At 42.5% G+C, this 72,089-nt stretch overlaps 1 long non-coding RNA gene across 2 annotated transcripts; it reads right to left on the bottom strand.

Moving 5' to 3' along the window:
* Positions 1-16,186: 16,186 nt before the first annotated feature.
* LOC142362084 (uncharacterized) lies at positions 16,187-65,618 on the bottom strand. 2 transcript variants are annotated; one of them, XR_012764640.1, is made up of 6 exons: positions 65,406-65,618; positions 45,535-45,611; positions 35,021-35,239; positions 30,257-30,365; positions 20,123-20,265; positions 16,187-16,545 (listed from the first exon to the last, which is right to left on the bottom strand). It is a non-coding gene; the product is annotated as an uncharacterized LOC142362084 (long non-coding RNA). The 2 variants fall into 2 exon arrangements; XR_012764641.1 differs by lacking the exons at positions 16,187-16,545; positions 20,123-20,265 and adding an exon at positions 25,512-27,551.
* Positions 65,619-72,089: the final 6,471 nt, after the last annotated feature.

Here is a 72,089-nt window from a genome sequence, read left to right as displayed (position 1 = left end):
CCGCTATTCTTGCACTGGAATTGGAGTTAGTAAGCAAGGTGGTATTATGGGTCAAAGCCTCTGCTGAGAAAAATGCTTCATTCAACCGAAAAAAAAAGTGTCAGGACCCTCAGGATGAAGATCTGTCACTGTCACAAGGGAACACTGCATGGTGGAGCTCCTCATTAGCATACGTGCTTAGGGTGCCTAAGTCAGTGACTGTCACCAGACAAGAGCTCTCACCCTGCATTCTTAAGGACTTGCACTGCTGATTGATGTATGCCATTGCAGAAACACAGATGAGTAGCATGCAGTTCTGATAGATTTTGCTTCATCTTCTTCACTGTTCAAAAAGATAGGGTTTGGGGCTGGTTTTGCCAAAAGACTGCCTCGGGGTGATCACTGCCAGAAAATCCCACCTGAAAATGGCTTAATGATTTCTGAAAGCAAAATTCAAGAAACGCATTCCCTTTAATATGCAAAAAAATAATGCTGTGGTTTTGCAGAGAGATGCTAGTGTCACAAGAGAGCCAACCATTACAGAGGGATGTGCTTACAAGGATGTGGCCATCGGCCTTTTCCTCACTGCATGAAATTCCTGCATCCTCTGGCCAAGCTGCAGGTCCCCCAAAATATCAGCTCAGAAAAAACATTGGTGTTTGCCCCTGGTTCCCCGAAGGTCTCACCCATAAACTGCTGCAAATGGGACTGGTGAGGTTCCTGGGGGGACCCAGCACCAGCAGGATGCGAGCAGGGAGCAAGATGCTGGCAGCTCCAGGAGGACAGCCAGCAACCGGTCAAACATGTGTCTCAGCAGGAACCAATGTGCACCTACACCTCTGCTTTTCCTTGCTGTCTAGGGAGCAGCTGTGAAGCAACCGGTCCGCAGTGTTTTTTGTCTCACCAGAAAGATGGCCAGTGCCACGGCAGGGCACAGAGTTCTTCATGGTAGCTGCGCTGGTGGCTGTCACTGGCGAGCATCACAGCTCTGAGGTGCCATGTATTCTTGCTCCTGCCTGCTGTCTTAAGCAGCATAAAAAGAAGAGGTGAGTAGCAAAAGCAACACCAAAAATGCCATGTTAGTGTTGCATTCCTAGTCTTCTAAATCAGGAGATGCCAACGTTAAAAACGCATGAAGTCAGCCCAGGTCAGCACAGAGGCACCACATGCAGGGGTGTGCGACAGCCTTTTGCTGGGGGATTGCTGACTGCGCTCTCCCCAAGACGGTGCCGCACTCGGCACCGCATAGGCAACGCTCTGTGGGTGAATCACTGTTATGGTGCGAACAGATTGCTGCCTTTGCTCTGCCCACACCAAGTCTAGGCAGCGATAGCCACGAAAGTTAGAGCTCGCTCTGATCACTGCTGGTAAGAGAGGCTTTTATCAAAGAAGGTTTTCACTAAGGAAGGTTTTTATTCCACAATGAGCTGGACCTACCTTCTCCCAAAAGCCATGGGACTCTGCAGGATCTGGGGCAGGGAAGGTGGAAAAGCACAGAGGTGCTGAGAGCTCAGTGCTGGTGCTACAGCCTGCTACAGTCACGCTTTGAGCAAGGAAAAATGAAATGCTCTGAAAAAGATTAGGTGTCAAGGTCTCCAGCCATTCACTGTTCACCGTGACTTCTCTGAGGTTTCTTTCCTCACAGTAAAGCAGAGACACCCCACTTATTTGCACTTAGTGCTGGGTAGATAAATCAGCAGAGGATGCTGAGGTGTTGAGGCGGGTTGAAAACTGGATGAATGGCTGGGCCCAGAGTGTGGTGATCAGCAGCACAAAGCCTAGTTGGAGGCCAGTAACCTGTGGAATACCCCAGGGGTCAATATTAGGTCCAATCCTGTCCAACATCTGTATTAATGATCTGGATGATGGGGCAGAATGTGCGCTCAGCAAGTTTGTTGATGACACCAAACTAAGAAGAGAGGCTGGTATGCCAGAGGGTCATGATGCCATCCAGAGGCACCTCGATAGGCTGGAGAAATAGGCTGCTAGGAATCTCATCAAGTTCCACAAGGGGAAGCACAAAATTCTGCACCTGGGGAGGAACAACCCCAGGCACAGGTACAGGCAGGGGGCTGACGGGCTATAAAGCAGCTAAACAGAAAAGGCTCCAGGGCTCCTGGTGGACACCAAGCTGATCGTCAGCCAGCAATGTGTCCTTGTGATAAAGAAGGCTGATGATACCCTGGACTGCATTAGGGGGAATGTTATCAGAGTGTCAAGGAAGATGATCCTTACTCCCTGATCAGAACTGGTGAGGCTGCAGCTGGAGTCCTGTATCCGGTTATGGGCTTTCCAGTACAACAGAGACACAGACATACTGCAGAGTCAAGCGAGAGGCTGCAAAGATGATGAAGGGACTGGAGCATCTCTCCTATAAGGAGAGGTTGGGAGGGCTGGGACTGTTCAGCCTGGAGAAAAGAAGGCTCAGAGGGATCTCATGAAAGTGCATAAATACCTGAAGGGAGGGTGCAAAGAGGACAGAGACAGGCTTTGCTCAGTAGTGCCTAGTGACAGGACCAGAGGCAATGGGCACAAACTGAAACATGGGAAGTTCCCTCTCAACATTAGGAAACACTTTTTTACTGTGAACGTGACCAAGCATTGGCACAGGTTGCCCGGAGAGGTTGTGGAGTCTCCATCCTTGGGGATATTCACAAGCCATCTGGACATGATCCTGAGCAACCAGCTGTAGGTGATCCTGCTTGAGCAAGGGGGCTGGACCAGATGACCTCCAGAGAGAGGTCCTTTTGAACCTCAACCATTCTGTGCATCTCTGTGTATGTATCCCTTTGTGAAGTTCCTGAGTTACTAACTCCTTCCCAAAGGGGACAACCCAGATGCTCAGCTACAGGGGCTCTGGTTTCTGTCTGGCTGCCTGCAGAATGCCAAGCAGAGCAGGAGACAGCAGCAAAGGTGTGAGCGATGTGCATAGTGCGAAGGCGAAAGAAGGGTTACAGTCCAGGGCTGGCAATTTTTCTGCCCATAGATGTCTGTGGAGAAGATGCCTGTGCTCCTTGAGTGCACAGTCTGTGTGTGCCTGTGGATTGGGTAAAGAAGATGAATCTGCAAAAGTGTAACATGACTGCCAGCAACACCAGATATTCAGGCAGGATTAAATTCTTGTACACTCTGGGTGCAGAGCCATGGTTATCATCAACAGGAGAGGAATGTGCACACCACGGGGCAGCCTCCTGCTGAGAAGCAGTGTCTAAGCAGCACAAGGTTTGCTGCACCTCAGAGAATCCTGTTTTTGTGAAATGCAGGTACATCCTTATCAGCCACTTAAGTACAAAGAGTAGATGAAATCAGAGGCTTCCCGTTGCCTGAAGGAAGGGTGCAGGTGGTTTAGAAGGAAGTACAACTCCTATTAGCACAGATGCACAGTGCTAAGGGAGGCCATCTCCAAAATCCTGTCACCTCACATCAAGCCCTTGGTATGTGGGAGCTGGTCTGTGACTTCGTATCTTCAGTGTTGCTACCCAAGCTTCCCAACTGCCACTGAGACATGCCTTTAGGGAGACATCTATCCACTGAGTCTTACTGATTGGACTCAGTATAAGAACTGTTGTATTGAACTATCGTTTGAGTTATTCTTCAAGATTCAAATAGGAATACATCATTTGTGTACGAAGTGAAGACAGCTCATTCGTGACCTCCACAACTCCAGATGTGCTGTATCTCCATGTTCAAGTAATTGCACAGCAAGCCAATGTAATCTACCTTCAGACAACATGGACACATTGAACGGGACACATAGGCTGCAGGTAGAGTGACCTTCAGATGTGCTTCCTTCCTGTGGAAACAAGTTTGGGATCTGGTGCAACCTCAGATCTCAGCCTGAAATGGAGTTGGGATTTAGCTTGGATATAAGAAAGAATTTCTTTACTATGAGGGTGATGAGGCACTGGAACAGGTTGCTCAGAGAAGCTGTAGATGCCCCCTCCCTGGAAGTGTCCAAGGCCAGGCTGAATGGGGCTTTGAGCACCCTTGGTCCAGTGGAAGGTGTCCCTCCTCATGGCAGGGGAGTGGAACTAGATGACCTGTAAGGTCCCTTCCAGCCCAAACCATTCAATAATTCTGTGATTCTGTGTGGCTGAGAGAGGCACCACATGTAGAAGCTTGTAAATTCACCCACAGGTCTTACAGACCAGGCAGAGCAAGGTAGGCTTGAAAGCACTGCTTCTCTATATGTTAGCAGCAGAATTTGCACCACAATGTTGGTGAGACTGGTGTCTGCCTCCCCCTTTGGTCTATCTGTGCTGTCATGTGTACAAGTCTATCAATCACATGCATTAGGCTTACATTCAGTCCTTCAAATCATCTCTCTATAGAGTGGGATCAACAAGCAACTTTCTGCTCCTTAGGGAAAACCATGTGTTTCGGGACAGGTTCTCTCTTAAGCTTCTCTGTGTTAATATAGGCTCCGTAGAATAGCATGTATCACCTGCTGCGGTGATAAGAGCTGGAGAAGCTCTCAGTGACACAGGACATCTGGGTTCATGAGGAGCAAAGTGGTAGTCTGGGAAAACAGGTGCCCAGAACTGAAGCTGAACCTTTGAAAAATCACATTTTTAGCAGATGCTCAGGACTGAGTTCTGCTGGCATGAGAAACCTGCTACAGCTGTGAGCGTGTTTTGAAGATTCTGCATTTCTGGTGATTTATTCAGACAATTTTAAGTGAAAACTTTTTCTTTTCACTGGTTCAAAAAAAAAAACCCAAAAAACACAGTAGATGGTTTCTATTAAAAAAAAAAAACAACACCACACCAAAAAACATCTGCTCGGAGATTTCCTTGAGAATTTGTGTAGCCTGTGCCCTGAGTTCCTGACTGCAGACCTGCCATGCTTTGGTTTCAATGTCTGAAGTTTATGGCATGGCAAGGCACAAAGGTTTAACAACTCATTCTGTATGTGCTAGAGAGGAATTAAAATTGCAAGGAAGAAACAGAGTCAGTAAGTGTTAGCAAATCCTCTTAAGACAGCCAAGTCAGAACTGAAAGCCCCTCTTTAATCAAAAGATCTCTCCAATTCATGTCTTGTCCTGAAGATCAGAGACATGTTCAAACTCTCCAAGGTTAATTTTTTTGCCTAGTATTCTGTTAAACTTTGAATGCCAGCACATGTTTAAAAATTAGGCAGATAATTTCAAGTATCTTTTCAAATATTTTGCAAGAAACAGAGCCATTTACAGGAATACATGTGCACGGGAGGCCTTATTAGAAGAACAAAAAGGTCTTTTATGACCACTTTCAACTATCAAAAAGGAAGGACACTATTGTGTAGGAAAGTAGTGGGAGCTATAAACAACTTTATGTTTGAACATAAAGAAGTTATGAGCTTGTTTAAGCATAATGGATGGTGGTCAAAAGATAAACTATGAAAACCTGGGGTAGAGGGAATTTCACAGTGAGTTTATTTGTTTCAGTTGGTTTATTCCTCCAGCATTCTGTGAAGGAGGGTGAGAAGGGCTGTTGGGAGACCTGAGTCTGGTTTGAAAGCTCTCTGTTTTGTCTCTACTACTTGCTGCCTTTGGAAAAACATAAGTAAAAAAAACCAAACCAAAAGTAGACCTTCATATACAAACTCCAACAGGCGGAAAGACAAGTGTTAAGCTGGACTCACAGGCTCCTCTTTCCCAGATTTCTCACTGCAGAATGACCCAGTCTTGAGAAGAAGGATGAAGAGTTCCTCTCAGTTGTCTCTCTACACCTCCTGAATCTCAAAACAACCTCTGCCTTCATGATTAAGTCCCACTGGGAAGAAGGAGCTGTAGGCTAAAACCCTTGTTAAGCAGAAGCATTTCGTGATATGAGTGTCAGCACTCCTGGCAGAACACACTCATTCTTTGCAGTACCTGCCTCAAAGGACAGTGTTTTCAAGAAGGCGTTTTGAGCAGGTATGCATTGATGTAAACTATGGCCCTCCTCCCTCCTATTGTTCAGTCTCTGAAAGTACCTTTGTGAATACAGCCATCTCAAAAAGCAGTTTGCAGTTCTCCATGTCATTTGGCCCTTGCATAGAACTTGATTTTGTATGGAGATCTACACTTCATTGTGTCAGAAATACAAAAATTATGAAGCCTTTATTCATTAATGAATATTTGTACTTCATCAAAACAATAGCTTTTGCAAGAAACAGAGAAAAATACTTGGAAAGGTAGCATTCATTACCTGGGTGTTCAAACATTATGTCTAAACAGGTTGTGATAATCTCCCCTTCTAATCAATGGAAGGATCTCTTTGTGATTTCCTCTCATACCAAACTAAGTGTCAAAGAGACATCAGAGGAGCTGCATAACATAAGTGTGAAATCTCTGTTGAAAAGAAAGGGTTCCTAGGGTGACTGGCTCAGCTTTTATCTGTCTTAAACTAGGACACATAAATCCAACCTGCAGTGTCTGAGCCCCACCCTTCATGTCAGCAGTTTTGAATGATAACAGGCACAGATGTTGATGTAAGACATAGCGTACATAGCACTAAGTATAACAAGTGCATGTCCAAGATATGAAGGAGCGAGACTCTCTTCACTTGATGTGAAGGAGCTCCTTTCTACCTCTGATGAGCACCAGTTTTCCTACAGTACAGTCAAAGCTGTCATTAACATTTTGATCCTGACTCCTTGCATGTGTGTTCTGAAGTTTTTAGTTATGGATCAGGCTGTTCAGTTGAAGTACGTGTTCTAATTTTTTTTCTACTTACCACACTTCGGCTGATGCTAAAGAGCAGTCTTGAAGTACAAAAATTGGATTTCTTTTTGGCTGAAATTAAACTGGAAGATACATTCCAGATGTGCACCATTATGTAACTGCTAACAAGAATTCAATTCATGACACCAGAGCTCCCCAAGAATGAAAGCCCCTTACACTGCTGTAATGTGGGTAAAGGGTGCTCATCTCCAGAAGTTGAATTCTGCAGTCCCACTCCTGCTGGACTGTACTACCTGATAATGCAGAAGAGTCTTTGTATTAACGCCTTGTTAAAGCTTGGGATGTTCAGCACTGGAATTAGATGAAGTTGATCTTCTCTCATAGTGAAAATGGACAAACCTCTCAGAATCCTTTAGCTTAGCTAAGCACTGCAAAATGCATGTATTTTTCCTCAACCCCATGTGGCTCAAAAGCTGTGCTAAGAACATGACAAGATTACTTCACCCAGAACAGGAACAAGTTATAGAAGTCACTGGGGGAAAAAAAGCTACAGAAATTGATTGTTTAGTGGTTTGGGGAGGGTTGGGGTAGATTGATTTGAGTTTTTTTTGGATATTCTGTTTGGATTTGTGTCATTTTTCTTCAAATCTGCCATCATTCTTCCATCCAATCAAAAAATAATTACCTTTTGTTTCATAAAGTAACTTTAAATGATATTTTGAAAAATGTATACAGGTGACATTTAACATGGGACAAAAGGTAAGGGTTAGAGAAGAGATTTGAGGCATGGTTTTACCAGGCAGGACTGATGTTGTTGAGAGCTGTATCACTTCTACAGCTACTACTGCTTACATAGCAAAGTTTGTCTGACAGGACTTGTCATATATAAGAAGTACTGAGCCTGTAGTTTACTGAAATTCATCACACCCAGGTAGACTTCTCCTTTCAGGCAGTCTCTGGGAAGTGTTTCCTTATATCATTTGAACAAAGATCCATTTTTTCTTGAAAACCAGGGAGCAGTTTTTCTAAAGCATGAGCTGTGTGGAAGGGCTTGTATACTTCTCCTTGAGTGGAGCTTGCTTGTGCACTTGATATAAATTTAATCATTATGCACGTCATTCTTTTTTATTAAAATAATAACATCTTCCAGGCAATCAAGCTGAGTTTCTTGAAACTCAGCAGTTTTACCTGCTTATTTATGGTAACATCAAAGTATGGGCACTCTCATTACAGTCTGTAAATAACCAGGGTTATGTCCTTGATCGGTGAAATATTAGTGTGTTGTGTGAGTGGGAGTGTCTGTCTGTTATTCCTGGAAGGCTATAAAGTGCTCAGAAAATAATGACCTTTTTTTTTAGTATTTTTGATAATACAGTCATCGTTTACTGATGGGGTATCTATCATGATCTGCTGGTCTTTTATACTGCCTTCCACAACATCCCAAACAGAAGCTGAAGATATCATCAGGCTGCAGAACAATGATGCTTCTGTGCATATTTAATCCCACAGACAAGTCCATGCAGAGCAGAAGGACGTGACCCAGTCTATTTTCATGCATTAAGTGGTGGAGGAAAGATGTCAGGGAACAGAAACAGAGTTTGCTGGTGAAGTCCTGTTGCATACCACTTCAGTGCAACACCTTTAATATTTTTCCACCCAGTGACAGACTGGTTCTTTGACCATGGGACAACATACACAGCACCAAGCCTGCTGGCATCAAATGGGAACCAGCTTTCTCAAACGGGGAAGAGGATCTTTGCCCAGGAGCTCGCGGGGCTCATTGACAGGGCTTTAAACTAGAGGTAAAGGGGGAAGGGGAACCTATCAGGCTTGCCAGTGACAGGCTAGGGGAGGATGCACAATAGTTAGAGGGACGGGGGGCTAGTAGGAGCCCTCAACCCGTTGCCCAGCAGCATGCAAGGGACACTGCAGCAATGTGGAAGTCTTGCGGAAGGGAGCTGGAGGCGCCTGAGGTATCAGGTGCCAACAAGAAAATACCCATGAAACACCTCAAGGGAAAAAAGGGATGCTCTGCTATGAAGGTAACGAGGCCGACAGCTCAGATGAAATGCCTCTATACAAACGCATGCAGCATGGGAAACAAACAGGAGGAGTTGGAAGCAATCGTGCTGCTGGAAAGCTACGACCTGATTGCCGTCACAGAAACTTGGTGGGATGAATCCCACGACTGGAATGTGGCTCTTGATGGCTACAGGCTGTTCAGAAGGGACAGGCAAGGAAGGAGGGGCAGGGGCGTTGCCCTTTACATCAAGAAAACACTACAGAGTGAAGAGCTGTCCCTGAAGAATAACCACGAGCAGGTCGAAACCTTATGGGTAAGAATCAGAGACAGAGGTAACAAAGGGAACCTAGTGGTTGGTGTCTACTACAGGCCGCCAGATCAAGAGGAGCTGATAGACGAAGCGTTCTTCCTCCAACTCCAGGAGGCTTCGCGCTTGCAGGCTCTCGTCCTACTGGGGGACTTCAACTACCCCGACATCTGCTGGAAAAGCAACACGGCAAGTTGTAGGCAATACAGCAGGTTCCTAGAATGCATTGAGGACAACTTCTTAAGCCAGGTAATAAGCACCCCTACCTGAGGGGATGCGATACTAGACCTGGTGGTCACCAATGCGAGTGAGCTCGTTGGGGATGTCAAGATTGGAGGTAGCCTGGGCTGCAGTGACCACGCGCTGGTGGAACTAACGCTACTGAGGGAAATGGGAATAACGAAGAGCATAGTCAGGACCCTAAATTTTAGGAGGGCAAATTTCCAGCTTTTCAAGGAGATAGTCAGAAGGACTCCCTGGGAAACGGTCCTCAGGGACAGGGGAACAGAACAGAGCTGGCAGGTCTTTAAGGATGTATTCCAGAGAGCGCAAGAGCTCTTGATACCCAAGTGTAAGAAGTCGGGCAAAGAAGGGAAGAGACCGGCATGGCTGAGACAAGAGATGCTGGTCAAACTAAGGAAGAAGAGGGAACTGCACAGGCAGTGGAAGCAGGGACTGGCTTCCTGGGAAGAGTATAGGGAAGCTGCCCGGTTGTGTAGGGATGGGGTCAGGAAGGCCAAGGCACAGCTGGAGCTGAACTTGGCAAGGGATGCAAAAAATAACTAGAAGGGCTTCTACAGGTATGTCAGCCGGAAAAAGATGGTCAAAGAAAGCGTACCCCCGCTCATGAGCGAGACTGGCAAACTGGCAACAGCAGATGAGGAGAAAGCTGAGGTACTCAACAACTTTTTTGCCTCAGTCTTCACTGGCAACCTCTCTCCTCACCCCTCCTGAGTCAATGAATGGCATAAAGGACACCAGGAGGGTAAAATCTCTCCAGCTGTAAGTGAAGACCAGGTTCGGGACCTCCTGAAGAACCTAAACGTACAGAAGTCCATGGGACCTGATGAGATGCATCCCAGAGTCCTGAGGGAACTGGCTGATGTAGTTGCCAAGCCACTCTCCATGATATTTGAAAAATCATGGCAGTCAGGGGAAGTCCCCAGTGACTGGAAAAAGGGAAACATTGTGCCCCTTTTCAAAAAGGGTAGAAAGGAAGACCCTGGGAACTACCGACCTGTCAGCCTCACCTCTGTGCCTGGGAAGATCATGGAACAGATCCTCCTAGAAGATATGCTAAGGCACATGGAGGCCAGGGAGGCGATTCGAGACAGCCAGCATGGCTTCACCAAGAGCAAGTCCTGCATGACCAACCTAGTGGCTTTCTATGATGGTGTAACAAGAAGGGTGGACAAGGGAAAACCAATGGATGTCATCTATCTGGATTTTTGTAAAGCCTTTGACACGGTCTCCCACAACATCCTTCTCTCTGAATTGGAGAGCCATGGATTTGATGGGTGGACCGTTCGGTGGATAAGGAATTGGTTGGATGGTCGCAGCCAAAGGGTAGTGGTCAACGGCTCAATGTCCAGATGGAGACCAGTGACGAGTGGAGTCCCTCAGGGCTCTGTACTGGGACGGGTGCTCTTCAATATATTTATCAATGACATGGACAGCGACATCGAGTGTACCCTCAGCAAGTCTGCAGATGACACCAAGCTGAGTGGTACGGTTGAGACACCAGAAGGACAGGATGCCATCCAGAGGGACCTGGACAAGCTGGAGAGGTGGGCGTGTGTGAACCTCATGAGGTTCAACAAGGCCAAGTGCAAGGTCCTACAGCTGGGTCGTGGTAATCCCCGGTACCAATAGAGGCTGGGGGATGACAGGATAGAGAGCAGCGCTGCCGAGAGGGAATTGGGGGTACTGATAGACGAAAGGCTGGACATGAGCCGGCAATGTGCACTGGCAGCCCAGAGGGCCAACTGTGTCCTGGGCTGCATCAAGAGAAGCGTGGCCAGCAGGTCGAGAGAGGTGATTCTGCCCCTCTACTCTGCTCTGGTGAGACCTCACCTGGAGTACTGCGTTCAGCTCTGGAGCCCTCAGCACAAGAAGGACATGGATGTGTTGGAGCGGGTCCAAAGGAGGGCTACAAAAATGATCCGAGGGCTGGAGCACCTCTCCTATGAGGACAGGCTGAGAGAGTTGGGCTTGTTCAGCCTGCAGAAGAGAAGGCTGCGGGGAGACCTGATCGCAGCATTTCAGTAGTTAAAGGGAGCCTATAGGAAAGATGGGGACAATCTGTTTAGTAGAGACAACAGTGATAGGATGAGGGGTAATGGTTTTAAACTAAAACAGGGTAGGTTTAGGCTGGATATAAGGAAGAAATTCTTTACAATGAGGGTGGCGAAACACTGGAACGGGTTGCCCAGAGAGGTAGTGGAGGCCCCATCCCTGGAAACATTCAAGACCAGGTTGGACAGGGCTCTGAGCAACCTGATCTAGTTAGTGGTGTCCCTGCTCGCTGCGGGGGAGTTGGACTAGATGACCTCCGGGGGTCCCTTCCAACCCAAAACTTTCTATGATTCTATAATTCTATGACAGACCAAAAGGCTTATATACATCAGGGGTGTGCTGAGAGGGGGCATTTCAAGGTGACAGCTGGCAGTGGTGGCTCTACAGTTGCTCAGCTCTGCGAGAGCTGTGAGCCCCACTTGTAATCCAGAGTTTTAGAAAGACTCCCAGACCTGCAAAAGTTGGCGAATGCCCCTGTACATCTCCAAGCTCCTGTTAAAAAGGGTGCACTATATGAAAGCCAAAGAACTGCAGGAGAAAGCTGTTTAAGTGAGCCTGGGAAGCTGGACCTCCATGGGACTATGTCAGAGCTGTTCCACAGGTGACGCTGGCACCCACATAAGCAGTGACATAAAATCAACCCTGAATATCTGTGTGTGCATCACTAGGAGGGAAAATTGTGTCTGTATGGTAATACAAATGGCACAAAATGGAATTCACTTTGGGTCTGGTTGCTCTTACCGGCCTTGGGCTCACGGGTTCTACCACAGATAGATGTGGCCATGGGTGGTGCTGCCTTAAGCTAAGCTGTTCCTCCTTTACACCCTACAGGTGCATGAGTAGGAGCATTTGTGCTCTCAATTACCTCACCTCCAAGGACAGGAGTCTTAATACTGTGCTTTACTTGGCCATACCTTTTAATTAGCCATCACATTTGCAATTGTTCAGCATTTCAGTGTTTATTCATTTTTCATCATTTACCCCTGGAGATGAAGTGTTAGAGGTGGAAATGTGAAATCCATTGCCAAAATACTCATCCTGCTAACGCAGTATCACTGATATTTAGATTTGCGATGTATTAATGAGTAAAGTTGAGATTTTTGGGTGGGAACGATTCATGGGCAAAGGCATGAAATGGTGTGAGAGCTTTTAGAAATGCTAGGTCTGCAGGGGAAGCGATCTAAGGTTTCTGGCACTTCTTAGCAGACCATTAGTATGTTGTGGGAATATTTGTGTGTCCTCCATCCTCAGAGTTCCCTGAATATTTGCAGTTTTACCTGTAGCTACTGCTTCATTTTAGCATTTCTCTGAATACTAAATGTCCGGAGCGAATGTATTGACACAGCACAGCCTGTTACAAAATCACTCCCACTTTACAGAGATGTGTAAATTGCTTATATTATTATTCTTTCCTTTCTGACCTCTTTCTCTATATTTTTGTTCTCATTTAGCTGTTCTCACACAATGACATACGCTAAGTGTTCCCTTCAGCATGCGAATGTCAAGATAACCTGAGGTTAAATTATAGCTTGCTAAAGAGAAGCCTTGAACCGTGTGATGTTATGCTTCCATTTCTTGCTTGCTGGGGGTGGGGGTAGGTGGCAGAGGTAGGAGGAGGTTTAGTGGCAGCATTTAATGAAATATCCAGATTCTAGCTTTGTGATTTTGCTCTTTATTCACACTCTCACTTAAGGTGTGCACCATGGTTGCATGTGTATTAAACAACATGTGAAGAAGTTGGAATACATTAGCTTTTAAGTAACGTGAAAATGTACAGGGTACCATCTGGGACTCTGCAAGTTGTAATATGAAGAAACAAGTTATATTTAATGTTTGGAGTATAATCTGTGTTTTCTTAACAGCTGAGAACAAAACATTTTTGAAAACAAGGCTTAGCTGCATCGTTTCTCCCTGATGCTATGTGAAATGGGGAAGGAGGGTCCCACTTTACACATATTTCCTCTCAGAGTTCTTCATGGCTTCTTTGATTTTCTTACTTTTCCACTCTGTAGGCAATGTTAAGAACTCAAGTGCTGTGCTGCAAAAAATCCATTTCAGAGGAACTTTCCTCCAAAAGATTTGTTTTGTTGATTACTTTTTAAGGTTCACTTGGCCATGGCTGGGTATCAAGCCCCTCCACCTTGTCTGGCCCACATGGGGAGGTGGTGCTCTCCTGTGAGCAGTCCACCGCTCTCGGTAAATCACTTCACTTCTCTGTGCTAGTGATTGATTTTGTCCTGATTTTGCTTACCTGGCAAATGAGCGTCCCACTACTTCACTCAGAGGTCTACACACAGGTATTGCTATATTAGAAAAAAATGACAAGTGAAAATTAGCCCAAGTTAATTAAGAAGCTTCTCTGCTCTGATGTTTTCTTCTGAGCTTTGTCAAAGCCGTGTTTCAGGGTAGATGTGAAGGATCCACACGCATCAGCTGGCCTTGGTCAGTCTCAAGGTAAGTTGATCAAAGCTGATGAGTGTAACACTCAGATTAATTGAAGGTAGGCTATTCTGCTCGTGTTATTAGATTTACATATACGTTTGATTATTAACACAGAATATGCTGGAGATAATCTTCTGACACTGAATATGTTGAGTGGGGGCTCTGAATGCGTTCCTCATTTCATTCCAGATTTATTCTCATGGCATTTGAGTGTGTGCCTAGAGCTAAACACGCTCTAGTGCACTGCTAAACTTAATCCTGGAGGATTCCTAAGGCAGGTTCCTGTGAAACATTCAACACACAACACACAGTGAGACGGCAAAGCAAGAAATTTTTATCACCAGCCTATAAATAGCCAACATAGGTCCTGTAGCTCTTAATCTGGCTCTCACCAAGGAAGACTTTGTACCATGCAACATGACTACACAATCTGGATGTCTGAAACAAACCACCCACCACCACCCTGGCGTTGGATGGCAGTAAAGATGGCATGGGTGTGCTTTTTCAAGAGGAATCTGAAATGGGGTCTGGGCTGTCCAACAGGGGAAGCAGCTGGGGCCTAAGGAGGGAGGTGGGCTGGGTGCAGGGCTGGGTTGTTACCTACCCATCCTCCCATGGCTGAGCCGGGGTGGACACAAAGCCAGTGCTGAGGAAGCCTCTGAACAGCACTCTCTGCTGTCCCCTCATGCAAGGAGCAGCACACATGCTGGTTCAGGTTATGGGGTATAGTTTGTGCTTCTGGCGAAATGGATATAGGATTGCGGAGAGTAGATCAGACACCGACAAGATGCAGCTTCCCACAGGCTTCACTTTCCCTGTTGGGTAATAACTGACTGCATGTAATTGGTAAATCAAGGGTCTTGTTCCTTTAAAGCAAACGAACAGTGCATCCAGGAACACAAACCCTAAATAATGAATAATAAGAGTAATGTTATTGAACAGCTGCAATGCTGTGGTGAGTACTTAAATGTCAGCTTTAAAAACCTATATGCCAAATATATCTTCTCTTGGAGAGAATATTTACCTTAATGTTCTATAATGAAAAATGTAGCTAAAAGATTTATAATTACAGTAGCACACTTAGAAAGGATTTACAAGTATCAATGTATCTACTGAGCTGAAAGAAAATCCATTAAGTTTTGTCCCCTAAAAATGGCTGTTGCCTTCCCTGTTCCCAAATCAAATAATATGAGTAGATGTTCTTCCTGTGAACATTCATTAAATGCTCATCAGGCATAATCTAAGTGACAGCAGAGCTTTGAAACACAAATCACTCTCATGTATCCTCACACTGGATCATTCATTTAAATATGTACTTGTCTCTTCTTTTCTTTGTTTTTAATGATGCCTTTTCTGTTGCCAGAAGGGATGTTTGATTGCTCTTTACAGGTAAAATTTTTTTGCCCCTTTTTAAAAATCATTAATAGAAGAGTGACATTCCTCCATTTAAACGATGAACAAATAAGACAGAGAATTTTTAAAGACATTTTTGCTCTTGCTCTTTTAATGGAAATAATTCTTTAAAACAAACTGCCTGAAGTTAAAGGATGTTATTACCCCCCTCCCCTGAATAAACTACTCTTTACAAGGTAAACGTGAATATAAATGAAATATTTTAGTCTACAGAGAATGGAGAAAACTGGATAAATTGAATGAAAATGGACTATTAAAGGACTTTAAGAGCATACACTGCTCTTTTGAAAAGGCTTAAACATTAGCTGTAAGTCTTTTAAGTCAGCTGATAATTGATGGAAGAATGAAATGAGGTAGGCATGATATGCATAAAGTCGACTCCAAATGCATTATTATATTCATCATGAGAGTTCAAGGGAACAGCAAGCTTTATCCTAAAGGGAAAACAAGAAAGGGAGGAACATTTACAATTTTTTATGTAGAGAAAAGGATGATATAAATTCCATTTAGTGGTCAACCTGTCATTGCCCTAACTCAGCTGTTTGGTAAAATTGGAGGGAGCAAAATCTTTTTGTCTTAGCAAAATCTCTCCACATGCTATTGCACTGATGGTGGTGGAAGGAAAAGCCACAAGAGACCTTTCTCTGAAGCAGGAGCGACTAATCAATCAATCCATTGCTTGAATGTTGTCAGCCACCAATGCAGCACATACATTATCATGTTTGCAGAGATGCTGTTGTTAATGCCCACAGCACAATGGAGTTATTAAATGCTCAAGCCAGCCCATTTCAGAAGCAGTGGATGCCTGGCTAGAGCTCTACAGACTGTCTTGGGTATCTCCTCATCTGTGTGCCACCCTGAAGCAATGACAAAGCAGCAGGATTGTGAAGTCCTCTGCCTGCTCCAAGGATTGATGGATGTAGGAGTACCTTCCTTGCACAGGAGGGGAAGAAAATGCGAGCACCCTCCAACTTGAGGATTTGCATGAAGGCAGCTAAGACAGCTGCAGAAAGTGAGCCATTGAACTAGATACTAGTCTAGCGTCACCACTGATCTAATCGAAGACAGTTATACCCATTTTTGTACATATCAGAGTACAGGTGCCTTCATCTCATGAGACTGTCACTCTGTTTTGCATCCCCATCCCCTTCTCGCCCTTAGGGAGGAGCAGTACATCAGCAAAGCACACAAATCAAGGTTACCGATGTCTTCCTTTGCATACACTTACTCTCTTGATAGCAGTTTTTCCCCTCTCCGTGGATGATTTTACTGTAATTTAAAGTCATCATATGCCATCATCTCTTTGCATTCCTGCAGTTTAGTGTCTTTTAGCGGTTGTGTGTAAAGCAGCTTTAACTCACAGGTGTAGTTTAAACAGTTATGGATCAGAGCCAGCTCTCAGGGACATGCATTGGGACATTTCTGCAAGTTCAGTTCAGTCTGCAAAAGGCAAACAGTGTGGTCAAGAGGAGGGGATGCTGGATGTGATCATTTACCTGTCACTGTCCTCAGGACCAAGATATTGGTCTTTATTTTCTTATCCGATGTGGAAACTCTCAGCAGAATTCTGTGAACATCATGATTCTGTTCACTTCTTGAAACATGCCACATCATTAACTTGCAAAGAAGGTACGTGGGCTGGAGATTAAAAGGATTTTATAGGGTATCCATACAATATTAGCAGTGAAGGACACAGTTCTGCTTTTAATTCCACAACAGCAAAACTGAGCCTGGTGGGATTTTGCTGCATCAATTCAACATAAAAGGAAGATATACTGAACATGTGTAAAAGTGTTTGTCTGGTTTCTACAAAAAACAGGAATCATTAGATCTAGTGTTTTGCTGCTTGGGAGAAACCCATCTCGCTGTTCTAGCAAGAAGCAGTATCTTATAATTAGAAAGCAGCTGACTCTGTCTGTCTTGAGGAGCTAATATGGTACAACAGCATTTCTGATTGCTTCAGAAAACAGCCAGCAGTATGAGCAGTGATGTGAGAATCAAAGCCGTCTGGCTCACTAGCAGAGCCAGAGTGTTTCTTCCCACGTGAGTGTAAACGCAGCTTGATGTCCTTAGCCTTTTCCCTCTTCTACAAAATTTGCTGTAGCTGAGAAGCCAGATGCCCTCTGACTGTACTCCAGGACTGTTAATGTGGTTTGTGGATTGAGGTCATTGATACAGATAATGTAATAACTAAATACACAAAGTATTTCCCAAGCTGATCACTACACAAGCTTCACCATTGCTCGTGGGCTCCAGCATGCATTTCTTTTCCTGTTCATCATTTTTACTGTCTGATTTCTTGCACACTCAGCAGCGTCTTGCAGGGGCTTCTCTTCTACAGTGGTGCTTACGGTCCTTTTGCTTGTCACAGCTTCAGCTGCGTGTACCACAACCTCAACCTGCGCAGTGGGAATGAGGACTTCTCTGGCGCATGAAAAGGTACAAGGTTCTTGGGTGGTACAGTCAGTAGGTCATATCATGCAGCTATTTCCTTCAGTTAAGAGGTTTACCAGGAGGAAATTGTCATAGAAATGTATGTCATTAAGCAGCTTTTCTACAGATCTGACTACACCATATTGGAATACGTTGGGACCTTTATGCACAAGGACATGCATCTGCCTACTCTTCTTTGAAAATGGAAATAGTGGTACAGGGATCAAATCTTTTTAATTGAATGTTCACCATGTTTGCTAATGGTTTGGATTTTTTTTCTCCTTGAGAGATTAAGTGTTTCTCAGACATGTTGATTAAAAGATATTTATTGATCATGGTTCCTCTTTTCTGCAGACAGCATTTGCTGTAGCTGCTGCATAGCTCAAGAACATATGGTGTCAACCTGATACCTACATTTATTATGCTGGTGTCTAGATCTGCACTTCCACACAGTTGCAGAGGATCAATATGCACAACCCACCAGCTCGTCTTTCCAGAGATTATGATAACCCTGTAGACCAATAAGCTGGGAAATGGTTAGATATAATTATTTTCTCAGACACTAAAAGACACCCTCATCTTTAACAGTGGTTTACCATTAGTTCAATTGTCAGCAGACTTCCCTGGGAAAGGATCTGTGAGGGGCACAAACCAGCCCTGTGTACTGTTCTTGCTGAAAGACTGGGAAATGCTATGGCTGTTTGACTCAGGCCAGCTCACAGCCACTATAGCAAAACCTTATAGTTCATTTCTGCCTAATTTCCTGCAATACCCTTGACAGTGGCCACACAGCTGGCATGCTCTGCTTGTTATGCAAACTATAATCATATCACTGTGCCTTGTGATTTTTGTCTGTTTGACATACCCTCTTAGTCCCTCTTGCCAGATATGCAGGGTCTTGCTCTTTCCTTGCTGATGCTGAAGCAGATGGTCGTGCACATGTGGGGATATATGAGGCATCGACAATCCCCACAGTAACGACACTGCTGCTTTCCTGATATCATCAGGCCAAGAGGTGGCTGATCCACATCACAGCTCACATGGGACAGTGGGGTCAGACAGCCCATGTCCTCTGCTAACCTAAAATCACACTGCCATAGATTGGTGCAACTGGGATGATAAGTTCTGCAAAACAACAGAGGGTATTCGCTGGGACCAAGATCTGTGCTACAGTGTTCACCCAGCACGTTACCACTGATGGCATGTGTCCTGCAGGCAGGTAATAGCGGCACAGCATGCACTCCATCCATGGGCTGTGGAGGCATAGGTCAGCTTGCATGGATTGTTTCAGCAGAGACTAAATCCTGGGACTGATGAGTGAGTGATGAGAAAATATTAGGAGGCTCCGACTGAAAGGTGGGAGATGTTGCAGCCCTCTGAGAAAGTGTTGATTGGAGTATCCTGTTGTACTGATTGTAACTGAGGGCGCAGTAATAGCTCATTGGAAGCTGCTATTGTATGCAATTCAGGAATGTGAATGGTTGGGAAGATCTGTAAAGAAATGCAAAACATTGGGAGCAGAGAGGAAAGCCCAGCAGCCTCCAGAGGCTATGGGAGATAGCTGAAAGAGTCTGTTTGACCTATGTGTTCTGCAGGATATGTTTTTGAAGGGTGAGGAAGAAGGATGAGCCTGGTAGAGTTCCTCCAGCACACAGATAAATAGCCTTGCTTTGCAGTGCTTTGCCCAAGATGACAGGGCTTGAAGTGCAAAGATGAAACAAAGAAAGAAGCAACAATGGAAAACGTTACATTAAAATATCAAACCCCAGTGACAAGTCAGGTGTAGTTCAGTGCCTTCTTGGCCTTTTGATGCACTGTAATTATTATACAGAGAAGATAAAAGAATTTCTCAGTGGTTTTGGAACAAAAGTCTATGCGGCAAGAAATGGCACTTCTGCCTTTGGGCCAAATTCTTTGCTGTTTCAAAAGGTGAAACACAGCTGAGATAAAGGAACTTCCATCTGCTTCCCCCAATACATTACTCATATGACATCTTTGCATGAAAACTGTTAGTACTTTCTCAGGCTTTGGAACATAATTCCTCCTTCTCAGTGCCTCAGAAAAAAAAAGTGACATCTCACTAGGCATCAAACAACACAAAACACTCTGTACAGCTGTGAGAGCTGGTTGGGGGTCAAATCTGGTGCCTCCAAGGTATTCTATTGATTTGAAGCCTGAATAAACAGAAGAATGAAAAAATACAGGGTTGTAACTTTTACTTATCATTTCTAGAGATAATAAACTGTGAAATCACTGCTGTTTTGCAGAACTGTAAACACACCCACATGAAGTGGAATTTCTTGGGGAAGCTTTTTGTCTAAAATGCCACTGGAACAGCCAGAGAAATAAATATCAGCATATTTTGTTCACTTACGGTGACTTCAGTAAGTTAAAAATGTTGATATTGCTTTGGTGTCAAAAAGTGCTATGCAAAATGTATATGTATACATACATTATACTCTAATATAATGTAATACAGATGCTATCTTTTGGCAAAATATTGGTAATAACTTTTCAATTCACTTTATATTTAAAAGTAAGGTCACACTAGATCATTTTATTTTTATTGACTGACATTTTTTACCTGTTCTAGTGAATTCTTTCCATTAGGAGAATGAAGCAGATTCTTGTCCACGGAAGTCTATGGGGTTGTGCCTTTCCCTCCAGTGCAGATAGTACCACCTTTGGTTAGTTTTCATTCTCTGTCTTCTGAAGAGCCTTTTGTAACTGGTGAGACAAATCACATGGGGACTTCTTTTCTCTGGCAGCATGAGCAAATAAACACTTCAAGAACAAAATGAGGTTTGTTTAAAATTTGCCTCACAGGCAAACCTGTACACCAGGTTTTTTATGCCAACATTTCTCAGGAGGTGAAAGAAATCGTTGCATGGGATTTCTATTACTACTCACCCAGCTTCATTCCCATTTCTAGAAGTTTCAGCACTATGCTCCCTTGTATTTTGATGTAGTCAAAATTATTTTTCCATCTTCACCTTCTAAGAATCATTTGGGTTCTGAGCTTGGTACTTCTCTTGAGTATTGCTGCAGTTTCTCTGCAGATTGCTATTGGTAGTAATGTTTTCTTTCTAAATCCTTCCATGCCTAAGTGTGGGTACCTCTCTCTCAAAGGTAGCACTTCCCCAGTGCTTCCCCAGTGCACTCATATGGACAAAGCAGCAATTGTACCCTCTCAGAGCTATATCCCTGTGGGGCTATTTGAGGGTCTGCATGTCTATCAGAGCTAAGGATGCACAAGATGTAGGTATAAAGTCTCTTCAGGAATGGGATGGGAGGAAGAGACTTCTTGTGACCTCTGCCATGAGGCAGTTTTATTGCATCATTAACTGAAAGAAAATTCTCTTCTCACCTCAGTTGACTGATAGGGATATCCCCAGACAAGTTGTGTTTCTGTCAAAACTATTTCTTTACAAACTTCACATGGATTTTCAGTTCTCAAAGAGATTTTGTCATCCTTCCTGGCCAGCTCCTAATCCACATCTATTACGTGCCTAGTCCCAAGTAGATCAGGAATCAAACAGGGTGCCTAGGGCTCGGGAAGATGTATTCTGGGGTGAGACAAGGGGTGCACTGCCTGAGCACCAAAGTAGCAGCTCTCCACCCTCTGCAGTGCAAGCAAAGACAGAGTCCTACATTGTACATAGGCACCAGCCCTTGCTATAACAATGAGAGCTTCTACCTCCTTTACCTTCTACACCTTCTACCGCTGTGAAAGATTTGGCCAGAAGACTTTCTCTTAGGGAGACTTAACATGTTAGTGTGAGAGTGCTGATTCCTCTACAGCTGAAGAAATCTGAAATGGTCACCCCCTGTGCTGTTAATCAGAGGGGTTTTGCTGGAGCTGTTGCACCCTATGAACGTGATGATGTGATATCCAGTGAAAGGTTCTCCCTTAGTGAAAAGCATGCAGTGTGTAACGGCAGTACAAAAAAGTGCTGAGGAATGCTTTTTATTAATGCTGTCTTGGGGTTTTTATGTGCAAGGCCCAGTAAAAGCTACTGACCATGGACCTTCATGGTCAGTTCAGTTGAGGGCCAGCAGGAACAACCATCACAGGAATAACAGGGTGGCAGCAAAATGAGAGCTAAGAAGACACAAAAACCAGCTGCCATCTTCTGTAACATTTCTGTACCACAGAAGAAACTCAGCTCAAGCTGGATGAACCTCTTTGTGAATAGATATGTTAAATGGGAATTTTCATGTAAGTTGGTGTCAGCAGCCTTGGAAATAACCAGAGCTGGCAACAGAATCAGCGAATAGCAGGCATAATAAGTCTACAGACTGAATGATGAGTTTTGGGAGGATAAATTGTTAAGCTTGTGAAGATGAAAGTCTTTATTTGCACAGGTACAAAGTTCAAGTAGCTTTTTTTGGTTCACAGTGTTGAACTACAAAACAGCAGCATGCAGCATGCTATGTGTAACTTAATAATCTACTTTAAAACAAATGTGAGGCAAATCCAATTAAGGCTGTGTTTTTTAATGAGTAGTTCCTCAGCCAGGTAAAAAAAAACATGTAGCATATTGTGCTGTCCATTTAAAGTAGAACTTCACAAGGTTCTTCAAAGGCAGGTTCTACCTAACAAATGGATGGAACGATGCATCTCTATTTCACAGGGCAAAAGGGAATAGTGTGGGCAATGTATGATCTATACGTGTATGCGTGCGTGTCCGTGCTCGCAGTGTTGAAAGCACCGGATTATGCTGAACTGATTAAACAAGCTTACAATTGCATTACAGCAGACACTGTGACGAGAGCCAAAATATGATTGGCAAAATATACATGACATATTGTAAAACAGATAAAATGATAACAGCTTTTTACTGAAGAGCATCTGCTATTCAGTTGGGAAATTAGGGTAGAATGCAACTGTTCTTGTAAATCACAAAATGGCGTTGCCATCATGAAGAATTTCCTTTCTTAATTTTTTAAGTGTGATGTTGTTGTTGCTCTTGCTTGTATGTCAGAAAGTTAGAGACTCCACATTTTTTTCTCTGAACATCCTAGATAGAAACAAGTTTCTTTAACCACACTTACAAATTAAGTTCTTTAAACCTTGTACTCATTGACAGGCGTAAGGACTAAGCCAGATCACCTAGATAAAACAACCTGACATCAAAGGGTTTCGAATTTGTTCAGTGGAACTACCTAAGAAGGGAGAGCAAATCCGGTTACTCTGATGTTAGCTGAACCTGCTTCCTTTCTTGTTGCAATGGTTTACCATTTGTTTCTGCAGGGAAGACTGCATACACAGACCGTATTGTTCTGTGCGTTGCTCTGCCAGGATTAAACATACTCTAACGGAATGCAGTGACCTTCAGATGTTTCCACAGAAGAAGACCTGTTTCTTAAGCCAACCAATTAACCACCGCAGGATGGATGTTGCCTCACTATGTATTGAATTGCTTCCACAGGGTGTAATGACTCACTGCCAAATTGCTATGTAATTTTATTATTATCTGTAAAATGTTTTTCAGAAAGGGAAGAAATAATTGCAAATGGTCTAATGTAAACTGATGTAAACTGACCTAGTTTTACTGACTTTCGGTAATCATGCATTAGGTCCCTGGCTGGTGTAAATAAGCAACTTGAAAGGGCTGTCCTAATTAAGTGGCCTGCTATACATTTCTCAAAGAGCAGAACACAGGAGAAAGTGTGACACACTCAGTGCTCGTTGTGATCTCAGCTCCAATCACATGACATTGGGACAACCTAGATCCAAATTTTTTGCTGTGCTGTCATCTTGCTGATCTATTCTGGCTGTTCTGCTGCCTACCAGGTCATGCAGTAGGCACCAATTTTGTTGTCTACAACCTGCAACCACAGCAAGGCCTTGTACAGTCCCTTCAACATACAAGGTGCTGTGATTTACCTGTCCTGTCCCACACTACAGCAAAGAGTTCTTGCACCTGCTTCAACTTACTGGCTGTCCCATACTGGTTAGTTGTCTTTTTCTTTTGTTTCTCCTAACTGAACCTGTTTAGGAAGTGCAATGTGTATTCAGATTTTTGTAGAAGCCAGTGGAAAGAAGGTATTCTGCCATATAATGGTAGCACTTCTAGCTGGACTGGTTCCAGTCTGCCAATTCTTTTTATACCAGAGGTTCGTCCTCTCAGCCTCGGCACCATGCTCTTACATCAATACACCATTTTAACCTTGAGTTGCAGCACAGGTAGGAGTTGTTCTTGACTTCTTTCACTATAACGTGTAAATGCATCCTGTGGATGCATGAAAATGAGACTGTTCTGGCTGAGAGAATGGTTTCTTGTCTCTAGTACATGTTATCTCACATGTTCATCACAGGCTGTTGCACTCCCCATCCTCCTGTGTCAACATATGTGTTTAAATGAATTTAGCACATGCTGGGCAGAAAATTATTCTGACTAAGCATCCCCCAAAACACCTCTGCCCTTTTTCTGCTGCTTACCCTGTGGCTTTTAAAAATGTTCCTCTCATCATCTCAAAATTGCTGCATCCAAAGGCTCAGCTGAGGGGAAAGAACAGTTGGTAGCTTCTTGCCATCTCCTCTTTTGCCAAAACTCATGGGTACTGTCAGGTATCTCTTGTCTGAGAGCTGATCTCTGCTTTTGATTTTCATATGCCTGAGTAGATCAATGATCTGGCAGAACTGCACTATTGCCAAGTGCAACAGAAATTCTGGATTGAAGGTGAATTAAAAAATGGATGACTGGCTTTGTAGAAAAGGATGAAGGTGACTGTAACACCCTATGCTCCAACAATATGCTGCTAACAGGAAGGTAGGTGGTGACCTACAAACCCCAAAGCATCTGAGAGTGTTGCTTAGCAGGCAACAATCAGTCCTAGAGCCAGTCTTTGGTCAGTCTGCATACTGGGGAAGGACGAGTGTGAAATCGTCTTTTCCCTCACCTTGCATGGAACATCATTTTGAAATTATACAAAAAGAGCAAGATGAAAAATAAGGAAAAAAGTGTACAGGGATGTTCTGAGGCAGGATACTTTAGTCGACGTTTTCCAGGCTCCTTTTTGTCACCAGTCCTTTCTAAGACACAACACAGGTCTAATAGATGGTATGAGACACAGCTGGATACTGAGAGGGGGCCAACCGTACCAGGAAATTCTTACATCATGATGTCACACAGATGCTTGCTTACAGCTAACGGCAAAAAGAAGGGGAAGATCCTGTGTGAATCTCACTATTTCCATAGTCAAGGCCATAGCGGTCTGGCATAGGAGAAGCCTTGTTTTTTGCTACTTGAGCTTTAAAGCACATGAGGTCTTGCCCTTGGGAAGGATGGTTCAGCAATGGTTCTCCTGGGGGCTGAAATGGATGTGGGCATCTTCATAGACTCGTGAGCCAGCTGTGTGCCCGTGCAGCAAAGACAGCCAACAGCATCCTGGGCTATATCCACGGAAGAGATAATAGATCAAGCAAAGTGATTATCCATTCTACTTGGGACTTTCTAAACCACATCTAAATACTTTATCTAGTCTGGTGCCCCAAATATGCAAGAGACATTGACAAACTGGATCAAATTCAGCAGAGGGCCAACAGGATGCTCAGGGCTGGAGCATTTGCTCTATGAGGAGATGCTGAGGGACCTGGAGCTGTTCAGCCTGAAGGAGATATGATGTGAGGGTGCCTAATAGCAGCCCCCCAGTACCTAAGAGAAGATAATTAAAAAGGCAGAGTCAGGCTTTTCATAGTGGAGCATGGTGGGAGAATGAGAAAAGTCAAGCATAAAGTGAAACAAGAGATGTTCAGGTTTTCAAGTGTTGACTGGAGAAAGCCTTGAGAAAGCTTGTCTGATCTTATGGCAGCCCTGCTTTGAGCATTGTGTTGGACTATGGATCTTCTGAGGTCCTTAACAATCCAAATTATCTGGTGACTGACTGACACTTGAAGACCTGTGTAATGAAAAGCTCAAAATTTCTTCAAAACTTGTATCTGCACTCCCAGTGCACAGAGATGTCTTTTCCAATTTTGAAAACTCACTCACTGCAGTGATCTGCGCTGCTTGACTCAACATGTTTCAAGCCTTCAGATCCCTGCTTTTAGTATCTGCTTGTCCTGGTGATGTATTGACTACCTGTTCCTACAGGTCTTGCTTCAAAGACACTTGTTCGTATCTTCATATCTTGCTCATATCTTCAGTATTTTCTAAAATCCTGTCCGGTTTAACTCATAATTTGCTCACTTCCGCACAATTCATGGAGTTATCATATTCATTAAGCTTTGCCATGTATCCTTTCCCTGGGGAGAGCCATTACGTGATCTGTATGCCATCGCACTTTGAAACAGAAATACATTTCACCCTGCATCTGATGGGGAGCTGAAAGACTGAAGCTTAACTTAAACCTAATATTACTTTTCAGTGCTTCACAAATTGTTCCTATACAAAAAAAGTGAAACTCTGTGGATTGCTTTTGTCTTCTAATTTTTGTTGCACATTATGGAAGAGTTCAGGAACAGTCAGTATGTTGAACTAGAACCAATTCTCATCTGTTGTTATGGTTACCAGTAGTAGAAAATAATTTCCTGTAATTTATCTTAAGATCATTTATGTCGGATACAAACACAGATTAAGCTGAATACCATGGTAATTTCTTCTTCAATTGTGTTAGGAACCATAAGACATTCATTTTTACTTCATAAATAAGGGTTACAGTATGTCATGCTCAGTCAAAGAAGATAAAATGAATCTAATTAAGTGCCATCAGAAGATCACTTTGCTGTTTTTATTGCGGCAATAAAAGTGCCCTTACCTTCTTATTCTTAGAGAAATGACAGAGATCATTATGGAAATAGGATGAGATCAAGTAAGTCTTGCTTGACCTAGACTTGGATACAACAATATCCTTGTGTCAGTGATTGTTGAAGTGAATAAGCAGTTTACAAAATCTGATGGGCTAAAGCTCATAAGACATGCACTTGCTTTATTAGAATGAATGAAACCATATGTAAGCCTCAGACAGGTCATGTTTATTGGGTTTTGTATAAACAATATCATCTTTTTATTGATCTTTGGGCCTCAGTGGTGATGATGGCAAACAAGGCTTTCAGATTGATGACTGATGGTCTCTAATGTTGATTAGTTGATGTGTGCACAAGTAAAAAGAACCATTTAGTACTAGCAGCATGTGTATACCAGTATAATAATCTGGAGGTTGCTTCAGGGCATAGAAAAGCTCTGCATGGAAATAAGAACAGTGGACGGTCCTGAAAGAGCACAGGTTAAGTGAATGGCTGTTAAAAAATATCTTGAAGACATTTCCATCAAGTTACCAGAGTCTTTAAAATGCCAGCAGGGTGTTTAAAAAAAAAAATAGCCGAAATCTGTGAAAAGTCTGCTATAAACCTCGGAAAGTTTAGATGAAGTCTCTAAAGAAAAAGAGAGTTCAGGTGATATGCAGTAACAACACCTCACCCATGTGTTTAGAGCTTTGATGGAGAATAAATCCAGCCCCCTATGTCTGCCAAAACCCTTGGTTACAGTGGAGTGGCCAGTGAGCCAGGAGCACCAGAGCTATGTGTCCATGTATGACAGGGGTTTCACCCTGCGCCAGAATTGTGGGCCAGCCCACCTCTCCGCAGTGCCTGACTGAGAGCAGCTTGGAGCAGAGTGATCTCCCATTGCTGCCCACCAGCACCAGGCAGGGAGCCACAACTCGTACAGCCGACAGGATCCCAGACGGGGGATCAAAACCAGATGACAACTGCACAGCATTTCCCTTCTGGAAAACTTGGAAGATGATGCTTTCATTGAGATGTTCTGCAGAAAGGACTGGTTTGTTCACATCCAAGGTGGTGGGATTCTTTTCAGAAAATTTTCAGGAAAAGTTGGACTCCTTCAGTTTTCTTGGTGGAACTTTGACAATTTCCTTCTGAAGGCAGATTTCAAAACCAAACCTTCCACTAAGATAGATTTTCAATAACAGCCTGGATCTAGTCCGAAAGAAAGGAAATTCCTGCAGCAGATGGGGTAGATGTGTCCCTTCATTCTTAGGAAAATGATCTGTAAAAGAATATGAATTAGAAATGTACTCTGTCACTGTCCAGTCACCTCCCACTCAGTTCCTCAGGAGGAATAGGCTGATTCTTCCCACCATCCCTTGCACTCCTGGGACTGCAGGACCATGGCATCTCTCCAGGGCAGTGGGTGCAGTGGTCAAGGGCTGCTTGTGCATGGTCTCAGCAAGCATCTCCAAAGGCCATGTCCAAGGGTGCTCTACACACCCAGTGCTTGCCTGGTACCTTCAGAAAAGAAGGGACAGGGCAGACAGGCCTGCAGGACACAGTCAGAGGTACATCTGACCAGTAGCATTGATATAACCCATATGACCGATGCCGGGGCTCCTCTGTTTTAGATTTACTACTAGCTGAGGGGGGCCTGCAGGTGAGGTATTTACAGACACGTCAGTGCAACAAAGTCAGACAGGTAGGTCAGTCTTCTACAAGAGAAATCGACCCTTGCCAGGTAGTGAATTAATGTCTGTCCTATTCCATTGCATGCCTTTTTTTCAAATCTAGTGTTTGCTGCTTTGGCTGGTCAGTGTCATCCCCAGCATCTGAAAACTACCGTGAGATGGTAAGAGATCTGCACTCCATCTCTGTGGCATGCTCTGGGGCTTGAACTAGGGCTCTAGTGATTAAGCAGAGTTTGGGAGGGGCATTTGGGCATCTGGAAGCTGTCAAAGGTGTGACTGTCTGCCTTTTTGATCAAGAAGTGTACTGCCAACAGGTCAAAAGGCTCTACTGTGTGCCTTCAATGGGACAATCATCCCTGCACAAGGACAGGGAACCACAGAGCGCTGGATTTGCTGGAGTGAACCGTGAGGTTTGGTCATAAGACAAATAAATATGATTTTAAGTAAATCTTGGCAAGAAAAACAGAAAGCACTGCCTGAAACCAAAGCTAACTAAGCAGAGAGGAAAAATCCCACACAAACATGGTGAGTCCGAGAGGTGCCTTTAGGTATATAGATTTTCCTTCAGGTGCTGGAGGTAGTCTTATCTAAACATCTGTATAACAGGCTTTTTTCTGTAATGATACCTTGTACAGCACATTTTTGAAAATCCTTGGAATCAATTCCACCCTGAAAAATGTCTCACATCTATCTGTGGTACATTTTTAGTGCATCCAGGACTGAACTGATAGATGTTCCCATCTTTTCATATAAAGAGAGCACGTTTTGGCACACAGGATGAAACATGCTCCAAGTCCTGTTTTATTTGGTAGTCAGCTGTCAGATTGCATAGTGACTAAAAGTACAATAAATTGAAGGTACAGAATGCAACTGGAATGGTAAATATGACTGAATCGTTGGCATGGTAAAGACAACTAAACCCCTGTATCCCCACTAAATGATCCTGGGAAGTTTCTTACTCAGAGACCATCCAGTTCAACTGTTTCCCCATGCAAGAGAGAGTATGCCTACAAGGGATTGAGAGCAGCCCTGCCGAGAAGGATTTGAGGATACTGCAGGATGAAAAGCTGGACCTGAGCTACCAATGTGCACTCACAGCCCAAAAGGCCAACCATATCCTGGGGTTCCTTCAAGAGAAGCGTGGCCAGCAGGTCGAGGGAGGGGATTCTGCCCCTCTGCTCTGGTGAGACTCCATTGGGAGTCCTGTGTCCAGCTCTGGAGCACTCAGCACAGGACAGACATGGGCCTGTTGGAGCGGGTCCAGAGGAGGGCCATAAAAATGATCCAAGGGATTGGAGCACCTTTCCTATGAGGACAGGCTGAGAGAGTTGGGGTTGTTCAGTCTGGAGAAGAGAAGGCTGCAGGGAGAGCTTATAGCAGCCTTTCAGTACTTAAAGGAGGCTTAGAAGAAAGACGGGGACAAACTGCTTAGCAGGGCCTGTTGCAATAGGGTAAGGGTAATGGTTTAAAACTAAAAGAGAGTAGATTTAGACTAGATAGAAGGAAGAAATTTTTCACAAGGAGAGTGGTGAAACACTGGCACAGGTTGCCCAGAGACGTAGTAGGTGCCCCATCTGTAGAATCGCTCAAGTTCGGTTTGGACAGGGCTCTGAGCAACCTGAGCAACCTGAGCAACCCAAACTATTCTATGATTTTATGATTCTAAGTTTATATTTTTGTATGTGTTTAGGACACACGTGGAGACATCTTCTCATCCAGGAGAACGCTGTCTTTGCCATTTTGACTTTAGTTGATCTAGCAGAGATGTAAAGTGCCACAAAAATCCAATAATGCTAATTTATTTAATTTCCTGAGCTGGAAGTAACAAGAAGCTGAGTGCACGCTATCCAGCTCAGATGAAAGCTGATGTGCAAGTTGGAAATCAAAAATATTGCCAAGGAGACTGCAACTTGCATGGAGTTAACCCATATCAAATGAAGGCTTCTGAAATCTTAGCTTGCTTCAATAAATGACATTTCAGTGCTAGTAACGAGAGAGGAAATGAGGGAAAATATTTAAGGGAAATATATTGTAGCTGCAATTGCTGATCCAGATCCACTGCTGGTATAAACACTGTTGAAGAAAATGCAAGATATAATGATTAGCATCAGATAGGAATATGCCCTTTAGCACTGCGCCATTAAAGTTTTTGAGTGTGAGAGTTAACAAAGGCAGCTTAAAATGTATTGGACAATGATTTTTCATTCCATTTTAAAAACTCATTTCATGCATTGTTGTGTCATATACTTTTAAAATTACAGTCCAAGCAGCAAGACCAAAAAGTGATACTGACCTTTTAAATCACGTTCCCCAGGGCAGAAGTACATTATTGACCTGTAGTTATTTGTTAGGTCAGTTTAGGCCATTCAGCAGAGTAGTATGCAGGAGAGTCATATGAGTACCTATACAACAAGTAAAAACTATTTGATTGAGAACTATATTAGAGTAAATAAATAACAATGAGTTGGCTCACGCTGTGAAGTTGCGACTGAAACCTCGTCATTTCTGTTGCCTTGGTGTAACTGGTGACCTACTGGAGCCAGCTCTTTGTTGGTAATCTATATCAATGCTCGGACAATAGCATCTTTAAATTCATCGTTTCCCAAGAGATTTAAAGCAGTCATAGAAATGTTTTCTTTTGTTGCATACCATTTATTTCTTTGAAGGATGGAGCAGTCTTTTCTAAACTCCCACTGTGCATTAAACATTACAAATTAAAATAAATTACTCTCTGTCTAAATAAAACAGTAGCCACAGGGGCAGGCTGGTATCAGCTTATTTTCTAACATTTTTCTCAATTAAGGATAAAGTAACTCGAATGTAACACAATGTTGCTTCTTATTCTCAGAAAATATATATGTGCATATAGAAAAAAAACAGTTCCTCAAAATGAGAATTAATTGTATTTCAATATGCTTAGTGGATGGGGAACACTATACAACTTCTTGTGCCTAGCTTTATTACTTAATCATATTGGCTGAGCTGGAAATGCCTCTTGTGCATGTATTCAAGATGATTAGTCTTGCAGTAAGATATTGACTGGAAAAATTACAATATATCAAAAATGAGCTTTTGCTGATTTCTTTTTTCTTGTGAATGAACAGAGAGAACTACCCAAATATGTTTAGATTTCTCTGTTGTTGTTCATAGCACACAGCAGGAAAAATATCATAAGCCGTGAATTTAACTCTGTTAATGTAAGGTTTTTTTACTATATAAACCTCTAGATTTCTCCTTTCTATCCATCTTAATATAGTTTATTTCACGAAGAACAAAAGCAAATCTTGCATGAGACATTTCTGTTCATGTACAGATTTTGTTCCTTTGATCCAACTTCTGGATTCAACCATACTTCTGGATTCTGCCAGGTCTAGCCTATCTGAACCATAGAAAACTCTTTTTGCATCTTTGGACTAAAAAGTGTCTGTCTGCTTCCCCTGTCCATGATATCCACCATGATCCTCTTCTGTAAAGAGACTCTGACATTTGAAGGAAATTGATGACTTTGGCTTACACTGTCTTCTTTTAATTTAAACATCAAGCTGCCTTCCTATGCAGGAGTAGGGATGGGGTGGGAAGCACACAGAGACAGAGAGCTGCTGGCCATCCCTGTGCCACCCCTTGTCTTATGGTGGCAGCTTCTCTGCTAAAGGTCAGAGGAATGCTAAGCCTATAAGCATGACTCCTGCACATTCAAGCACCCAACTGCCATTGACATCAGCTGGGCTATTTACGACCAGCATCCTAAGGAGTGAAGCGCCCAATGCATGTGTGTGTGAGTGGTTAGCATGGGCCTCCTGATGAGTTATTGCAGAAACTGAAATGGTTGCCAGCTGCCTCGCAGAGTCATGGCGGCTTGGAGGCTGGTGGGTTTGTGTTGGGGATGAGATGGTATGAAATATCTCTACATGACTTTCACAGCTGCGTCTATTTTCCTTCCCTTCCCATGATGCACATGGCACAAACAGCAGGTACCTTTTTTTTTGACTGTTTTTGAGCAATCTTTTCTGTAAACATATTTGGACATTTTCTGCATCCTGTCAGATGTTTTGAGAAAGCAGCTATGCTTTAGCTCTCCATGCTTCCACAGCGTGCAATATCTCATTTGATTTCACCCCATCCCCACCATTCTCTTTATTCCACAGAGAATAAATATTTTCCCTATAAACAAGCGCTATATGTATAGCATACATGTACACTCACAAATTGTTAAGCCTGAGTTGACATTCGGAGAAGTTATCGCTTATTTCTATTTACTATTGCAGCCGAAGGTAGCTGACAGCCACAGCTGAAGATGAGATTCAAAGGAAGAAGCACTGCACCAGAACAACTAGCGAGAATGTGATATGGCTTGGAGTTCAGAAGGGAAAACCAGGGCGTGTAGAGGTGAGGTGTCCCGTCCAAACTCAGAGCAGGTCCCTAGCAGAACTGGAAACAGAGAGTGGGTGTGCCAGTTCCCCATTCAGTGCAGTGATGGCTTGACTGTAGCGCTTGATCTAACTTATTTTCCAGTTTTGCTTTGTGTGTCTCAGCACCCCGCAGAATCAGTGCAACCCTCTCTACAAGCACAGCAAGGAGAAAAGCTCCATGTTTTCATGTCTTCAGGCTGAATCTCTGTCTCCTGCACAGTCATGGTTCAGCAAGGGAACAAATGCATCAGGCAGGATTACAGTCGGATTCCTCCGCTATGGGATTTCTGTTTGTTTTTAATGTGAGGTAACAAACAGCTGATTGGGAGATTAGGGGCAGATTCTGTAATCACAAGATGCTGTATCTTTTTTAGCCCAAAGCATTGTCTGAACTAAAGCTCCCTGATTAGATGAAAGCATTCATCTGGGGTGCAGAATTCAGAGTACTGTCATTTCCAACACAATTCTTTCCTGTCTCCTGCAGTAGAACAATTAACAATGACCAAATGAAGCTAGTAGGAGCAAGGTACAAACCAAGCAGGATGGAGAAGTGGTTGCACATTGCAGCAGATCTGTGGAAGTCTTCCACAGTGTGTATTGGTCCCACCACTTATTTCTACTGTTGACTGGGACGCCTGCAACTTTTGAGCAGCATGTAAACACTTTGGCTTCCTCACTGACCCTTTCCCATCAGCTAATCATCTCTTTGGCCTGCCTTTCTACAGCAACATCTCTTGGCCTCCTGGTTATGTCCATACATATGCTGCAGTTTATGGAAAACCATTCTACAAATTAAAATTTCACTTAGGACAAGAAGGTTGGAGAAAGTTCAGTGAATTCCCACCCATCCTTTTCTCCAGTTCACTGTGGTTTTGTTTTCAGATACTGTTATACGAAGCAGCCTGTGTGTCTGTCGCTGTCCCCTGATGAAGCCCATAATATTTTAATCAGACACCACTTCAAAGCTGGTATCTGTAAGCACAGTCAGTTCCTGTCTGGAACAATGTTATCATAGATCTTCAATCTCTGAAATTCTTGGCTTTTGTAGATATAACTCACCTCCATGTACTTTAACACAATTTTTTTTCTCCCTTTAATAGGTGACACCTACACTTTGGAAAGCCACAAAAATGAATATAGATGAAATACTAGACAGCATGAAGAAGGTGTGAACAAAGAGGGTTTTACCATCATAAATAAGCCCTAAACTGCCTTCATCTGTTCTCTCTCAACTTCTCTTGGTGAAATTGATTCATTGACAAAATTGGTCATTTAAAATCAAAAGCCCCTGTTCCCTTCTGTATTCACCATCGATTTGGATTTACGTAGCTGGAGATGTGTAGTTAAGCATCCTTTTAGGGTTTTTAAATCAATTATATATTTCTGGGAGCACATATTTGGAACATCAGTTACTTAAATGTAAAGAATTAGTATATGTATCGAAAAATCTAATTTGGATTATCAGGCATTATGCTAGTTAAAATGTAATTTAAGAACATAGTAGACATTATGTGTTTGATTAGGAGTTTATGTTCAGAGGATGGAAAGGGCAAAATCATCCTATGAGTCCCACAATGGTCAAAGAAATGCACAAAACAGGCAGATTTTGAAAAATTTTCTGTTTGTTGAGCTGTCAATTCTGCCTTTTCTAGTCTGATTCATTAATGGGCTGAATGTGTTATCTGACGTGCACGTGTACTTTTCCTATCAAAGACAGTTACTGAAGCTGCAAAGTTGATAGGAAGCATCTATAGCTGCATTTTTATACACTCCTCTTTCCATCTCAGGGCTAAAATTCCTTTTTTAACAGAAAGTCCAAACTGACTAAGACTCAATAAAAAAATGAAAGGGTCTATTTCTGTGATTGTTGTTTTTCAGTTGTTCCAACCTGAAATATCTCTCTCTTGCAACCCTTTAATGTATTTACCTCTGTGACATTTGTGGAAGGCAGGGGACTCAGACCGGGCCAATGGATGCACGGTGGGCAAAGCAATGTAGTTTTGGATATCACAAACATCTTTGAACGTCCCCAGATGCTATCCATCAACCCAGCTGCAGGTCTTTCAACGCAAAAAAAGAGGCAAGTTTCTAGTGTAGGATGTGGGGAAAGCTGTGAGGCTGACAGCAAATTTAGCAACCCAGAAAGATGCACTGTCACTTAGAAATCAGCAGTCTGATTTACACTGCGTCTAAGCATAGTCAAAACTAAGCCCCACAATTCAACAAAGGAGGACTGAGTTTATGCTAGTCTTTTTTATATAGAGACTTCATTAATGAACCTGATGCAGTGAGAATCTCTGATACTGTCATGGAAGGAGATTCTGTTTTAATTATTATATGTGATTTTGTGATTTTAATTATATAATTATTATAACATTAGAAGACACAATTGCATTTTAAATCTTCTTATGAACTCAATTTTATTACATTTTTATTACTTTATAATGATATGATATTTTATTATTCAAAATTAGAAATTATTAGAAATAATTTCATGATTACACAGTTTTAAAATATGATCTTTTTACCATTTCATCACTTTATCTTACAGCCATTCTAAACATCCAGTGGAAAGTGAAAGGCTTCAAGCATTGTGAGAGTAACCTAGAGAAGACATCAATGATGATGCTGAAATTTTTTCACTTTACCTGTTGCCTGCCTTGCAGAATTAATGAAGCAGCTTACAATGACAGAAGTTAGTTCAAAGCAAAACACCAGTTATGAAAACAGCTTTTGTGGAGGGCTCATGCTTAAGATGAGTTATGTCACAACTGTCTGCGAGATCAGGAACCGTGTGAGAGGAGGTGGTGAAGTTGTCTGGTGCTAATTGTTCCATTTGCTCACAGCAACGTGAATCAGAGGCAATCCTGTTGAAATCAGAGGCAACACTTTTGTTACTGAGATCTGAGACTCATTTCAAACCCGAACACGGCTCACAGTCATCCATCTTGCGACACCCAGTGAAGCTGAGGTTTTCTTAAATACAGGAGACGAGTGAGATGGTCCATGCTCCGTATCAGAGCTTGAGCCACCTTAAATGACCTCATTTCCTCTTCTATTTTTTGTGATTTGTATGTATTTACTCGTTGCTTTCATGTGTTCTCCTTTGTGTTTTTTATTAGACAAAGTGTTCTTGTTGACTTGTATTTACATTTTCATTTGTTGTTCACACTTTGATATTACACATAAAAATATTCATCCATTGTCTCAACTCACTCCTGAGTCCTGTTACAATCGAAATGAAATAAGAAAGCATAATTTGATCTACTGCAGTTAATAGAAATACAAAGGCAGGCAGGCAGGGCGGGTAGGGATCTTTCCACCCTACCCTCAAGAGCTACTAACCTGAAAGACAGGGTGATAGTAATTTTAACTGCAGCCCTGCCACAAGTGCACTGAACACCTGCACTTTGTGATCAAGAAGATTATGATCTTTGTAGTCTGTGAGACATTGCAACAAGGACAGAATTAATCCCCAGTGAGGATATTTCTGCCTTCATAGTGTGGTCTGCAGAGTGATTGACAGATCTCAGCAGAAAAGGGACTTGTGTCCAGATGCCTTCAACGGCTTGATGTCAGCATAGGTAGTTTGATAATTTCTCCTGCTGTACATTTGTATTGTCTGCCCCACACCCGAACTCTGCAGCAAGAGAGATTCAGAATCTTAGACATATGGCGTTCACCTTAAACTAGAAGTAAACACAAACAGAAAACCACAGTAAAACATCGGTGCAATATTATATTCTGGTGGGCGCATGCTGTTCATCCTAGGTGCAAATCATGAATTTTAACATTCGAGTAATTTTTTCGTCTCGGTTTTCTCTCCTCTGTTTTCAGATTTGTGTTTTATCTCACGGCTTCACCTCATTTATAGATAACCAGGAGATAAACTTCAGTGGATCCTGTTATTTTTTTAGCATCCTAAATAATATTCTGTCTGCCCAAATGTCACAAATTCTTTTTATCAGGAATGGATTGAATGGGAGTATTGTATCAAAATTATTAGGAAAAAAAAGAAAGCACACTGAATTTCCAAATTGTGAAGTCTGCTGTGTGGTGGTGTCTGTACAGAACATGCAATTGCTAGAATTGCCCTGATTGTGTTCCTTTTTAGTTCTTAAGTGGTAGAAAATATAATTTCTATTTATTCATTTTCTTGTGGCTACTTTGTATCGCATTACAGAATGATATTTGAAGTTGTGCAGTGTAGTGCAATGCATCAGATAGGAATTAACGCTTTGCAGGGAAGCTCAAATCACCGTGTGCAGTCGAGAGTCACACTTAATGTCCAGCCATTCTTTCAAACCAAATGAGAATTTACCCATCAGGACCCGATCTGCTGAGATGCTTTCTATATTTAGTGTCACAGCTGACTTAGATGGGAGGGCGGGCATACACACATCCATCAGAACTATGCTTAAAAAATGGGGGGATTTTGGCATTTTATGTTACTGCTTTTGATCACAGCACAGGCTAATTAGCGCTCTGCCCTGCTCCTTCCTTCCTTTGCTTGGGTGCCAACGGAAGTATCCTATGCTGGAGGCTTGCCAAGCCAAAAGTGAAAAATGAAAAACTTTTCTACTCTAATAGTGTCAGTGCTTGGTTCAGTATTTTTTGAAAGGTAGTTTTGTTGTTTTTAAGGCAGAATTTGTTACTAAAGTAGTATCTATATTTGCTGCTGTAAAAGGAGAGAAAATGCTGTACCCTGAGAACAATAGCAAAGTGTTGGAGTGTGGAGGCTTCGTGTTTTTCTTCATACCTTCACCAGGGTGTCCTGGTGACGGAGGATGCGGAGAAGGCAGAGCTACTGAATGCCGCCTTTGCTTCAGTCTTCAGTGCTAAGACTGGCCCTCAGGAATCCCAGGCCCCGGAGGTAAGAGAAGAAGCCTACAAAGAGCACGACTTTCCCTTGGTCGAGGAGGACTGTGTGAGGGATCGCTTAAGCGATCTGGATGTCCACAAATCCATGGGCCCCAATGGAATGCACCCACGAGTGCTGAGGGAGCTGGCGGATGTCATTGCTGAGCCACTCTCCATCATCTTTGAGAGGTCCTGGAGGACAGGAGAGGTGCCCGAGGACTGGAGAAAGGCCAATGTCACTCCAATCTTCAAAAAGGGCAAGAAGGAGGACCCAGGGAACTACAGGCCGGTCAGCCTCACCTCCATCCCGGGAAAGGTGATGGAGCAGCTTATCCTGGAGGCCATCATCAAGCAAGTGGAAGAAAAGAAGGTTATCAGGAGTAGTCAGCATGGATTCACCAAGGGGAAATCATGCCTGACCAATCTGATAGCTTTCTACGATGACATGACTGGCTGGGTAGACGAAGGGAGAGCTGTGGATGTTATCTACCTTGACTTCAGCAAGGCTTTCGACACAGTCTCCCATGATATCCTCCTGGGGAAGCTGAGGAAGTGTGGGCTGGATGAGTGGTCGGTGAAGTGGATAGAGAACTGGCTGAATGGCAGAACTCAGAGGGTTGTCATCAGCGGCGCTGAGTCTAGTTGGAGGCTGGTGACAAGTGGTGTCCCTCAGGGGTCAGTACTGGGCCCAGTCTTGTTTAACTTCTTCATCAACGACCTGGATGAAGAGTTAGAATGTACCCTCAGCAAGTTTGCTGACGACACCAAACTGGGAGGTGTGGTAGATACACCAGAAGGCTGTGCTGCCATTCAGCGTGACCTGGATAGGCTGGAGAGCTGGGCAGAGAGGAACCTGATGAGGTTCAACAAGGGCAAGTGCAGGGTCCTGCACCTGGGGAGGAACAACCTCATGCACCAGTACAGGCTTGGGGTGGACCTGCTGGAGAGCAGCTCTGCGGAGAGGGACCTGGGTGTCCTGGTGGACGACAGGTTAACTATGAGCCAGCAGTGTGCCCTGGCTGCCAAGAAGGCCAATGGGATCCTGGGGTGCATCAAGAAGAGTGTGGCCAGCAGGACAAGGGAGGTTCTCCTTCCCCTCTACACTGCCCTGGTGAGGCCTCATCTGGAGTACTGTGTCCAGTTCTGGGCTCCCCAGTTCAAGAAGGATGAAGAGCTACTGGAGAGAGTCCAGCGGAGGGCTACAAGGATGGTGAGGGGACTGGAGCATCTCCACTACGAGGAGAGGTTGAGGGAACTGGGCTTGTTCAGCCTGAAGAAGAGAAGGCTGCGAGGGGACCTTATAAATGCCTACAAATATCTGAAGGGTGGGTGTCAGGAGGATGGGGCCAAGCTCTTTTCAGTGGTGCCCAGTGACAGGACAAGGGGTAATGGGCACAAACTGAGGCACAGGAAGTTCCGTCTGAACATGAGGAGGAACTTCTTCTCTCTGAGGGTGACGGAGCACTGGAACAGGCTGCCCAGGGAGGTTGTGGAGTCTCCTTCTCTGGAGATATTCAAGACCCGCCTGGACAAGGTCCTGTGCAGCCTGCTGTAGGTGACCCTGCTTCGGCGGGGGGGTTGGACTAGATGACCTACAGAGGTCCCTTCCAACCCCTACTATTCTGTGATTCTGTGATTCTGTGATTCACTGTAGGTGATGCTTGCTTAAAGACAAAGAACTCTGGAAGCAATTCTGACTTAGTTTTCATCCCTCCTCACTTGTTGAACTTTCTGAGATGGGATACAGAGCAGGGGAGAGCTGAACTCTAAAAATAAGAACCTGAAAGTGCTTGGAGGGCTCCCTGTTACAGCTGGGTCTGTGGCTGTTACTGCCTTAGAAATACATCTCCCACACACTACCCCAAGGGATGCAAAGCAGCTTTCCCTGTTTGTAGGTGAGCAGAAGAGTTGCAGAGATTATCTGGATGATACAAGTGCTCTGCACACATGCAGACATACACATGCATGCACAGATTCACACTATACACCTGGCTTCACCCAAGTGCCTCCAGCTGGTGCAGATTGTGCTTAATGGAGTCGAAGGGGCAGCCTATAAATTGATTCCAGTAAGTGTTGAATCAAATGGTTGGAGAAGGCTCCAGGACATATTGCATACACAAGCAGAAATGAATCGCTGAGGAATTTACTATCAGCAACATGGATCATTTGGTCACATCCAGTTTTAGTGCTTCTGCAAACAGAAAATAGAAAAAACTAACCCCTGAAGCCCGTTCCACCTGCAAGTTGCTATTTTTCCACATCCCTGTTTACCCCATGTGGAGAAATAGGATAAACTAAACACTGAGTTTTGAATAAACAATCATTCACCTCAAAGAAATTATCTTCCAACACTCACATTTTTTTTCCAAATCCATCAACTCCAATTACGTGTCGCATCTTCTTGTTGCTAGGACCACTTTCACTTTTTGTGGAGGAAGGAGATAATATTGTATTTTTCAAAAGCTGAACTTTTGATTTTGACCAATTTAGTACGATTAAAATTGCAAATTGCTTGGGGATTGTATTCCAAAGCCAACTCATTTTGTGTTTAATTATGTGTCTAAACTGGGAGTGTTGCCAGCGATTGTCTTTATTTAATAAACAGAAGCCTATAAGTTTTGAAGAATGGAGTGAAAACACCATCAGTGAAGAAAGCTCGATAATGTTCCCTTTTCCTGATACTCTGAAGATGTATCTTTTTCTATAATTGACTGTAAGGGCCAAATTTTCAATTGATAAAAATCAATACAGTGCTTGGGGCTTATAAGGAGCTCCAGCACCATAAGTATTTGTAGGAAAAAAAGGAAGTGATGGCAAATTCCTGCTTTTCTTGGCCATATTCTTCCTGAACCTGTAAGTATAGGGGATTTAAATAGCTACTCTTCAACTTGCTGATATCAGTAAAATTGCAAGAATCACACATGAATAGTTCTGAGATCGTGAATTTCAGGAAGGGTTACATTTGTATGCTAATAAAACGACGAAGTGCTCATCTGCCTACCTGGTGCTAGGAGTATATATAAATAAAATCACGGTCCAGAGCATGCTCCTTCGCTGGAGTAGGTAAAAATTTAAAGGGACCAGGTAGGCAGGCGATTTGAGCGTGTCATACGCTCGTTGTCAGAAGTATTTCAGGCTTTTCTAAACCTCTCTTCAAAACATTTAGATGGAGATGAATTTGAATTTCCCATGTAAAAAACTCTGCACTGGAGTTTTTTTAACCAGATTTCAAAGCCACTTTTACCTGAAAGTCATGAAACCTAAAAACCCTATGGGAGACGAAACTGCTCTGTATTCCATGTGAGGGAAACTGTTTCCCAGACACTCTCACAAACTGGGAACCAAAGTACCACTGTGTTGTACAAAAGCCTGTTTTCTAAATATTCCTTGTCAGGCCAGAAGCAGGAATGAATTGAAATTTCATAAGGCACCTCATTCTCATGACATTTTCAGGCCCTCTTTGAAAGTCGATTAATATGCAGTGAGTGCCCTGCTGTTAAAGTTCACCATGTTAACGATATTGATGTCCTGCTTTTATATTTTGGGACAAAACTTTGGTTTGAGGAGTTTAATAGATTAAAACAACCTATTCTACCTGCTGGTGGGAGACATAGATTTGTAGATCTTTAACAGATTGAAGCAAAGCACAGCCCTGTGCTTAATGGGAGATAATACTAAAACAAAGTCTTTTGACAAATAGCCTAATTTTACACCTTTCATGTGGAGAATTTAAGGCTTTTTTTACTTTGCCATAATACTTGGGTGGGTGCTCCATTAGCTCCTCTGTTCCGAAGTTCCTGTTATTTACTTTCCTGTGTTCACAGGCTAATCTAGATAATCTGTACCTGTCGAAATAAATATGCGGTGTGCCTTTCCATGCTTCCTTCCAGAATTGCAACACATTGCTCCTCTATCCCTTGGACTCAACTGAACAGTTTACAGCAATCAATAATACTTTCATCTACTTTTTTTTTTTCTCCAATAATGTCATTATTGTTTCCTCTTTCAAGGCAGGGAGATAAATATGAAATAATCTCTAGCTTCCTCTCCCCAATCTATTTTTTTTCTAATTTTCCAAATGAATCCCTGTTTCTGGTTAAGACTAGCACAGTGTGATGAGTTCATTAGTTTGCTGGTGTGCGTTCTCTGACTCACATTAAAGCACTAAAGGTCTTTGAGTTAGCAATAATTAGATGAGGTCATTAAAGCTACAATGAGATCACGATTGCCAGAAATGGCCTCATATTGCATGAAATAAGGTCAGATCAGCTATAACCATTACTCATTCCCGATTTTTTCTTTATTACATATGCATTAAGTAAAAGTAGTGGGTAATCCACAGTTTAACATGAGTGAGGTGCCCTACAACCTCTCATATGTGTAGTATTGCACAGAGAAAGGAAAGTTGTATGGTGAGATCTTTTATAGTGATTGTCTCTTATACATAGAAACCGCAGCAGGGACTAAATAAGAATGGATCAAAAAGAAATGGCAGGGGGTGTCAACAACATTTTCAAGGAGGAGCAAGGTAGGAAAACATGGGCCGAGTTGTTTAAAGTCTCCAGGGGAATTTTCCAGGAAGGATCAGATTAAGAGGTAGGAAATGAGACTCCCAAGCAAGACAGGCTGAGATGCTTCTCAGGTCTATAGTTGCTGTGAGAGCTGTGACTCCATGGAAGTCCACAGGCACTGGTGCATAGCAAGCCAGTCTGTGTGGTCATCTTGCTGGAGGGTAGCACTGTTACCTGAATGCTATGAGACACCCGTGTTTCTCTATCATATTTGCCTTGGACCCCTGGACAGCACCTTTGCAGACAGCGCGGAGAGTCAGCCTGGCCAAAGAAATGCATGGATGATTTTTCTTATACATAGGAATGAGTGCCATGTCCATTCTCTAGAGACAGTCATTCACTGCAAGCACATAGTAACCTGGTGAGGGATGGCAGAACTCCTTCCATTTATTTCTCATTTTCTAAACCACCAAAAAGCAGCTTTAAAGCCAAGCCTCTCCATGGCAATAGATAACACAAATCAAGCTGAACAAACAGTTCAGTGGGACAATAGCCAGGACAGGAGAAAATCAATATACTAATTAATGTAGCTATTGCTTCCAGATGTGTATATCTTAGAAATCTGAGCCATTTTTGTATGGTTTCTGATTCTCTCTCTCCTCCTCTTCCTCACACACTTCTGATTAGAGGCACAATGGAAAAATGACCCTTCCAGCACTACAACATGCCACATTCCTTGAGTGCTGTGCAACAGGCAATGTGTTCAGTGAGAGCAGGGAAACTCACTGAGCGCTTCATGGCAGCTCTCAGCTCTCGTGCATTAAAGAGAGAGAAATTTAAGGCTTCATTTCATCTGCTTTCACTGTGAAATGCCTCCTCCCTAGATTACAAGTGACAACCTCACCTGCATGTCAAGGTTGAGGAGACATGTGAAATTACATGTCCACTCTGGGCCATGCTAGAGGAAGGAAAAATGCCCTCTTTGACAACTACAGTTCAGACATGAGGTATAGATCAGAGGCTCTGCCTGGAAATCAAAATGAGCCCTGGCCAGGAGGGTGAGTATGGTATCCAAGGAACTGATCCCCAACAACTAATATAGGGTGCTTTTCTGCTGCCTGATGCTTCTCCCAGCGTCTGGAAAGACCTCCTGTCAGGAGAGGGTGGACTCTGCTAGATGTTAACTTGCTGGTTGTAAACATATACAAACCTAGGTTTTGCTTTCAGGCACTTCATCTCTGCATTGTCCCTGTAACTAAAGTAGCTAATGATCCTAACTGGCACAGACATCTGAATTTCCTTGCAGTTATACCTGAATTATGAACAAAAATGACAGTTGCAGAAGAGCTCTTAATTTGCAGAGGCAAGTGTGTGTGTACAGATGCACTGAGTGACCTGAGGAAGTCACACAGCTCACTGCTCTGCAGCCAGGTTGTGAGGTGCTTTTCCTCACTCTAAAACCCACTTTTTGCCTATTATTTTAGTTGAGGAGTACAGTCCTTTTCTGAAAATACTGAGGCTGTTGAATACAGATTTTAAAGTGCACAGTAAGTTTTGGTCCACACATGGACACTGGGGAATCTGGGACCACTCAGTGTAAATGCCAGAGCCTGGATGCTGTGGATCAGTTTCCATGTGAGCTACCAGTGGCCCCAGAGAGCACACAGTGAGAGTTTTGCCAGCAATAACCTGCAAAGATAATTCACAAATCTGTGTCTAGGAGTTTGCCCTTTTTATTTCCTAACTTGCTTGACTGATGATAGGAAAAAGACATGGCAATGAGACTGCAAGTGTAGGAGACTGCAGATCTGATGTGCCCATGCTTTTCTGACATTTCTGTAACTAGGTCTGCAACTAGTGGTGTCCCCCAGGGGTCAGTACTGGGCCCAGTCTTGTTTAACTTCTTCATCAATGACCTGGACGAAAAGTTAGAGTGTCCTCTCAGCAAGCTTGCTGATAGCACCAAACTGGGAGGAGTGGTGGATACACTAGCAGGCTGTGCTGCCATTCAGTGAGACCTGGACAGGCTTGAAAGTTGGGCAGAGAGGAACATGATGAAGTTGAACAAGTGCAAGTGCAGGGTCCTGCACCTGGGAAGGAACAACCCCATGCACCAGTACAGGCTTGGGGCGGACCTGCTGGAGAGCAGCTCTGCGGAGAGGGACCTGGGAGTGCTGGTGGACGACAGGTTGACCATGAGCCAGCAGTGTGCCCTGACTGCCAAGCAGGCCAATGGAATCCTGGGATGCATCAAGAGGAGTGTGGCCAGCAGGTCGAGGGAGGTTCTCCCTCCCCTCTACTCAGCCCTAGTGAGGCCCCATCTGGAGTACTGTGTCCAGTTCTGGGCTCCCCAGTTCAAGAAAGATGAGGGGTTACTGGAGAGAGGCCAGTGGAGGGCTATGAGGATGGTGAGGGGAGCGGAGCATCTCTCCTATGAGGAAAGGCTGAGAGAGATGGGATTGTTTAGCCTGAAGAAGAGAAGGCTGAGAGGGGACCTTAGAAATGTTTATAAATATCTTAAGAGTGGGTGTCAGGAGGATGGGGCCAGACTCTTTTCAGTGGTGCCCAGTGACAGGACAAGGGGCAATGGGCACAAACTCTAGCATGGGAAGTTCTGTCTGATCATGAGGAAGAACTTCTTCCCTCTGAGGGTGACGGAGCACTGGAACAGGCTGCCCAGGGAGGTTGTAGAATGTCCTTCTCTGGAGATGTTCAAGACCCGCCTGGACAAGGTCCTGTGCAGCCTGCTGTAGGTGACCCTGCTTCGGCAGGTGGGTTGGACTAGATGACCCACAGAGGTCCCTTCCAACCCCTACCATTCTGTGATTCTGTGATTTCAGCTGCCCTGAGGATCTTCCTCTCTATGTTTTGAAGCCAAGTGTTGGGGTTTCTTCACTGAGTTTTTCTTTCTGTGAAGAGGTAAATCATTAACACTAATAGACCCTAAAATATCCACAGTGAAGGAAAAAATGTTTTGTTTTAGTATGTGCAGTAGAACTCCTGTGCAAGTCAATAAGCAGCAACCAGGTTCATTAGCACTGATGTGTTAGCCTGAAAGGGAAAAGGAGAATTTAAGCAGCTAATGTTATTTGTCCTGCAATCCATCTTCCATGTCAGCGAGGAGAAAGAAATCTTTCCTAAATTTCCTATCAATCTTCCTGACCTTTTTTGCTGTTTACATCATTTGCATTTTTAAACAGATTATTTCGTGCTGTGAATTTTTCCCTTGATATTTCACTTTAAAAAAAAAGATGCTTCCCCTTAGAAATCTCTTGTTCCAAATGCCTCAGTCCAGACATGGGTCTTTACACCCCCAGTAGGAAAACCCAGGTTTTGCCATTTTGTCCATGGAGCAGCAATCCAAGGCCCTACCTAAATTGGATCTGAAGTGGTGTCCTGGGGTCAGCACCACTGTTCATTCAGCCTAAAAGAGAAGCAGAGGCCTGGGTGGGGGCTGAAGGACCCACCTAGAGCTGGTCACCCAATTTTCTCCCCTTCTGGCTTGCCCAAACACCCTGCAGGCTCCCAGCAAAGAAGCACGTGGTTGCAGGACATGCGGGTGGCCCTATCAGTGCTCATGTGGCTTAAGTAATTTTCAGAGATACAGGTTTTGCTACTCTGCAGGAATGACTTTTTTCTAGCTTGGTATTTTGCAAAGCTATGTCTTATTTACAGTCAATAATAGATAGACCATGTCATGACACCTTTACTCTAAAATAAAGATACACCAGGCATACAGTAGCAGAGCAAATAGACATAATTGGTATAACAGAAAACACAAACACACTTACACATTCGGGATTTGCACACTGACATTTACAATTCGTGCACAGCTTCTGATGGCCCATGAAATTCTTCAAGTATTTAGCTGAAAGTGTAAGAGTATATGGAAAAGTTAAAGAGGCTCATAAGTGACTTTGTCAGCCGTGGCATCTGCCTGTTTTTACCAAAGACAATATAAGTAATATGAGTAAATAAGTCCATTGCAAGCATTGTTTTAATTAATTTACTAGAACAAAATTGCTTAGAGTTTACCAGTAAGTAGTCAAAACCCAAACGTGGCTAAACCAGAAAGGAATAAAACAATAACTACTGCACTAGTATAAAACATATCCACTACCTCTCAGTTTCCAAAAAAACCCAAGCCCATCTTTCACCCTTTCCTACCAATTTCCTTGCAGGGAATTATGGCAGAAAAAGCAGAGGAAGCTTCCCCAGCCGAGCTCTCAGATACAGGAGACCGGTCTTCTTGGGAAAGCAAGCACTCTGGCTTGAAAGCTTTAGGGGCTGGCTTTGAGGATTTCACACCAACAAATAGCTGTACTAGGGTTTTTTGATCTCTGTTCTGATAAGTACAGAGACAGCCGCAAATCCTCACCCCGCTACTCAACAAAGAGTTCATCTGAGTCCATACGAATTGCATTTGTGGCTGTAATTAATGGGGAGGGAGAGAAGGAGTGCACAACTGCCCATAAAATCCAGCTCTTCAAATTATACCCCACAAAACGGTAGGAGCTGACTGTAGCATCATGGGACATGAACAAAGTGACTTATTAAATCACTCCCGACCCTACCTTCTGTGGGAAGCTGCAAAAATGAAAGCTTTGTTATTTTTAGAGCCCAGGCTTCTGGAGAGTGAGAAGCAGCTCATTGATTAAAAAAAAAAAAAAAAAAAAAAAAAATAGAGATAAGAATGTGCTGTATTTATGATTGTTATCATGACACTGACTCGGCATGCAGATGTTTTTGGTGGTGTCAAAGAGGGGATGGAAGCAGATGAGGGAATCTGCCTGAGCACGGCTACTGTGTCGGTTTCTGCACGTCTCTCTGGTTTCCTCCATGAGATAGGAGACTTGGGAAGGAGGTTTAAAAACCTGACATGCAAAAGCTATCCCACGTCATGGTGTGCTGTGGAAAGTGATCATCAGTAGAATCCTACATGCTGTATTGCCTGCTGAATCCCCCTAAGCAGTTAAAGAGCCAGGAGAGTATGAGACTGTCATTAGCCTGTCTCCCTCCCTCTGCTTCGGAGCATAAACCTCTGCCAGACACTCAGGCAGAACAAAACACTTAATCAGTGTTAAGGATGCATCTGGTCCCCCCAGAGAGATGAGCTGTTCATTTATGCTTGTTTACAATATGTTTATAAACATTAGTGGACAGGGATGGATTACCCAGTTTACTGCCACATAAAGGAGTCAGCTGCTTACATTTCCCATCCTATCTATGTGCTTTCTTTTACATTACTGAAGTGGTACCTTATGGCAAGTAATCTTTGTGAATAAGGCCAGAAATCAGGAATTTCTGTAGTCCCTGTAGAATTTATACTGTTTCCCCTGTCATTGTCTCAAAAGTATTACTTTTGGATCAAATCCCTATCCAAGACACCTATTTTTCCTTGCCATTGCCATCTACATTGCTTTACTTGCTCTTTCCCCCCCCCCCCCCCCCCGTGCTCCGTGAACAAATGACATTGATTTTATGCTCTAGGTGAAAAGCGTGTTGTTTGGACAGTAATGGGAATGGTGATGTTGTGATGCCAGCCCCCCCTACGTGAAATGTTCATGCTCAACCAAAGAAAGCAGTCTTCATAAAGGAACTTTTACTTTTATTCTTCTTATTTTAAAAACAGTGTATCCATGTATGTTCCCTCTGAATTACAAGTCATGACTTTACAGAGCAGTGGCAAAATGGAGAGAAACTGTGGAGCCTTGGTCATGCACCAAATCTCTGTGTCCTCTGAAGAGGGGCGAGGAGACAGGAGTGCCACCAAGTCCTGGGTACAGCCCCACTCCGCAATTTTACCTCTCACTTCACCTGCTGGTTGTCTCTTTTTTCTCCATCTTCTGTTTCGTTATCAGCTTTTTAGGACTCATTTGTTTAATTTTAAGCATTTGAATGGCACATCATGATCTCTCATTTGAGTTGAATAATCATATTCAGGGTAAGAATATGAATGGTTGCAAAACACTGATGTAATGGAGGAGAAATAAATTGAAAGAAGACAGTGGAACAGATTTCATAAAGAGGGAATGTGATGGGCCAGGCAACCAGCTGGGTGTAAATCAATACAAGCCAATTGCTTTGGGTGAGGCTCTACTTCATTGGTAAGAGAGTATAACGGCAAATATTTGACTTAAAGTTGCTGTGTTGTGTGTAAACCCATTTATAGGCCCGTGATAAAAATGTGTAGCCAGCTGTAGCTTCTTCTCCCTGATCTGATATTCATCACAGAGCCTTCCAGGATAAGGTCATAATTTTCATTTTGTTGGCTGAAAATCAGGTACTGTAAGGAGTATTGTCACACCTCTCATTAGATCAGCATTTTAAATGATCCAGCAATCCCATCAATCGATGAATATGTGAAAAATGTCCATGAGCCTGCTCTTCTCTAATGGGATTCCCTGAGTTGCCACCAGACATGACTTGCATAACAATCCAGACCTGGGAGTGTGTCTCACTTACAGAAAACCAAAGCTAACAACTTACGGAACAAGGCATAGTAGAATACGGGAAAAGCAACCCAAGCAAAATCTGCAGCAAAATCCTCCCTCTCACACACTCACACACACACACATGCAGTTCTGAATCACAAATATTTTCACACTGACAACTCCCCTTCCAACAAAGCACAGTAGTACCCTGGAAGGCAGATTTTTCGCTTTCCTAGTACAAACCCGCCTATGCTGCTCACGATGAGTGCTTCATGTCAAAAAGCCACTCCAAACCCAGCCAAAGGGATTTTCTGGCCTGTTTTCACTGACAACAGAAAACAGTGTTCCCCATGCCAATGGAAGAGCTTTCAGAGTGCATATCTTCATTATTCTCTGCATTGTTGTACTAAGTAGTAGCATCAATCTCCTTCCCTTTATTCAGTCTTAAGGTGAGAGATTGAGATAATTGTATTTGTTTGTATCTGCTTCTTGAGGTCTCTATTCTCCAAAAAAACCCCACACATTAGGAATGAAAAAGAATTCCTATATCAACCCATCCTACACACATGCAAAATGATCTGTTTGTGGAATGAAATAGCTTGTAGACAAGATTAATTCAGAAAAAGGTGTGGTTAGATTCTTGATATATCATTATTATATACCACTAATACGTATGCAAAATAAGTTAGATTGAGTCATACAGTGCTTCAGTTCAGACTCACTATGAAAATATGCACTAAAAGAAACCAAATAACTTTTGAAACATAGATTATTTCTACCAAAAATACTATTGTACTCTCCTTCACGCCATTAGAAATAATACAGGGGAAAAAAGGTGCTTCAGGTTTCAAAGTCAGACAAATTAATTTCAGATCCACTGGCAAACTTCAAAAGATTAAGGTACCAAAGTAAAATTTAAAAAAGGACAGAACAATGTTTGAAAACTTCCCTTGGAATCTCATTTTACATGGCCGGTATTTGTAGAACTGATTATGAAAACAAAAAGGATCAAAATTCGTGATGCTATCCACCTGAAGTACGGCTACAGGAGATAGCAGATTTTATATCAGGCCCTAATCATTGCCATTCATATACACCTGAGAAGTAGTCCGTGCCACATTACCAGACCCGAACAAATGAAAAGTAACACATATCTTGCTTTGCAAGCAGAATTTTCTGCCACTCTTAATTTAGAAGCAATTCCATTGATTTCAGTTTTGAGTTTCATACTTAAGAGTGGCAGAATCCGACTCTAAAGTTTGGGTGTTTTCCTTTGCACCAGCTGACCCCAGACAAGTTTCAAAGCAGTCAGATAAAATTATCGTTCAAGATTACCCATGACATTTTTACAAGCTTAATTGGGCTAGAATGTTCCAACCTGGAAAGGAGACAGTTTGAGGAATATGAGAGGTCTAGAAAAGCCCGAGTATGCTGGAAAAGCTGGACAGAGATTGACTGGTCACTGTCCCTTTCTGCACTGGACTAGTGTCCATCAAATGGAGCTACTGAAGCCAGGGTCAATGAAAACAAAAGCATGTGGTTCTTCATGAAGTCAGTGATAGACACACAGGAGTCCTTTCTGGAAGTCACTGTGGATGAAACAAAGTGCTTAGAGAAGAGCTTTGGGGGGAGTTACTAAATAGACAGAGCATTTCAAGCTCAGGAAGTCCCGGGAGCTGACTGTAGCTTGAGGCTGAAAGGCAACAGGAGAGAGCAGCCCATGTTCTTATTGTTCTTTAGGGGTCAGATTTTGGACCCAGTGGAGAAAGGACAGAGGGCTGGGTGAACCTTTCATATGAACAGTACAGCTCTTCACAGGGTCCTGTGATGCGGCATCCAGTTCCCTGCTTTTGCAGATGATGATGACATATAATTCCTCTGAAGAAGCCATGAAGACAGATCTTAAAACCAGCTGTGCTTTTTGCACCTCTGCCCCTATGCCTGCTCAAGACCTTCAAACCCTGATTATGAGAAATCTCCGTTTATTGTCTACCCATAATTTACCAAGGGAGAATTTGACTATGGCTTCTCTCCCAGTTCTCAGGACAATTTTTTTTTTTATTTTAGCCAGCAACTACAGAATAAAATAGATGTGGCTTCGGCATCACCACAACCTCTGGTTTAAGAGGATACGCCCCACCCAGCTACCACAAGCAAGGGTGTAGACAGCCGTCTTCAGGAGAGCCTTCCTAGCAGAGAAAGTCAAGGTATCTTCATGGGTTTGTTGTGTGTAAAGTCCTACATCCAGAGAGAGGCAGGAGCTCCTTGTGCATCGTGTTCCCTGTTGGCTAACTCCAGGCTGCTTCCTAGGCATTCTGCTGCCTCTTTTGACCCTGTTACTCCGGGACAGTCTAACCAACAGGGAGTTAACTCAAATAGGCGTATAGAAAACCAGGACCCTCATAATCAAGACTCCCTGATTCAAGGTTAAACTTTGGGGAGCTCTCAGGCTTTTAACAGAGTAATCCTCATCATGGGTGGGAGGTCCAGTGAGGAAATTCACATTTCCATGGTGCTTCTGTAACTATTTTTCTTCTACCTGTTTTTCAACTTGTGAAATTAGAGCACAGGTTACACGCAGGATTGGTTAGGAATTCCAGTTTTGAAAAGCTTTGTTAGCTTGGCACAGGCTTTTTTTAATGAAGAAGCAAAAAAATTTTAAAACATTTTAATTATAGTAACCTGCTTCATGCAGTGTGCAGATAATTCAAGCAGTCAGACTACCTAATACATAAGTCATTAATTCCTAGCAGCACCTTACACATTCCAATCACAACGGCATCACCCATTAAAAAAAAAATCCATACTCCTGTGTTTGCTCTCTTTTTAATCTAATAATAGCAATAGCGACCTCAGCACAGGGCATTCTTAGGGATTAATGACCAGCTGGGACTAATGGCACCCTTAGCTACACCTCTGGCCATAAATGCTTGTCAGTCTATCATCAGTCCTCAGAAAATGCCCTATGCCTGGATCATTACTACTTAACCAATAGTTAGAATGAAAATGAAAAGCATATTTGAGGAAAGTTGTAAAAAATTTCCAGCTTTTATACATGGGAGAGTGTGTTTGCCCCTCTCAGAAAGCTTTGCCTTAATAAGACATCACAGCAATCTGTATTGACTAACGTGAATGGAGTGTGTTTCTGTGATTAGTCCTTGTGCAATTAACCCCCTCGACAACACATTCTGAAGCTGAAGAAGTGAGAATTCAGGCTGAAAAGTATCCCCAGCCCACTCCCTCCTGGGGTTGGACAGAGGGCAAGACCTGTTTTGGTGCTATCACTAACTTCTGTCCAAAATGTGGCTTTGCATCACTAGAACATCCATCCAGGATATAACCCTCTCATTCCAGTTCTTCTCAGGATGGCAAAAGCTGAGGGTCTCAGCATGGGTTAATTATTAACATATTATGGGCGTTATCAGTATTAATCTCATTAAGAGAGAAAAAATAGGAAGTACAACATTGATTCAAGCCAGTGGTCAATCTAGTTTCATATCTTCTTCTTTCTGGCTTTCAGAGGAGGTGTATATTGAAGATTTGACCCAAGGAGTCTCTAGATGCTGTGTAAATTTTCAACATATAGCAGCAAAAGCAATCCAGAACATATGCTTGTGAATTGCTGGAAATGCCAGAAATGTTTGTGAAGGCAAGTAAGAAAACATGGGTCTGATTTGACTGACAACCAACTGCTGCCATTTTTACTTTTTGCTGACTGAACGACCCCAGGAAATATTTATGCTGGCAAACTTGTAGGTGCAAAATGGGAAAATGAAGCTAAAGCTGGCAGGAAGCTGCTTTCTCCACTCCCCTTAGGTATGTGTGGGTGTTCACATATTTAGAAACTTAATTAATAGCTCTCAGGGACTTTCCCTGGCTATTTTTCAATGAAGAATGTTGCCAGTTGAATTTTTTTTAGTTTTAGTATTTCTATATCACTAATTAAAAATGATAAATTTTGGCCCAGAAATACTCAAATGGGGAAAAATGTGATCTTTCACCTGCTATTTTTCAGATAGCCATTATCAGAAGACATTTGAAGACAGTCAGAAAAGCTGCATATTTTACTTTCTGATGCACCTCATTTCACCTGTAACTTCTTGAGTTTCTTATCTCACAAGCCAGCAGTGACCAGGTCTGACCAGTACTTCAGTCCTTAATCTGCTGCATATGTTCAACCTTACTGTCCTGAGAAGCTTCAGTGGTTAGGAAATTAAACCAACCTTTAAGTATTTCTGGGTTTGAGACTGTAGAGAAGCCTATGCCATTCCATCTTGACTATTTCAAAATGGTCTCATGAACTGTAGCCTGTTGTGGGGAGGTAATGTCAGAAGAGCTAATGCATCAGTGGCACACAGCATCAGGAGGTGACTTGGTCCCAGCAGCAGCAGAGGCTGTGCCTGCTGTGGGTGTTGGTGTTGTTTGAAGCTAACCTCTTGAAGTGATTATGGTGTAGGTGCAGAGCTTCAGAATCAGATGCTTTGAACTACAGACTACTTTCCTCTGTTGCCCCCAGTCTCCAATGCAGCTGTAGGACATCCAGCCCTGGCATGCCACTGCACTACACTGCACAGCCAGGCCAGGGGGAGGCAAGAAGGAATGTCAGGGTCATTACCGATGTTACATGTGAGGGAAGGGATATTTCCCCATTCCATTTATCTTCTGATAGTTTTAAATTTATTCACTGTTTTAATAGCATTGGGAGGTTTTTTTTCTATATCTGATCTATAGATTTCTTTTGTTTCTTGTATATATATCTGCTGCAAATACAGCAGAAATTGTTGCTGCTTTCCTTCCCAGAAAGAACTGCTTTTGGAAGTGGTTGAATCAAATTCTTAGGAAGTCCTGAGTTACTGAGCACTGCGTTGGAAGAGAAAACAAGGTTGCTTCATAGAAAAGAATTCATCAGAGCAGAGTGCTCGGAGATGGGCTGTTGCTTGCCTTGCTCTCTTTTGTATGTGTCACTGTAACTTCCACTGTGTTGCTCATCAGTGAAGGAAAGGGGAGATTTTTCTAACCATTCATCTGAGGTCATTTTCTCTATTTTTCATTCCCTTAAATGTTAAATATAGATGAGAGAGTGTGGGATGACAGGAGAGTCCAGTGCAGAGCAAACGGAGAAGCTAAACCGGCCCATGCTCTTATTGCGAGGTACAAGAAGTGTTCTAGCTAAACCTGTCCAAAAGCCTCTGAATAACAGTCCATCATCTCCATAGTTTGAATTCATTCATCTTTTCCTTTTATGCGAAAGAAAGGAAAAGAATCTATCTAAATGAATGCAATTAAGCAGTATTTCGCGAATTTGCACTAACACCTGGCTCCTTTTAGATAAGGCCTAAATGAACATTAACTCTGGCCAAAGCACACACTCAGACTCTTGACCTAACTGTTTAAGCTATCATTCCTGAGATCTGGATGAATAAATGCTGGAAATAATCCTGTCCATTACATGTAACCTTCTCCCCAGGCAGGCATTCATAAAATGTTATCAACATCATGTGTCAAAAAGACTTTTAAATGTAATTTTTATTATTAAAGGGAGAAACAAAAAATTAATATCAATCAATCCAATCATACACCCTGTGAAAGTATTGCATTCTATGTACATGACAGGTCTTTAACATTCGTTAAAACTGATGTAAGCATCACATTATTCAAGAAGCAGAAAAGTCTGAGGAGAACAAAATACACAAAAATGCCCCAGAAAATAAAGTAGTAATCAATGACAGAAGAAAGACTGGCACATAATTACCTGCTGCAGTAAGCTTAGCTATGCCTTGGGAACTCTTAGACCCCCTCCAACACGAACACCGTTAAGTCACCATTTACATGGCAAATGTGAGACAAATGTGCCTGATCGTCTGCTTGTGGAATCCACTGGGGCCCTTTGAGACTGACCCGTCCTCAGTGAGAAGTTCAGGCCTCAATCCTGCAGTTGCTTCCAAGCCAGGAGGTTGTTACATCAGCATAAAATCAGCATCGCCCAGCTCTGCTTCACATGTTTTATTCTATAACTGTCTGAGTACACAAAGATGTCCTAGTACACGAGATGCAGTCCCTCACCAAGCAACACTGAGCCTGAACATCCATGCCTTTAAATCACAATAGATTATTGCTATTGAACCGATTGGGTTTTTGTCCAAGCAAGTGACAGCCGAAGGGACTGTGAATCATATCAGTGCCTGTGAATAGCCTGCAGTGGCAGGTGGGAGTGTGTGAGGACAACAGGGAAGGCTGTAATAACCCCAGTAGCTTAGTGTCAAATAAAACCAAGAACAAGAGCAGTCTTAGCAGTCAGTGAATGTTCGTCCACTGCTTTTATTCTTTGCAGCACTGTGTAACTATTGTTAGATTTTGTATTGGTCTGAAACTGCATTTGCCTTCTCCCTGGTCCTCTTACTTACTCCCTGTGATTGGGTTTGTTGCTGGGAGAGGTTGCTATTGCAGCAATAGCACAGAAATGGCTAGATGTACATAGAAATTTGCCCTCTTCTATTTAATTACTCCTGCCAATTAGGTGTTTGCCCAGGGTAGCACTACTGTAGGAATAAAATCCCTAGCCCCTCTCAATCAGATGGCATGTTTTAATAGTGCTAGGACTTCCACTGAACATCTGTACCTTAATTAGAAACTGATATCCATGAAGAAAGCACCGTTGGCTAATTATGCTAACAAGATATTAGCCACCACCTCTTCAAACAGCAGGCTTGTCACGTCTCTCAGTGGTACCTTATTTTATTGCCAACTGTACCGAGGAGGATTACGTACTTTCTTGCCACAGCTCCCACAGGAATGCAACACTTACCTGCTTATAAAATCTGCTTTCTGAGCCCAATCCTGCTAGATTTTGGAAGGTTCAGGCTCAGGACTAGGTTTATCACAACTTAAGGAGATTATTTGACAGGAACTGTTTTAAAAGAAAATTGAAGGAACACTGCTTTTCTGAGACTGGTTTACAAGAGCCACTGGAAGCTCCACAGTCTCCAACCTAGTGAGAATACCATTAATTTGAAAGAATTATTTCATGTTCAGAGGGAAGAACTGATGCTGCCCTTTATGTTAAAGAGACCATTTTCATGTAATTCATGCAAGAGTAATTTAGAGCTGTAACTCATGGATTTAATTTCTTATTTGTTGGGAAAGTGGTCTTCAAAAAGTGTTTTGAAACTATTATCATCTTGGACTCCATAGCAATTTGTTAACATTGATTAAAATAACTATTCCTCATCATTAGCCCTTTTAGAATTATATGTGGATATTTAATATGAAATGTGATTAGAGTCGGTTTCTGCTCAAATCAAGTAGGATGCTGGTACACTGAAAACGAACTGAGTATCAGGAAAGATAATAAAGCCTTTGCTTATTAAAATCACTACTTCCAAGTTGCACTAAGAAAAGATAATTTCAGATGCTAGTTCATTTAATTGCACTTTTCTACTTCAAAATCTGGCTGAAGAGGATGAGAACTTGTTAGTTAGGTTGATGTCCCTACAAGAGCTGAGAGAAGCGCACTGCAGTGTCAGAGCCTCTGCAGGGCACATCACCCTGTGCATTGCATGGCCACACATGGCTTGGCTGGCTACTCTGCAGCCCTGCTCCGACTGGGGCAAAGCAGCGCAGCTCCTCTGAAGCCCCTCACTGCTGCTGACTTGTCAAGAGAAGATTTACACAAAGGCTGAAGCTTTGCAGGGCAGTGCTAAACTTCTATGCCCTGGCACACTTTTGTGGGTCCGCATGAGAAATTTGCAAGAGTTTTTTATTATTGTTATTATTTGGTTAGACTCAATAATAGCTTGTTGGCATACATTAAAATAACTATTCCTCTTTAACTAGCTCTTTTCAGAATTGCCCATTGAAATTGATCTTTTAGGTACTGCCAATGGATATCTCTGCTCACTCTCCCTTCACAGGTCTTACCGCAATAGATAGTTTTACTAGTTTACGTGTCTACAGTTTACTTTTAAGCATATATATGCATTTTATCTTTTCCCGATTACAAATGGCTACAGATTTTAATTTATTTGTCATGCTTTGACTATACTGTGTAAAAAGAGATAAACACTTCCTTCAGAGCTATGGCCACAGGTGTAATTCTTATTTAGATGGTAACTTCCCAGTTATTTAGAAAGCTGTGAGGTATATAAAACTTTGAACAATGTGGGGTTTGTTCCAAATAGACAACAGACAAAGAGAGTGGATTGCTCAAAGAACCCAGACAGGGTAGGAGCAGTACCAGACCTAGCATCATGTCCACCAGGACACACGACCTCCCCCAAGCTGTCTAAGGCAGGATGGTGTGTATGTTGTGAGTATTGCATTTGTACTGCATGCCATGAATATGGTGCAGAGAAGCTGATCCTGCAGAAGAACATACTGCTGGTAATCCGCGTGTTGATATGTCTGATACCACTTCCTGAAGCAGCGGCGGTCACTTGTTTGTGTGAGGTGCGCAAAGCTGGAAGGCACTAAAAGTTGAACCAACTCACAGTGTAAAAGTGAAAATCCTTAGTGTTATTTGGACATGGACAAAGCAGCTCTGAGAAGGTTTGAGACAAAAATACTGTCCATAGCCCCATTTAGTCACAGCACTCAAAAAGGCTGGAGGAGAGAAGGATTTTTCAATCCAGAAGTATTTGCTTCAGGCAGGAGGCACAACTCTGTCCACATGATTTCATTTACCAGCAAGAATTAATTCTTGCGCATGTTCAGACAATAGCAATGTTAATGAACCTACCTCTGCATAAAAAGGCTTTATAATATTCACTTTTTCCTAGAGTCCAAAATATGGCTCTACTGAAATGTGAACACAACTGCTATTAAATGTAATGCTTTCAAACCTTCTAAGTAAGCTACATTCAAGTGTCTACTCATATTGTAAATAGAGAGAACAAAATTATTCCTAAAGTTAATTAAAGAAAGAAAACCTACCTCTATCTGAATTCATAAAAAGCTAACCTGACATCCCAAAAGCAGCTATTATATGTCAGCATGTCATGTGCATTGGGAATATCTGATCCAATTCACAGCTCATAAATGACTAATTAAAAAAATATATATACAACAATTTTAATTGGTTCATTGCATCATTTGTTTTTATTACAGTTTTAAACTCTTGCACAATAGTCAGGGCTAAAACTCTCAATTTGCAAGAAAAAATTCTATGAAGAAGAAAGGTCTTGAACAATATAAAGATAAGTAGGACTTCCATAACCACCATATGGACAGTGATGGGTAAACAGCTGAATGTTAGTTAGAATACAAATCTGGGTTTTAATACACCATGAAGTAGATTGAATCTATCTGTGACTCGTTTTAGCAATGCCGGGAAAGTCAGCATAGAATTAAAAAGAAAGTGGAGCTAAGTTTTAGGTTCAGTGCACAACTCTAAGCTGAAGAGTGCAATAGATATATCTGTGAGAATATATTGCTTCTGATTTAAAAAAAAAAGAGAGATAGGAATCAGAAAATTATGCTCCTCATTGGTTTTGTCACTGTTGCTTTTTAGAATTCTGTAGGAAAAAAAAGTTAAATAAGAGATATTCTATGTCTAACTCAGTTTTTATTTAATACTTGATAAAGAAAATCCAATTCATAATTATTTATGAACCAACATCAAGGAGTTTATTACTTTGATTACTCACTAATCATTTCCCGTAAATGCAGTGACCTAAAAATCCCACATAATCAATAAAGTAGTAAGTTCCAGATTTAAATCACTGCACCTTGTATTCTTGAGTAAACCTTTGGGTAATTTACAAAGGCTGTTGAATTTTATAGTAAGTGTTTTTCAAACCAAGCTGGATTCTAAACAATAATGACTTTTTAATGTGGATCTGTGATTACATTGTCATAGTGAAATACGACAGTCTTTGACTGCATTCGAAATGAGGCAGAGGGTGAATTACTCCAAAGGCATAGATTACCATAGCCTCAGGTAAAGCAATCTTCATAAATTAAACTCCAATCTAAAGTGACCTGTCACTACAAACCTGTTGCTGTTCCCAGTAACTTCAATTTCAGTGTACAATTTGTAAACAAGTTCTTTTATTATTGCCACAATGGGGGAGAGTTACTTTGCTAAAGTGCTTTAACGTGAGTGTGAAGGAGGAGAATTATACATAACCATTTTATGGGTTTCTTTTCCATAATTTCAAAAAGCTGTTAGTTTAGAAAATGCAACTTGTTGTCTGCTAAAATGTTTATGCTTTTAAGGTATCTAAAGCTGTCAACTGAAGGAGCCTTTGGCATAAACAGCAACTACAGCACTTCCCTAACTCATTTTTGACACACTGAGCATATTTGACTCATGTGCTCAGTAGTAACATCGACAGTTCAATGATATTCAGAAATGTTTTGTACATTTAGCTGCTGGAGTCAACATTTCCCAAGGGGTTTGCTGGATTTGCTATATATATAGTCTGGGGAGATCTAGTTTATAAATGTTTTTTATTTTTCCGAGATACCAAGCCAGCTGTCTTCTGAAAATCATATGGCTTGTGTGGTAATCAAAAGCTGAGGGTTTTGTTCAGGGATGGCTTTGGTCATCCCCAGCAGAGATGGCAGAAAGTCTACCCACCACTGCAGGGACCTTACAGGCATAGCAGTCCTGACCCTTGGTAGTTTTCAGCCCAGCCTAAGAAGGAAAACTGGCACCAACTTTAAATTATTCAGTAAGCACACTGCAGGCTGCTAACCACAGCTAGTCAGCAGCTGCTGCATGCGCACCGCACCCACCCTTGCAGCGTTAGGTGGATTCTTCCAAGGAAAGGATGGAGCCAGGCAGACTGGGCAGCTGAGGACAGGAACTGTTGCATCTAGTCCCTTCTATTATCTCTACCTGAAATGGCCAAAGTTTACTAGACTGCTGAAAAAAATTACACCTCCTTGGTTACTTCAGCAACATATCTGAAGCTTTAAGCTCCAGCACAGTCACATTCTCATGGCTAGGAGATAGCCTAGGAGATAGCAGTCGAATTTCCAACATGGCTGCTGGGACTCATTGTACTGAGATTGGACAGCTGGAAGGAAATGTCAAACGTAGTCATGTTACCCTGACTGGTTAAGGTGGGAATGGTGAGTGAGAATGAGATGAGTGAAGGTTGAACAGCTTTTCTGCCATTCCGCCTTGAACTTTTACCAAGGACTATGAGGGGCTTCAAATCAATATAGTCTGAAGGTCTGGATGAGCACTCTCCTCTTCAAGGTCCAGCACAGGATTTTTGCTTGTGCCTTGTCAGCACAGCTGGAGTCACAGAGGGAAAGCCTGTTCTTTCTTCAGAAAGATTATTGTTCCCAAATTCCTACCAGGGGTTCTGTTCTTCACAGCATGGGCACTTGAATAGCTGATTCAAAATTTAGCAAGACTGTTGTGGTCAAAAGCAAAGCAAGCAGGGAAAGGGAATAGGGAAGAGCCAAGAACTTCTTGAGATGCCAGAAAAGCAGAGCAGGTATCACCCCAGCCATTGAAGTCCAGGTTTTCACTAGTGAATGTTTACAGCTTCAGTCCTGATGCTCACTCACTGCTGCCCCCCAGATTGTTCTACACAGTTGCTCTGGCAGTACTCGCTGTGCTACCAACTGAGGCTTGTACAAAACTGAAAGGTTACACTATGCCCTAGAAAGGACATTAAGAATTCGTTAATTCATTGGAGTCAAATGTTTTGATTTTCAGAAAGCAAGTGCAAAATATGGCTCCTTCTTAAGCAGACATTGAAACATCTTTTTTTACTGCATTTGCAGCTATCCTGTGGGCAGCAAAGATGAAAGTTTAAAAGAAAAGAATGGAAAGTGAAACATAATTTTGTTGATACAAGAACTAGAATGAAAATTTTTATGAAAATATTTTCAACTTACTTTTAAGCTTACTTTTAAAGCCTAAAAATTATAATCCCTTGATGGTTGGGAAAGTGAAATATTTGTTGTAACCACTTATATGAACAGTATTTCATGGCTATCAATAGTAACTTCAATTTGTGTTAAGCAAGACCTTCATATTCATGCAGCATGGCTCTTTTCTGTCAGTTGTTTTTCATTGGTTGGCTTTTTAGTTTAATAAAACTCTCAGTCAGCCTCATATACATGGTAAACATGATGCTCTCTCAGCTTGGGGTCTGGTTTTGAGTCACAAGCTCAGTTCTTGGCTCACTGGGATGACAGGTTTATATACAGGAAGCTAATGAGGCAGAGAAAGGTTTCCCTGTTGTTCCCCCTCTGGAGGGTGTTAAGCCTTCCTTATTAAGAATGACAGAGGTCTGGGTCATGAAGATGTTTCCGAGAAACTGAGCAGAGTGGGTTGAAGAGGACTGAATTTAGTAGGCACCCAATTTCATTTACTATCAGGTTTTCAGATGGCTTCCTTTAGGATGAATATTTCCTTCCTCAGCCTAATTAGATACTAACATCATGTCCAATTCCATCTTTCTTCTTCTTCCATATTTCATTCTTTCTCTCATCATAATCATTGACCCTGGTGTCTTAAGAAGATAGGTGGTGTACAGGCATTTTGTGTCTGCCAGGAAGTTTGCATCTCATGCCCAGTTACTTTGGAGCCTGTGACCAATTTCATCCAAACTTGATGTTTAAAAAGATATTCCGTTTTTGCAAGACTCATGAGAACAGTCAGCTGTGTCTTTCCACACAGAGAAAGATCCTGCAGATGTCAGAGAATCTACCTGAAGGTGACTGAAGAGAGAAAGTGAGCCTGAAAAAGAAAGATGACTACATTAGCTTCCTGATATTGTATCACAGATTGAGGAAATGCAGCTGAAACAATCATAAAAAAAGCCCATTTTCCAGTTCTCACAATTGTGCCTACATTTGTAGGGAGGTATAAAGACTTCTAGATGCCTCCAGGATTTTTTCTATTTTGTATTTTGGCTAGGCACATGTGCAGCTGTGAAAATCTTGATCTTACTACTACTTACTACTTGAGTAGTTTTACATGTGGTTCGTGTCCAGATCCTGTCAGGTTTGCAAATATTGGAGGTCTTCACAGATTTTTCCCTACTAATTTTGCTTGAGAGACCAAATATAGCAGCAACTAGAAGCATGCTTTGTCGCTCAGAAAAACATAGCTGTAGTTCCTACCCTTACTGCCCCTTCCTCAGAGGGATGGCTGAAAGCACTCGGTCAGCAGACAGCACTTTGATTTCACATCTTCCTTTATCTGCTTTCCAGCAACTTCCCTTACACGTTATTAATTTGCTCCTCTTACAATGGCATCCTTAATTGAATGACCTAACACTGTTTTTTCCTGCCTCACTCAGTATACAAGGGCAGACATGGTCACAGAAAGAAAAGAAATTCATTATACCATTCCCCAGGGTTTGGTGCAGCCACACTCGCTGACCACTGTTTGGGTTGGGTTCTTCCCACAGAATTGCCAGTTTCCTTTTGGGCTTTTCTGGAGTGCTCCACACCACAGCGCCTGTCTCACAGTTATTAATGTGTTTCCATAGCATTCTTGGGAGGTGAAGAAATATTAACCATATTTTGCAGATGAGGTATTCAGCCAGGAAGGGATTAGGGCTAAATGTCTTATTTTGGATTCCTGACACTCCAGCGTGCTTAATCTCCTATACCTCTTCCCACGTTCAAAGACCAAATCTGATGGATGTCACTAAAATCCATACATGGAATTTGGTGCAGGGGCAGAATCCAGTTTCCTCTATAATGTATAAAGGAGGGCATTGGACAGAGCCTGGACATCAGGTCCCTCATTGCTCACTCTCATTCATCCCTCAAAATAGCCAGTTCCTGTTCAAAGGGAGCCTCTTGACACATGTGACAAAGAAGCCAAATAGAGGCTAAGGAGGCAGAACAATTTTAGATATCTTCTGGCTACTCTCTTTGCACAGTAAATGGTCTTAGGCCACTTAGCTTTTGTTTCTGATGAGCAGTCACGTGAAGCCAAGGAGACATTCATGCAATGAAAATAAAGTATTTTGAGCTGTGCAATCTGTTTTAATGGGTTAATAAGGAACTATAGTTTCACATTAATGACATCATAAAAATAACTAAAAATAATTTTAAGTTTCTTTGGAAAATAAACTTCTCTGAACGACTTTCTTGTTTTGCAATTCCAAGTGACTTCTGATTGCTAAAATGAAAACGTGGGATTTGCTGCTTTTCAAGAGCTGACAATGGAAGACTTTTTCAGTGAGAACACCTCTGATACTACCAAAGCAAATAAGCTTTGAACTTGCACCGCAAGCCAAGATATCACGTCAGCCATGTCAGGCAGCACAATACATACGCCAGGATAAAACTGACATGATTCGGTAAGTAGAAATGGGGTTTAGTACTGCAGAGATTGCTAACAGCAGAAGCTAGTGTTCCCTCACCTGCACCAGCACAGTCAAGAGCCAGCTGTGGAGGAAGCACAGGGTATAACAAGAATCAAAGCAGAGGACAAGAAGACACTGGGTGGAAGATACTAAACAATAAGACTAGAAATTTGCTTATTTTTAGTACAGCTCACCTATTGTCTTGATCTGACATACATTTTTTAAAATCTTTTATGTAGGATTAATCTTATTACTTTTGCACAGGAGTCCCATACAATTTGGTTTATTGGTGGATATTTCAAGCACCAGGTAAGACACTGGATGCGAAAAGAGATAGCTTATAGAGAAATAACACCTCAGTGTATCAGTATGATTTCCACTGGCAGGAGCATGTGGATGGGCCACTTTGAAAGAAATCTCACAGAAAACCACCATCTGAGCACAGCTGCACCTCTGTTCCCCCAAAATGTGGGGAACATTTCGAAGTGCGAACAATCCCCAAGGACCAACCAGCTATAAGAGGTATGGAGGACATCATGGGAGGTAGGACAAGGCTCTGAAGCTGCAGCCCACCGTGGCAGTCTCACACACAGCAGTGAGATTTGATGGGGAGGTCCCTGCACAATGAGGGAAACTGAGTTGAGCGGTGGCAGGCAATTCCTGTGCCGCAAGGGCCTGGGGACTGAATGCCCTTGGTTGCAAACAAATCTTTTAAAGGGATAACCATTGACTCCCTCATTCCCTGGTGCATCCTCATTTTCTGAGTGTATCGCAGCCTTTGGGGAATGCCTGCTGAAATCGGTGCCACACATTTTGCAAGGAGCAAGTTAAGGAACTTCCACCTACACGAGGAACTGCACTGCTACCAAGGCTGCTCACACATTCTGACCGCAGGCGCTTGCTTATTTGCTCTGCTGCCAGAAATATCGATTGGATACTACAATTGCTATAGATACAAAGGGAGATTTTTTGTTGTTGTTGTTGTAAAAAATGTGAATACATTATGCTATGTCATGTAACGCTATAAAGAAAAATAAAAGGTACAGGAGGGAAAACAGCAGAACAGAATGACAGCAACATTAGCGCTGCAGATTTTCTAGTCTATAATGGCACATTTTGGCAGATGGACAAAAAACATGACATATCTATGGGTGTCTCAGTCTGGAGATGATTCACCTCTTCTCTGCTGTGCCTTGATGGGATTGTCTGCGATGACTAACACAGCTCAGTCAGCCTGGCTGGTATCCCTATTTGCAACATCTTAATTGAGAAATAAGCATACCTGGAACTGCACAGCATGTTCAAGGAAGAGTCTGGAGAATGGGTTTCACTCTCCTCCCAACTCCTTATCCAGTCAATGAGCTGCAAGATGCGAGTGGGCTCTTCGAGATCCTTGCTCTGCTTATCTCTCTTCTCTGCCTCTCAAGCAGAAATCTTCTCCTCCCATGAGTGCACAGGGAGCCCGTGACTGCTGGCGGAGAGAACTCACACACGCGTGATGTAGATGAGGTACCCACAGAGCAGAGAAAGGTGAATGTTTTTGTGGGAATGGGCTTTTGGAGGCTGAGCTCCTGCTCTCCCTGCCTGCTGGCACGTGTCTTCTCCCCAGGGTGGGCAATGCCTCTCCGATCAGCCTTTAGCGTGTTTTGCACTGACAGGTGCCTCATGCGGAGACAGAGGCTGTGAAAAGCCAAGTTTCTTCACATTTGTCAGGCTGTTCTTGGCCAGTTATGAGCCAGCCTCTCGCGGTTTTTGTTGTGTTTCTCTGATACACACAACTGTGGCTGCTTATGTCAAATTTAGTAGAACTACCCAAGGTGCTTAAGAGCTCTGATTTTCACATGTCTGTTTTCAGCTCAAGGTTGTAGTTTTGAGCCAGAGATCTAGCTTTTCTTTCCTCGGAAATGGCAGAGAAACAGTTATTCCCACAGCATCTTGGTATCTGTGATAGTCATCAAATTGGAAGGCTTCCCAGCTGGATGCTCACTCGCATGCAGAAGATGCAAGCCTTAACTGTGGTCCTGTGTGCTCTTGCATTCCCCGTGGTCATAGCAGCCAGTAGCACTGTCTTACTGTCTACACACTTAGCAATATGCCCTGGCCAAAGGTTCTCAGTCTGCTACCCAGCTGGAAAAGAAGTCAGGTTTGGGATGGACTGGTCCCAGGAGGACCCAATAGTTTATTCTGTCTTTTCTTCAGACTTCCCGTATGGTGGATATTTTGTGTTTATGGAAGCCTTGCAGGGACATGTCGTTACAGAAGCAAATCGCTCCTTTGGCATAGAATGAAATACAGTGATGTGGGTAAAAGACAGTATACATCATATTCCTACCTTCTTTTCCTTGCAGTGTTCTTTAATCTTCCTTCTCCTTAAAGCAGAACCTCCTGAGTCTGGGAGTTCTTGGTTTCTCCGTTGAAACGTGGAGCCCTTCCTTCTCTCTCACATAAACCCAGCTGCCTTCTTCCTTAGCTGTCACACAGTTCCCCCCCACAAACCCATTATTTTTCCTCTGAACCTGTGAATGTTTCCATTCACTTTTCAGAGAAATGCAAACAATCATGAGGACATCTGGCTATATTTGTACTATGTGCATGGATAAACTTAGAGAAAACAGTGTAATAAGTTACCCACTGAATGGAAAATAAGTCTAAACACTCGCCAGCTTACATCTACCGTAACTATCAATCAATGTGCTTCAGTGGATCTGCTCCAACGTACCCCCACTGCAGATGCGAGCCAAAATCTGAGCAGCAACAAACAGCCCATTATCAATCCATTAGTCCGCACTGACTGAACCATACACACAAAATCTTGTTTTACACGCATAGTCCTGCCATTCCCCAGTAGAGATAATGAGATTACATGTGCCGTATCACTCAGCCCAGAAACTTGTCGCATTTTAATGAGTTCCCTGTCTCTGCCCATAGACACAAATAAAATACCTGCTTTTCTTGTTTCCTATAGAAGTGGTAGTCAGAAGCCAGAAGCTCACTCATGAAAACACTGGCACCCACTGCAGCATCCAGCTAACATGTGCGATGATTCGTTGCTAATTTTCTTGGTCGCTTTGCATCACATGGGAGACAGAATAGCACAGGAGGCGGCTCCCACTGCGGCATTACATGTTGCTGGGAAAGTGGAGCACGCCCCCCCACCTCTGCAAGACAGCTATTTTCGGAATAAAAAAGAGCTTTCCTTCCTCCCTTCCTCCCTACCTCCCTTCCTCCCTTCCTCCCTTCCTCCCTTCCTCCCTTCCTCCCTTCCTCCCTTCCTCCCTTCCTCCCTTCCTTCCTTCCTTCCTTCCTTCCTTCCTTCCTTCCTTCCTTCCTTCCTTCCTTCCTTCCTTCCTTCCTTCCTTCCTTCCTTCCTTCCTTCCTTCCTTCCTTCCTTCCTTCCTTCCTTCTTTCCTTCCTTCTCCTTTCAAAACCTGTGGGTATTCTGTACATAGATAAATAGATGTTCATTCTTTCTCTTAAAGCAGAGTGTTTCCCAGAAAAAGACTGATATTTATGGAGTTTTAATGGAATATAAAAAGAACAATCAGATAAGAATTGTTTTTTCAATTATTTGATTAATACTGGTGTTATGATACCTTTGCCCTGTACAGTTAGTTTGTCTTTGAGCTACATTTTTTGTGTGGATATTTACAACTGACCAATGACCACATTACTCTATTTCTTTCTATGCTTATTTAGAAGTGTGTCTGCACAGTCATAATGAGCCTTCTATCCAATTTTTCATGTTACCAAAGACAGTCTCAAAAATCTGATTTCTTCAAGACAAAGGGCTCAGCCTGGCCGGTGTTGTGGCTGCAGTTACCGCCTCCACCTGACCCACGGTACCAATGTTCATGCTCCTAGCCCACAGCAAATGTGAAACATCTAGTGCAGTATGACTGCCTTAGCTGGTGGACAGCCACGGCTGAACCTTGCTGACATCACCATGCACTTGTAGTGATGTTTCCCCACTTGGAAAAAAAAATCAGAAAACACATTTTGGAAGGGACTTTCCCACACCAGCCTTCTCTCCTACCAAAAGGCGGATCCGCTGGTGGTTTACCCAGGGAAGTCCATGCTGAACCCATTCCTTGGGGCCATGTTGATGGGACAGTGCCACGTGGGTAGAATTTTCCTGCGTGTCACACAGTGCTTCTGCAACGCTACAGCCCACAGTGTTTCATTTCAGGGTGTCCAAGTGGAGTGTAAGTGGTGCATGTGCCTTGTGCTGGTTCTCCGATTTGGAATAATTCTTGTCTTTTGTGAAAAGGGAAAAAGATTCCTTTATAAAAGTCACTGGGCTAAAATTCTGCTCTGAGATGTTGCTGTGCAAACAGTACCCTTTGTGTTAGTGGGGGAAGCCCTGCTAGAAAGCAAAAAAAAGAATTTAGCTGCTCATTTTTACTTTTTAATGTTGGATAGGTCTGCATTTTTCTGAAGAGCTGGAAAGGTAAAAATATGCACAAAGGAATGGCCAATTTATGCCCTAGATTTTAAAGCAGAATAGTTCGTTGATCTCATCTGGTAGTTTTGTTTAGAATTCCGCGGTACAATATGTCTTAGAGCCTGAAAAGATGAGTGAGGATCTGTATAGCTTGCGTGAGATGAGGAGGAAAACGAAAAAAATTCCCATTACTGTATAGAGTGGTTGTCTTTTCAATTATGGATGAAAAGATGAGTATGACCCTGAGGGGCTGGATTCAGACAGAATGCAAGGGGCAAAGAGCTCTAAAAACAAGCAAAATCTTTACTAAGAGATGATTAAAAGGGAACATAAATGTCTGGAAGTGTTTTGAAGAAAGGAGCATGATTGGGGGGGGGGAATTATTATGGTGGAATATGGAGTAATGGTATTAAATTAACAAAAGGAAAAGGTCAGTTGAATACCAATAAAATCCTTTCTGTTTTCCTGTGGCATCATCTCCCAAGGGAAGATGCAAGAGCTCCATCATTTGAGTCCTGGCAAATGACTTGGGACAAACCAGAAGAAAGTGTGGTTTAAGGCACATTACTGCGATGTTCAGGGACAGAATTACTGACCTAGTGGCTCATTTCTCCCAACCCCCTTACTTGGGAAGCTACAGCATTAATGAAAATAAGAAAAACCACAACAGTGGTGGCAGATAGCTCCTGTTTATACACCAGTGGCAATGTTACAGCAGCAGAAAGAAGCACAAAGACGCATTCAAACAGATGAAAAGGACTGATGACAGCTGCTAGCACGTGGGGGAGGACAATACACAGAATAACTAAATTGCGTGAGAAGTGGGAATGGCATGGGTGAATGGCCTTGCCAAAGGCAGCTATAACTCTTGGACAGGCACTACCAGAGCTACACAGAGGCATTTATGCCCTTGCAAGATTTCTTCTGCAAGGGACTTCTTTCCGTCACTCTGTATTTCTGTCAGAAGGAAATGCAGTCCTAGTAATCAATAAAGCAAGCAGTTCTTGCAGAGTACGCTCGGAGTTTTCCCTGAGATTACTCCACTTGGAGGTCTCATTCCCTTCAACACGCTGGAAATCTGAACTCCTCATTTTTAGTCTAGCACCGGGCAGGGTAGGAGGTGCTGCTCGCACCTTCCCTAGCCACTTGTTCCACATCTCCCATCGGCTGGCGGGAGTAGCTGAAACACGGAAGTAACTGGTGCTATGGGGGAATCCAGCTTCTTCGAAAACTGGTGGGAAAATTGGTGGAAAATTGAAGGGGAGAAAGGGATCTGGAAAAATTGATCAGTGCAGGAAAAGGCCTGGAACTTTGTCCTGAAAGTAAAAGGATGGAGCTCAACTAGGGCAAGAATGAGAAGAGTTTATAACAGCTTCCTTTGAAATGCTGCAGATAGGTGCACGTGTGCTTGATAATACTGATAAAGTCTCTTTTGCATTTATATCTTGATTACCCTTTAAGGGTCTCAAGCATATTTTTAAGCATTCGTTGCCTAAGCCACACAGCACCCTGGTGCAATAATGGGGTCTCACTTTTTCCAGGTGCTGGGAATGCCCAAGACCAAAGGGGCTGCATCGTTTGAGCGAGGCCAAGCAGAGCACCAGTGTCAGATCTGGAATTACAAGTGCTGCTCCTGAGCTCCCAGCAAAAGCTCAATGCCCATATCTGGTCTTTAATGAGTGAGTTCTATGATTCTGTATGCACATAAACTCCTTAGCCAGCAGGACATAACCACCTGCTTAAAGTTAAGCATGGACTCTAAAAAGTTTCTTGAACAGAGTATCTAACTACTAAATGGCCTAAGACATCCCACCAAGTCAGCTCAATAATTATTTTAGATGAAAGAATAAATTCTTTTGAAGTGGAGTCTCTCAGCACTAAATTAGAAAGACCTGCGAGATGGTCAGGGTTTGAAAGGAAGCGCTCGTAGGAATCTGACCATTTTATTTTGCTGATAAATCAGCTGAACCCTTTGTTGCTGCACAGAATCACTTGTCTGCAAGAACAGGGATAAGAAAAGGCACTAAGGCAAAATGCAGCTGAAAACAGAGCTTCTCTGCTTTCCTGGGAAGAACCTTAAATGTAAACATAAATTTTGTCATAGAAGTGTGATCAATATCTTCAGAATAAATCCACTCACAAAAGCAAGAAGTAATGCAGTGTTTTAAAAGTAAAATAAAATAATCATAAGGCAAATTACCTCTCATCAGGACAGAAAACTAATTTAATTTCTGTAATATAAGACAACAATGATTATTAAATCTCATGAAAATAAATTCAACCACCTTAAGAGCAGACTATAGATGCTAAGTATATTGTGTCAGAAATTAACATATGAACTTCAGATCTGTGCACCAATTTGAAATCTGATTTAACAAACTGCTGTTATTAAAGTCAATTGAAGAACATTCCATTACAAAAACAAATGAAATCTTAACTCTACACGAAATAATTTTTTCAAAGCCTAAGCAGAATGCATTAACTTAACATATAATGATCTAAATTATGTATTAAACTCAATTATTTTTATTACTACTTTTCAATTAAGGCAGCATGATTAACTCCATTCTTATTAGAGTCTCAGTTCTGATCCTACCTGCATCTCAACTTTGGCACCTTCCTGGGGAGAAATTGTTCACAGAGCTATTGTAATCAAGTCTGTCCCCTGGAGTTCTAACAAGAAAGGTCTGTTGCAAAGAACGAAACAGCACTGTGGTTTAACAGGCATGTTAGAGAAGTGATGCTTTCCCTCAGTGTTGGCAGGATTTTGAATGGAAGCATGTGACTACTAAGGTTCAAGAACTCATCTGTTCAGTTCTTACCCAGATTAATCCTATGGCTATATTTTTGAAATTATCACTTGGTTATTACACTTTTTCTTCCTTAGTATTCACCAAAGATCTGACCCAGTTTGAAATGCAGAAGCTACTTCTGAGGTGACATGGACTCTGAATCCAGCTCACTCGCTCCGATAAAGGAGATCTCGTTGACATAAGCATCTGCAGTCATTGGACTAAATCACTGAGTTAAAGCAGTTTTTTCAAAAATATTGTTTTCTTGTAACACCATCTTTGTGCATATAAAAATCAAAACTAGTAGCTCTGATTTTGGTATCATTTATTTGTGTGGGATTTTCATCTTGAATTGTTCATCTTTCTTCATATATTCCTTTTTCTAATGTAATTTCTCACAGCCAGAAGTTATGTCTTCAGCATTTATAAATTTTCTAATGCTAGTAAGATGTGAAAGTTCCTTGGCAATGTGTTTTTAGTCCTAGTGAGTCATGAAAGGAGACTTCACTAGCACAGCGCATCTCAGGGGGTTTTGCTATAACTGAAAACCAGGCTTAGAAAATTTTTGCAAGATGTAGTCTGCTCATTCTGAAAAACAAATACAAAAATCAGAAATGTTAGTCAGATCTCTTCTCATTTTCACAGGGGAACGTTCCCTGGATTCCTAGAAGAGGCTCTGAACTTTTGCTTGAATGAGGACTACTGGATTTGATGCACTATCTCCTTCACACATAGAGCTGCTGGTTGTAAATCAAAAACACTTGCACTGATACAAAATGCAAGCCTTCATGGACCGAGTGTTGTGGTCATACTCCATGTTTGTCTTCTTGGAACAAGCCCTATGATATTGTGTCTGTGCCTCAGCAAAAGACTTTTGTTTATTCATTTGATGAATTTCTTTGAGTTTAAAGAAGCAAATTAATTTTACTTATTCCTCTATGTGATCATTAAGAAAGCTTTTAATGAACACAGTAAAACCCAACTAATTATCACAATGGCATTTAACTCTAAATAAAATTGACAGGAAGCAAGAATATGATACATATAATTTTGCACAGTTTATTAAACACATCTATCACTTTTTTCTTTTAAAGTAACTTGATCATATTATTCTATGATAATTTAGCTAATATTTTTTCTGTGCATTTAATATTTAAGTGGCTTTTAGTGATATTAAAGTCATAATGCATTTTATGGAAATTACCTTGCATTCTAATTACTTTTCTTGGTGAGGAATGGTAAATAGAATTATCTTGCTATGCTTATTGTAGATGAAAGTAAAGAAATATTTAATGCTGAGAGACTGCTAACAGAAAAAATTCCATATTCACACGTTTTTTCAAAGGAGTCCATTTTGCCCGCAGTTCAGGGATGTGCAATTCCCAGAACCACTAGCAGGAACCAGGCATGTATATGAACAACAGAAATGTTCTGAATGGCAAGTTGAATGCTTTTAACATCAGTAGTTCTCTTCTTTCTATGGCCTGCCTTTTCAAAGCTAGGCTGAGGAGAGCAGGGAGTAAGACAATGTGCTACCTCAAGAAAGCAAGAAACGCAAACAACCATGTCCTTGAGTCCAAGCTGTCCCATGCTTTTAATAAAATAAGCTACTGTTAGAAAGCTATAAATTGTACCTACAAAAGTGATGAGGTCAAGGCCTGTGTGTAAGTTAGCCCCTTGCCTTATCCTTTTTTTCCATCTCTTCCTGTGAGGTATACTTACCGACTGGAAAAATAGAGGAATTTGTTGCTGAGAAATCGAGTTTTCATGCCCACTCTGCTCTCAGTTACTCTACTGAAGTCCAGGTGAGGTCACGGATAAGACTTGATTAATGTATCTGAAATTAACAAGGGAAAAATTTTTTTATGGACCTCTATAAAGATGATGGACTGCTTCTGAGCTAGTGCCATCTGCCTGGGGCCATTTTGGGTAAGTCTTCTTTTGGGGGTTACGAGCTGGAGTCTGGCTCCAGAGAAATCATGCTTCACTGGCCACTGTGTCTCTGGACATCTCTCTGAAAATCAAAATGCACTCACTGTATCCCTTACTTGGTTTATATCATTTTTGTGACATCCGAAGAACTGCCACCAGAGCAGCAAAATTGAAAGTGACATAGCAGAGTATGAAGAAGAAACAAGTGAATATTAACAGCAAGAAATGAGATTTCAGGTGTCAATGTTGTTTCTGTAAGGTTCCACAAATTTCTCTGGTTTTGCATTTTATTTGACAGCATGTGCATTTTTCATGAGGACTTTCATTTGCACTGGTACTGGGGTTTCCTTACACCCACCAAGATCTACACACGTGGAGGCAACAGTTGTGCCACAGGTGATGCATTTTAGGGGTGGTTTTAATTGTGGTAGTTCCACTAGCTCAACTGGACATGGAAACTGA

The sequence above is a fragment of the Opisthocomus hoazin genome, chromosome 7 (genome assembly GCF_030867145.1).
Source record: "Opisthocomus hoazin isolate bOpiHoa1 chromosome 7, bOpiHoa1.hap1, whole genome shotgun sequence".
Taxonomy (NCBI): Eukaryota; Metazoa; Chordata; class Aves; order Opisthocomiformes; family Opisthocomidae; genus Opisthocomus; species Opisthocomus hoazin.
Note: the sequence above shows the minus strand (reverse complement) of the source record. Positions and strands in the feature narration are given on the sequence as shown.